Here is a 57887-nt window from a genome sequence, read left to right as displayed (position 1 = left end):
CAGAGAACAAACAGAGGCTATGTTACACCCTCTATACATAAGTTGATCATCAATATGGAGTTTCCCAAGCATTAATTTCTAGACAGTCATAGCTTTAGATGGAAGGTTGTCATTGTTCCAAGGCAGCAAGTTTGAAGGAATGGATTTGATTAAGTAATCCTCTTTCAGACATAGGGGTTCTAAAGAATCATGAGGCCAACTTAACTGATTATTGACATCTCTGTTTGAAAAACATGCCAGAGAAATTTGTGGTTGCACAATTGGTGTGGGAAAACTCTAGTTAATCTTATGCAAATTCTTTCAAATATGCATGGTAATTTGAAGGCCAAGTTGCATGACATCATTGAGGGAAATTTTATAATTCTTCCTCAATATTTGGTGCTCATGTGTCTTGCTGCGCCTCGACTCACAATTGGGGTGTTCATCAACGATAAAGGAAGATAGGAAAGTTTGGAAGCTAACTATTAGTAATGGTTAAATTTCTGTTAAAACTACCTTTACTCATCTCTCCTGCTCTCATCAAGCCATTGCATGCAGGTATGACTATCTTGAACTCATCAATCCCACTGTTAAATTCAATCTTGTTTTGGAGATTAAGTTATGGAAAACTGTGTCAATAGATGATAATTTATGTTTAAGGGGCCTTCAATTGCCCTCCTGCTACAACCCGTGTTTAAGTAATGAGATTGCATCATTTATTATTTTAAAGTTGGACAGAGGTCCACCAATTAGTTGCTTGGAGGACTGTTGGAAGGTCATTGACAGTAAGGGCTCTATACCATGCAAAGTTGTTATCATTGTTAGTGAGCAAGTTGGACAAAGGTCCACCAATTAGTTTCTTAGAGACTACTCTATTCAAGCGCCGCAACAAATTCATTTTTTTGACAACTCCCACTTACATGGAGAGAAATACTTGCATGGAAACAATCTAAATCTATATTCTTAAGAACAACCAATAAAAATAGAGAATAATTTTAATTTATTTTAATTTTGTTTTGGGTTAAATAAGTTTTTAGTCCCTATAAATATGACAACTTTTAATTTTAGTCCCTGCAAAAATTTTCTTCAAACAATGGTCCTCGCAATATTTTCCGTCCCTATTTTTAGTCCCTCCCGTTAAATTTTACTAACGGAGGTTTACGTGACACGCCACGTGTAACGCCACGTCAATTAAAGTAAATACTAATTAAAAATAGATAGATTGCGGTGGTTTTAAACCCCCTTTAAATAACTTAAAAAACCAGAAATTTACATGAGCAATTAATCAAACTGTTGGTAGGGAAATCTTTGTTACCCTCATTCTTCACATTATCAAACCTACAAACCTTGATTACACTCTCTCAATCCTCTTTGCATCTTCTATATACCATGAGATAAGAATGTTAATAATATCTAAACCATATTTAACAACCTCTATTACATATACTAAAGCAAAAATCCATTAAACATAGAAAACCTTCCACCATTGCCGCATCTACAGCAACCACCACCACGACACAGCCACTGAACAATGAACCACGAGTACTACCTCCACGAATGAATATGAGGGTCTACTTGATGTTCGTCTTAAGGCATGTTATTCTGGGTGTCTTGGTATATGTCTTGTTCATTATGATTCTTGATTTATATTACATTAGCTTCTTGAGAATAGAAGTGATGACGATTTAATTCTCGTTTGATTGCAGGGTTATTTTTTATGATTGTTACTTGGTTTTCATATACATAAATAAATATGGTTGGCATTGGTATAAATTGATCTTATATTAATTTGTTAATGTACTTGATTACATAGTGATGGAAATTATGGAACTCTATTATATCAGTGAAAGCTTATTTATCATGAATTTGTTTTCATTGGTGTTTCTATTAACACCTGCATGGTACGTTCATTCATTTATAGTCTCTATTTTGCAATTGATGATGTATTAGGGACAGAGTAATGATTAATTAATAGTTTGAAATTAGTTAGATAGTAACTTTTTCATGATCCAGTTAACTTAATTGTTTTATTTTATTTTATGGTTTTTTGCTTTAATATATGCAATAGAGGTTTCAATTGAATACATCTTATTGAATTATGTAAGTAATTAACAGTGTCAACAATGAGCCAAATTAGTGTCTTCCTGAACATTATTCCTCTTAAGTTAATATAAAGTTAGAGAGGCCATATTAAATTCAATGGGTTTATACATTACTTTAATTCACGAACTGCATCATCTAATGCATGCATCGATGACAAAACTCATTGAGCTGCAATTAAATCCCAAATCATACCACATTAGCCATCATGCAACTATGGGCACTACTCAATTATAACTAAAATTTAAAAACCTTGAATTTGAAAAATACATACAACAGGTCCCATGGATTAAGGATTGGGTACACCTTCAAAAAGATTCCTGAAGTGCAGGAATGCTTCTGGTGTGATTTGTCAGTAAAGTATGATGCTGAAAATTGGGAGCTATTAATATAAATATCTCAATGATTAGGAGTGATAGTCTAAAATCTAAAATTTGAAGTAGAACATATTGCATAAAATATAGTAGAAAATCTATTAATTGTATTTACTTTCTTACATTTGTTTTTTGGTTTAGAAAATAAAGTGAAGAAGACATTTCTTATATAAAAAGGAAATAGACTATTAATAGATGATTTTGTAAATTATTTGGAAGGATAATGACTGGAGAAAGATAAAATAATATTTGATTACTATATATCACATTTGTATTTAGATCAAATTTTCAAAATAAGAAGATTAAAAAAAAGTTACGGTTCTTTTTACTGTTCTTTATATGTGATTGTTTTTTCAAGTTATTTTAAGGGGGTTTAAACCCCCCGCAATATGTCATTTTTCTTTAGAATTGACTTGAACTGACGTGGCATGACACATGGCATGACATGTAAGCCTCCGTTAGTGAAATTTAACGGTAGGGACCAAAAATAGAGACGGAAAATATTGCGAGGACCATTGTTTGAAGGAAAATTTTGTAGGGACTAAAATTGAAAGTTGCAATATTTATAGGACCCCTAACATATTTAACCCTTTTGTTTTTAATTGAATTTATGAGGTGGTTGAAATTATGAAAAAGAAAGAAAATTATGTATTTATTTTTTAATTAATTCAAATTTTATGATTGGTTGTGTATAAAAGAATTATATATATATATATATATATATATATATATATATATATATATATATATATATATATATATATATATATATATATATATATATATATATATATAGGAGGGAAGTAAGTTATTATAACTTAATCCACATCTTGACCATTAATTCTTATTAATCTAATCGTTAAAAATGATAAAGAATAAGAATAAATTATCAAAATATAGAATAAGTTATAATAACTTACTCATGGAGTAAATATATCCCTTTATATATATATATATATATATATATATATATATATATATATATATATATATATATATATATATATATATATATAAAAGAATTTTCTTACATGGAAAAAAATTATTTTTTAAATAAACTCATTAATCAACTATAGGAATGATATACATACTAATGTATCTATAAACTTCAATAAAAACAAAGTCTTTCTAATTTTAAAATTTATTAGATTTGAGATTTTAACTTTAATCCCTTCATTTTTATATCCACTTTTCTTTTCGATCATGGACTCAAACCCTCTTTTAATTAAAAAAATTCCATTATCCAACATGAAAAAAAACGATAATGAAGGTAGGTCAGACCGTGAGTATCGTATATCTCTGTTCTGGTATAATCTTGGTGAACAAGAAAAATAAAATTTCAAAATTTGTATCAGCAGCATAACATGTCATGGGTTTTTCTCACCAAAAACCCTTTCCACCGTTTTATTCTCAAAACTTAAAATCTAGAATATTAATTAATTACCAATAGCCATGACTGTTTCAAGATTTTTACACTTTTCTTCCAAACACCGTTCCACCCGTGAAGCTCTCGCTCTTCTTCTTCCCAGGTCACTCTCTAAACCCCAAATTTTCACTCTTTTTCAATTTATTTTCCAATTTCATGCGACTCATGTGTAGTTATTGTTATTTTTTTGTTGTTGTTATAGGCGTGTTCCCTCCAACAAAACTCAATCTGTTAGATATTCAAATTCTACAAAACGTGATAAACCAAGACATGATCTTCATCCTGTATTTCCTTCACAATCTGAGGGTTCTCGCTCCTCCTCCTCCTGGGGAGCTAAAACTGTTGTATGTTACCTTTTCCGTTAATTTCCTGTTTTTTTTTTGTTCTTTCATTATTATCATTACTATGCAGGGATTGTATGATTGTGAATCTTGTTTCAAGTGGATTAGAATTCAATGTAACAGTGCTACTCTTGATTTTTTTTCCCTGTAGGCAGCTGTTGCTCTAGGGTTTGCCGGGATTGCGGCTTTTTTTCATTATAATGATGAGAGGAGAGTTGTTCCAAAAGGTATTTCCAAGTTTTTTCAATTTTTTCTTTTTTTTTAATTTCGCCATAAGCCTGTATGAGTTGCAATGTCGTTAATCGTTATCCCCGTAGAGCTGAAGAAGAGTCAAACAGTTAGAGGTAGAGGAAGACCTAGAAAAACTATAACAGAAGTTATTAATAAAGATTTTGAGATTAACGATTTGAATAGAAGTATGGTCTTAGATATAACATTATGGCAGAAGTTAATTCATGTAGCCGACTCTACTTAGTGGGATAAGGCTGAATTGTTGTTGTAACATAATTGTTTTTGGTTTCTATGACTCTGTTAATTACATTTATACAAGTGTGCCAGCTTCCAAAACATATGACAAACATGAAACTTTCACATTACATTAAAATCGGATAGCAATCACTCTCTACAACTGAGGAGCTATATATATTCTGCTCATTTTGTCACACAATATTTTGTACATTAGGTTTTGGATCATAGTAATGTACCTAACCTATTCAAGTCACTTTTAGTGCCATTTCATGGGTACTCATGCCAGCTTGTAAAATATATTTAGGGAGGGGTTCTGCTAAAATACTCGACTAGGCAAAATACATTCAGTAAGATTTAGGTGCTCTATTTTTCTTAGTTTTATCCAACTTAGTTACTTGCTGTTAATTACTCGCTGTTAATGAAACTTAATCTCTCAAAAATAGTGTTTTTCTTTGGTCTTCATTTGTCTCAAGCCGGTTCTCAGTGAGCTGCATATACTTTGATGACTATATCTAGATATCTAGTATACCTAGAAGGCTAGAGCAAACAATCAGAGGAGAATGGTAGGTTCATATCCTAATATGTTGCAAATTCACTATCAGATACTTCCTATAAATTGAGCTGTATAACTAAATATACGCACATGAAGTGTTGCCGAGATAATTGAGGATCCGTTTTTGTATTGTATCCCTAATATCGTATTTCTTTTAATGGTTCTACTGTTTTACCAAGTAGCCATTTGTTGGCACTAAAGTCAGAGCTAGGGATAGATCCTAGTTCTATTGCTTTATGATTTGGGTGGAGTTGAATTATACTAACTAAAATGACCTGACTTGCAAAAGTAAGGCATGCAGTTGAAATGGTCAAGCCAATACTTTGTAATAACCACATAAGTTCTGTCATTATTCTAATCCATGGTTATATTTACGGAATCATTTGTGACCTTGGGGTGAAATAGAACCTTTTCATTTTGTAGTTCTAATTTTCCAGTTTTAGATATCAAACCATGGCGAGTTACTTGATTTGATAAGTGTAATTGCATTATAAGTTGTTTTTATGTCTGTTGTCTTAGTTACTTTGTTTGTTGGATCCAGGCGATCAGCGGGATAGCTGCAGTAGAAATATAGTCAGTGGACCTATAATTGGTGGTCCTTTTACTCTGGTTAATAAAGAAAAACAGACGGTTACAGAACGCAATTTTCTTGGTAATTGGATCCTCCTGTACTTTGGCTATACCTCATCTCCTGATATTGGGCCAGAACAAGTTCACCTTATGGCAAAGGCAATTGATACCTTAGGTTTGACACTTCTATCTCTGCTTACTTTATTATGTTTATTTTCTGATAAACCTTAACAGAATGCGTTTATTATGATCCAGAATCAAAACAGAATCTTAAAATTCTGCCAGTATTTGTTACCATTGATCCTCAACGTGATACTCCCTCACAACTCCGTGCATACCTTGAAGGTTAGATTGTCTCATTGACAAAAATATTGTGATTTGTAATTACTGAAACTTTTGGATTTAGTAAATTATGTTCTATTTTATATTCAAAGACAACATGCGTCCTTTTAACTTTCGTTGTCTCTTTTTCCCTTTAATGTACATGTACTACAGAGTTTAGCTCAAGAATCGTAGGATTAACTGGAACAGTTGCAGCTATTAGGAAGATGGCACAAGAGTATCGTGTGTATTTTAAAAAGGTAGAAGAGGATGGAACTGATTATCTTGTTGACAGTTCCCATAACATGTAAGCCATTATTCTGCTCTCATGCATTTCCTTATGAAATTCTGTATGATTACACTTAACATAGATATAAGTGTTAAAACAATCAGGTATTTGTTGAACCCTGACATGGAAGTTGTGAGATGCTTCGGAGTCGAGTATAACGCTGAGCAGTTGTCAGAAGCTATATGGAAAGAGCTGAACAAAACACCCTTGTGATACTTTAGAGTAGGAATTTTGTGCTTTAATTCACTACTGTTTCTAAGAGCCAACATTTTTCTGTTGTTGCATAAAAAGAATCTTATTTTTCATTTCTAAAGGCTGGGATGTTTATATTAAGGGATGTCAATTCTTTCGACAAATTAGTTATTAGAGTACTGATTTTAACTACAACAAGTTATTACTGTGATACTTATAATAATAAACACATTTACTAAACAATGTGGAAGAATGCTTAAAAAGAGTTTTGATAGATTGAATCTGTTGTACATTTGAAAATCGAAACGGTCTTCAAATTAAATGTCATGCCACAGCTAACTATTGCATACCCAAATACAACAAAATCACAAATTCAATTCAAATGAGCAGTCTCTCTCTCTATGACGATTGACGAGGGGGTGTTTAGAGTTCTCCTTGAAGTGCTGAAAATGATGTTTCAGAGTTGTGTCTACCAAATGTCTGAAATACAAATAACAACTTGTTATCTATTTACCAAATGAAACAATAGAGAAAGTAAAATCAAAGTTAAGTAGCTTGACAAGATCAATGATACTATGAGACTAATTTCTCTAGATTGATGAAGCAAAATGTTTAATTGTTTATAGGTTTGCAACTAAATGCACCAACCTAATTCACTGAAATTATTCAAAAGTCAAAACATTAATGGACATGTAAACATTTGATTTTATTTACCCGAACTATTCTAAAAATTTATTGTAGCCAAAATAGTAACAGATCAAGGAAATTGTAGTCATGGAAAAACAAAGCAAGTTAACATGTGCTGAATTGTTGATACCGGACATTTGAAAACTTATGTCAAGGAATCCATGGAATGCCACAAAAGTATTCAATTTAGAGTACTTGTGATTTGTTAATTAAAAAATGCCAAGATTGTGAATTATAAAACAAAATTTCAACATTTAAAGGTTGCAACAGAAAAATTGTTGGTGATGAGACAATTTATTCACAAAAGAAAAATTACTTACTTGTAACAACTACTCATCCGACTCAAATATTGTTCACATTTGGTTCTTTCGAATATACAGAGGACATATTGCACACTCTTTCACAATTACGTTTAATTGATAATCTGAGGGCCTAACATAATCATCACCTAGGATCTCAAAAGTGAAACTTTGGGCATGAATGAGCTTGTTGCAAATGGTTGCTCGGTCTAATTCATATTTCCATAGGAATGTGTGATCTCGGATGATAAATCTATCTCCCAGCATCCAATTCATATCGTCATGAAAAACGAATGGCTTACCATCTGATATAAAGCTTAATTTGTATGTAATGCTACTACCTCTTCTTGAGTCATCCATATCTTCACCTCCTAAAACAACACACAGAGCAAAACCAATGAGCCTGTTTTCACTGCACACATATTCATCATTATTTTTCACAGTTATTGAATGCCCGTGGCAACGGTGAAGGAACCAATCTGGAACTCTACTCCCCGGAAAACAAAAGACCGCTGACAGATATGCATTATCAGTGATCTTAATACATGCTTTGTTTACTATATAATTCCAAGAAAATGCATCTAACTCTTCACTGTTGGTGAGAAGAAATTCGTAGGAACCATCCATTTTGTCATTGGAATCAGACATGAGTGCCAACAATGAATTTCGCACCACTTTCTTAATGGATGTGCAATCAAATGCCAACAACTGAATTAGATTCTGTGGAAGCTTTGGAATACATTCAAGGCTTTTGCAATCACTTAAATTAAGTGATTTCAAACTTGAGAGATGAACCATACTCTCAGGAAGATTCACAATTCTGCTTCCTTGAAGTGAAATTTTAGTCAAGAATGACATACGACCAATGTCACTTGGGATTTCTGGAAAAATCCTAAGCATTGAGCAACCCGAAAAATCAAGTTCTGTCAACTTCAATTTGAAAATGCTGCTTGGAAAAGTTTCAAGTGATTTACAGTAGGTAATGTCTAACTTAACAAGTTTGCTGAGATTTCCAATGGAAGATGGAATAGTCTTAAGCTTTTTGCAACCTCGCAAACTCAATTCTTCAAGCCCGACCAAACGGTGTAGCGATGAAGGTAGTTCCTTTATTGCTGTTTTTTCTAAGTTGAGCACTTTTAGATTTTCTATAATCTCCTTGATTTCAGGTAACTCTTCCAACTTTAAACAATCACTGAGACAAAGTCTTGTTAGAAACTTCAAATTTATAAGTTCAGCTGGTAGGCATGTTAGGGACTCACATTCCGAAAGATCTAACAAACAAAGCTCACTGATACTTGAAAACATATCTGAATCCATATCCCCAATCCAGTCGCCTCCCTCAAAATTTGACTCATAGGAATTAACAATACTGTATGTTTGAACCACATCCGTTGTTCCGGTGATTAGAATTGTTTCAAGGTTGCGACAACCATGCAGAGCAACTAATCCGGTTGATCTTGATAGAATATTACTACGAATACTTAAACTCTTGAGTGATGTACATCCATCTACACATAACCGGTTAAGTTTGTGGAGGAAGTTAGAGGAGTACACTTTTTTCAAACTTACACAGCCACTGAGAATTATTTCTTCAATATTTGGAAACAAAGACAGGTCTGGTACTCCAATCATCTTCTGAGAACAGCTAAGGTTAAGTCTCTTCAAATTTGGTAAAGTCTAGAAAAAAAGAATAAGTCACCAACTATGAACTTGAACCCATTCAAAAAGTTGAATTGATTAATAAGAAAAAAAATTAACTGACATATAATTGACATATATTGATGGTATAATTCTTTTTATACTTAATGATGCATACCAATTAAATTTTTTAATATAAAGTAATTAAACACTTCAGTTACAATGTAAGTAATTTCTATTAAATCATAATGAAAAAATTAAATTGTTTTTAATTGTCAATTATAATATTGTTAAGAATAAGTTATATAGCCATTAGATACATTAGACTATATATCTATTAGATACATCTTTTGTTCAATGAATCTAAAAAATTAAATTTTTGCTTATAATAAGGAATAGAGGGAGTATAATAGATATTTTTAAGTTATAGTAATGTAAGAATAATTAAATTATTTTAAAAGTTATATATATGATTCAATATATAATATTTTTAAAATATAATTTATCATCAAAGTACAAAACACACAATATAAATCTTGAAACAAAATACCTGATCTCTCTTCCATAGTTGTTCAAGATCGCTTGAATGCATATCAAGTGCAACAAGATTATTTGGGCAAAAATCTTGCGGCAAAGATCTTTGAGGGAAACCAACCCAACCAAGAAATTTTAGATTATCTGGAAAACTATTAAGAAATGTATGAAATGTCACATTTGAGTAACTTTCAAACCAATAAGAATTATAGAACTTAATCATTCTGAGATTATGCATTTTCTTAAAAGTTTTGGCATGTAACTGAACTTCGTTTATTTTGCTTAAGTCCAATGCTATGCTCTGGATTGCATCTGTTCCCTGTCCCTAAACGCCAACAATGAAAATTATTAAAGATAAATAAACAGTAAAAAAGATTCCGTGAAATGTACTACTTTCTCTTGTCTTAAATATAAGCAAAAATTAAATAAATAAAAAATTAACGTAATTAGTTAAAAATTCTGATCAAATATATTAATCAATTTTAATTTATATTTGAAACTAAAGCTAGTAACTTTTAAGCATTTTGCAATATGTGTAAAATAAAGCTCATGAGAGAGATAGAGTAGATTTGAGGGGCTAACCAACATACCTTGTTCTTTTTTAAAACATTATATATATCTTCAGGTTTGTGCAATCGACTACGTTTTTCCGGATTATTGACACTTTGCTGTCGAACAACTTCATGTCCCATTTCTTGTATTCGATCATGCATCCAAACTCTACCTTCTAAAATAGATATAAGACACCTATCTTGAAGAACATCCATTCCAATACGAGTAGAAAAACCATAACAATCCAGTGTTTGAACCACACATTTCTCGGTTTCTCCTCTACAGAAACAAGCTATATCAAGAAATATATCTTTTTGTTCGTCGTCAAGTCCATCATAGCTCAATTTCAACACATTGAAAATTTTAGGCTCGGGATTCTTTTCAAGCTTTTGCAACTCACTTTCCCATGCTTCCTTTGCTCTACCCTGAAGAAATAGGCCCAAAACTTTAAGAGCTAATGGAACTCCTTTAGCATAATTTAATACCTTTTTTGTTAAACTCGCATAAGTTTCTATTGGTTCTTTTTGTTTAAAGGCATTTAAACAGAAGAGTTGTAGAGAATCTTTTTCGTTCATCTCAACTACGTGATACATTTCATCAACATTGGCATTCTTAAGTACTTGTTTGTCTCTACTAGTCACAATAATTCTACTCCCGTGGACAAAATTACTACATGTCCCAATTAAATCAATAAATTGATCAGAATCTTTGACATCATCAAAAACAAGAAGAACCTTTGTCTGTTTGAATCTAGAGGAAGTAATGTCTTGTTTATCAAGAAGGTGTGATAAGTATTTGCTTTTAACATTGTCTACTCCATATTTTTCTATTTCCTGTTGAACGTTTTTTACTATGCCTCTAGAATTAAAATGAGTTGCGAGTTTTTCATAAATTGCACCGGCAATTTCAGTTTTTCCTATCCCTCCCATACCCCATATTCCTATAATATGGACAGCCGATGACTCGAGGTGCAACAAGTTTTGGATTTGTTCAATATGCTTGTCAATTCCAATCTTTCCTTCATGATTATATAAGCCACAAGGACTCAACTTTTTCAGAATATCTTTCACAATCTCTTCAACAAGTGTGCTATCTGGCCTGGAGAATAATGCAAAAATTTAAAGCATTATTCTCATCTTCATACAAACTAAATGAAAAGAAACTTGAGTATGAACCCAAACACCCGCATAAAACTTGAGTATATATATATATCAGAACTACTACATATATAATAACGAGAAGAGCATGTAAATAAATTAGAGACCTGATTTTCTGTGAATCCCAGCCAGAGAGTTTAGCTACTTGGGTTAGAGCAGCCTTCCATGCGTCCACTTTGTCGCCTAATGGCAGATGTTTAACAAAATCGTCAGCATAACTCTTTTTCTGATGCCTAACATTTGACGGATCCACCCTATAGAAGACAGGTATCACTTCCCTTCCATATCTCTCCTTACATTCGAGTATCTTTGTGAGTTCATCTAAGCACCACGTAGAAGAAGCATAGTGTTTTGACAAAATAACCACATAAATAGCTGATTCTTCTATTGCTTTGCACAGTGCTGGAGAAATTTCTTCGCCCCTGACAAGTCTATTATCAATGAATGTTTCAATCCTTTGCCTACACAATTCTGCATGAAGATGACTGGTGAAGTTGTCACGAGTGTCCTCTCCTCTAAAGCTGAGGAACACATCGTACTTTGGATGAGACATAGCAATAGAACTATAGCAGAGCTATTGGTACCCGACAACGGATTCTTGGTTTTATTGTGTTGTGTGTCTTTTTCCTTTAGATAGAACAATCATTTATAAAGGCTTGATCATAGCTGAAACTTCCATGTCTTTTCTATATATATTGTTTTCTGCTTGACTTTGAATCAGCTACTGTAAGTCATATAAAAAGCTAGACACGCATTCAATAGATTTGGACCATTTCAAACCATTATTTAAGAAGAAAAATAAAAAACATCAAAATCAATAGGGTTATTGTTTTGGACTATTAGAGTTTGACCGGTTGATAAGGTGAGGAGATATTCCTAATACACCCACCCCCTCACGCCCAGCAATCTTTGGGCATGGGTGTATATTAACGGTGGACGGCCCATGGTCCAATCAATAGGCTCTGATATTATATAAGAGTTTGACCTAACTCATCCTTACAAAACCGGTTGGTAATGTGAGGAGTGTTCCTCAATATATACTCTTTCAATGCTCTATCTCCAACCAATGTGGGAGATCAGGATCTTTCTAATATGGACTAATCACCTACCGACAATATTAGGAAGATCCTAAAGTTCCACATTGGTTGGAGATAGAGCATTGAAAGATTATATATAGAGGGACACTCCTCACCTTACCAACCGGTTTTGTAAGGATGAGTTAGGTCAAACTCTAATAGACAATAATCGGCTATTCCATTTAAAACCATTTCTACTCCTTGACTTTCACATCACAGTTGTACAAAAATATAGGAGCATCGGATCAGTTGATCTCATACTAATAATTAAACAAGTGATCATAACGTGGAGAGCTCAAAAGTAGGAAAAGATGCTTGCACGTCAATATACACTGCTGTTGCATAACAAGAATTTTTCAAGAAATTACTTATTTCCTAAACAATGTGGAAGAATGCTTAAAAAGAGTTTTAATAGATTGAATCTGTTACATAATTTAATCAATTAAAATGTCAAACCACAACTAACTATTGCATACCCAAACATCAATAAATCACACATTCAATTTAAATGAGCAGTCTCTATGACAAGGGGTGATTTGTGTTCTCCTTTAAGTGCGGAAAATGGTGCTTCTGAGTTGTGTCTACCAAATGTCTGAAATACAAATAACAACTTGTTATCCATTTACCAAAATTAATCGATACAGAAAGTAAAATCAAAGTCAACGATATGAGGTTCATTTATAACAACAACAATCATTCGAAAGTCAAAACATTAGTTAACATGTATATTTGGAATATTGGGATTTTATTTAACCAAAAATTTTAAAATTTATGGTATCCAAAATGGTGACAGTTCAAAACATGTGCCAAGGAATCCATGAAATGCCATAAGAAGTATTCAGCTCAGGGTACTTATGATTTGTGAATTGCAAAATTGTGAATTTTACAACAAAATTTCAACATTTAAAGCTTGCAACAGAAAATTATATTGGAGATAAGACAATTTATTCACATAATAAAAATTACTTACTTCCATACAGAGGATGAATTCCACACTCGTTCACCATTATGTTTAATTGACAATCTGAGCGCCTAAAATAATCACCTATGATCTCAAAAGTGAAGTTTTGGGCATGAATGAGGTTGTTGCCAACGCTTGCTCGGTCTAATTGATATTTCCATAAGAATGTGTGATCTCGGATGATACAACTATCTTCTGGCTTCCAATTCAAATCGTCATAAAAAACGAATGACTTATCATCATATAAAAGGCTTAATTTGTATGTAATTCTACTGCCTCTTGTTCTTGTGTCATCACCTCCAAAAACAACACAGAGAGCGAAACCAATGAGCCCATTTTCACTGCACACATATCCATCATTATTTTTCACAGTTATTGAATGTCCCTGGCCTCGGTGAAGGAACCAATCCGGAACTCTACTCCCTGGAAAGCAGAAGAGCGCTGACCGATATCCATCATCAGCGATCTTAATCCATGCTTTGTTTACGATATAACTCCAAGAAGATGCGTCTAACTCTTCACTGTTGGTGAGACGGAATTCGTAGAAATCATCTATTTCGTCATTGTAATCTGACATGAGTTTCAACCATGAATTTGGCACCACTTTCTTAATGGATGTGCAATTTAATGCCAACAACTCATTTAGACATGGTGGAAGCTTTGGAATACATTCAAGGCTTTTGCAATCACTTAAATTAAGTGATTTCAAACTTGAGAGATGAACAATACTCTCAGGAAGATTCACAATTCTGCCTCCTTGAAGTGAAATTTTAGTCAAGAATGACATACGACCAATGTCACTTGGGATTTCTGTAAAAATCCTAAGCATTGAGCAACCAGAAAAATCAAGTTCTGTCAACTTCAATTTGAAAATGCTGCTTGGAAAAGTTTCAAGTGATTTACAGTAGGTAATGTCTAACTTAACAAGTTTGCTTAGACTTCCAATGGAAGATGGAATAGTCTTAAGCTATTTGCAACCTCGCAAACTCAATTCTTCAAGCCCAACCAAACGGTGTAGCGTTGAAGGTAGTTCCTGTATTGCTATTTTTTCTAAGTTGAGCACTTTTAGATTTTCCATAATCTCCTCGATTTCAGGTAACTCTTCCAACTTTAAACAACCACCGAGACAAAGTCTTGTCAGAAACTTCAAATTTATAAGTTCAGCTGGTAGGCATGTTAGGGACTCACATTCCGAAAGATCTAACCTACTGATACTTGGAAACATATCGGAATCTATATCCACATCCCCAATCCAGTCGCCTCCCTCAAAATTTGACTCATAGGAATTAAAACAACTGTATGATTGAACAACATCAGTTGTACTGGTGACTAAAATTGTTTCAAGGTTGTGACAGCCATACAGATGAACTGATCCAGTTGATCTTGATAGAATATTGCTAGGAATACTTAAACTCTTGAGTGATGTACAACCATCTGCATATAACCAGTTAAGTTTGTGGAGGATGCTAGAGGAGTAAACTTGTTCCAAACTTACACAACCACTGAGAATTATTTCTTCAATATTTGGAAACAAAGACAGGTCTGGTATTCCAATCATCTTCTGAGAACAGCTAAGGTTAAGTCTCTTCAAATTTGGTAAAGTCTAGAAAAAAAAGAATAAATCATCAACTATGAACTTGAACCCATTCATAAAGCTGAATAGGTTAATAAGAAAAGTGTACCAAATAACAGTGATGATAAAAAAAAATTGAAGTTTATATAGCAGGACTCAATTCAAGCTCTAGAATGATATGAAGACATGTTCACGAGGGGTGGCAAAACGGGTCCGGCCCGTGGGGAAAGCCCGTTATACCCGCACTTTTTCGCGGGGCGGGGGAGGTTTTAGGCCCGCTCCCTTTAGTATGCCCGCCCCGCCCTGCCCCGTTTTTTTGCGGGCATGAGCTTTTTCATTCAATTTTACTATTTTTAGGCCTAAAAGGTTCAATACCCGCGGGCTTTCCCCGCCCTCACTTTTTTGCGAGGCGGGACAAGGTTTTAGACCCGCACTCTCTAATATGCCCGTCGCGCCCCGTTTTTTCGCGGGCTTTTGCGGGGCGGGTCTAAACGGGGCGGGCATGCCCGTTTGCCACACACACGACTTTTTAAAATCACTTTACTTTTTGTTACAATGTTATAGTTACAAAGATTTCATCGGAGACTAATCTTTGTTGGAAAAATTGTTGAAATACGAGATGAATTATTTCTCTTCTCTTAACTAAATTTCTACTTTAAGAGGTCTAAATTATTACTTTGATCATGGTAAATTATATATATATATATATATATATATATATATATATATATATATATATATATATATATATATATATATATATATATATATATATATATATATATATATATATATATATATATATATATATATATATATATATTAATGAATACTATTAAATTACATGACTATAAATATTAAAGGGTTAAATATGTTTTTGTTCCCTATAATTATCTTAATTTTGGTTCTTAGTCCCTATAAAAAAATATCAGCTTTTAGTCCCTATAAAATTACTTTTGCACTCAGTTTTAATCCATATAGAAGGACTAAAACTGCGTACAAAAGTAATTTATAGAGACTAAAAGTCGATATTTTTTTTATAAGGACCAAAAGCCATTTTTGATAATTTTATAGGGACTACAAACATATTTAATCCAATATTAAATCATTTAATTTTTTGTATACATAATAATTGAAATTAAACGAGCTCCTGCTAGGGGTGGGAATAGGCTGAATCGAGTTAGGTTTTGCCAAGCCTAAGCCTGACCTACTAAAAAATTCAAAGCGTAAGCCTCACCTTTGGCCTACCAAAGGCTTATTTTTCAGCCCCAGCTTAACCTTTTCGAAGACCTTATTAGTCTATTTAAAAAGCCTATATCATTTGAGCATATGTAAATAAACACATCAACTAATGTTTAAATATACTTGAGAATCAAAAGTATAATGAAATTAAATATTTGTTTACATTGATTTATTTGATCTTAGATAATAGCATAAGTTTTGTGAGATTATTAGTTTTGGAGAATTTATGAAAACAACTTATAACATTATTCTTAAGATTTTTTCAACTTATTTTCACAAGTTCTTCAAGATAACTAAACTTTACTTTTGTATTTTATTATAAAGTAGAAAATATAATATAAAAAATAATAATAAATTTATTCATAAAATAGGTTGGCCTGATAGGCTTAAAAGGTTTTTTTCATGGTCTGTGGCCTAGCCTATTTAACTAAATAGGCTTATAAAAAAGCCTAAGCCTTCTCTACTTAAAAAAAAGTCTAGCCTGGCCTTGGCCTGTGTAGGCTAGGCCGTAGACCCCTGTTAGTTAGTCTGGCATATTCTCACTCCTTGCTCCTGCTAAGGAACAAAGGTTCGGGGAATACCGAATTCGATTTCTGGTGGGAACAATACTTGACCAGTGCCATGACCTCTCGGCACGAAATCTGAATTACTACGGCACCATTCCCCTATGAACTAGAGTGCATAAAGTAAAAAATAAAATAAAATAATGGAGATGATAAAACATGGTTGAATTGGTATAAACAAACATTCTATACGTAATTGATAGAGGCGTGCTTGTATTAACGTTTTATAAATCGCGTATCCTCTACGCGCAACTATAAAGATTAATCTCTCGAGTCAGAGATGACCACAATAGATGATAAAACTCTTTCTCAAAAAAATTAACATTGTTGCGTGTCCTGAGTTTCCAAGGACTCTTAGGTTTGTATTAAATTTAACATAATAAAACTTAATCATTTTATTTTAATTTATAATATTTTTAAGTTATAATAATTTATGAATATTTAAATTATTCTAAAAATTATATACAAGATTCAATATAAAATATTTTTTAAATATAATTCTATGATCGAAATATAATTCTATAATCAAAGCACAAAGGCACATAATATAAAGCTTGAAACAAAATACCTTATCTTTCTTCCAAAGTTGTTCAAGATCACTATAAGGCATATCAAGTGCAACAAGATTATCTGGGCAAAAGTCTTGCGGCAGAGATCTTTGAGGGAAACCATCCCAACTAAGAAATTTCAAATTATCCGAAAAACCATTCAAGAATGTATAAAAAGTCACATTTAAGTAACTTTTAAACCTATAAGGATCATAGAACCGGATCATTCTGAGATTAAGCATATTCTTAAAAGTTTCAGAATGTAATTTAACTTTCTTTATTTCGCCTAGGTTCAATAATATACCCTGGATTGCATCTGTTCCCTGTCCGTAAACACCATCAATGAGAATTATTAGAGATGAATAAGCAGTAAAAAGGATTCTATGAAATGTATTACTTTCTTTTTTTTCTTAAATATAAGCAAAAATTGAATAAAAAATTAATGTAGTTATTTAAAACATGATCAAATATATCAACTTAAGCTTTTAAGAATTTTACAAGTGAAAAATAAAACTAGTGAATGAGATAGAGAATGAGTTAGCAAGTTAAATTTGAGGGGCTAAAAATCATACCTTGTTCTTTTTTAAAACATCATATATATCATCAGGTTTGTGCAATCGATTACGTTTTTCCGGATTATTGACACTTTGTTGTCGAATAATTTCATGTCCCATTTCTTGAATTCGATCATGCATCCAAACTTTATCTTCTAAAATAGATATAAGACACCTATCTTGAAGAACATCCATTCCAATACGAGTAGAAAAACCATAACAATCCAATGTTTGAACAATAAGTTTCTCGGTTTCTCCTCTGTAGAAACAAGCTATATCAAGAAATATTTCTTTTTGTTCGTCATCAAGTCCATCAAAACTCAACTTCAAAATACTGAAAATTTTAGGATTGGGAATCTTTTTGAGCTTTTGCAACTCACTTTCCCATGCTTCCTTTGTTCTACCCTGGAGAAATAAGCCCAAAACTTTAAGAGCTAATGGAACTCCTTTAGCATAATTTAATACCTTTTCTGTTAAACTCGCATAAGCTTCTATTGGTTCTCTTTGTTTAAATGCATTTAAACAAAATAGTTGTAGAGAATCTTTATCATCCATCTGAACTACATGATACATTTCATCAACATTAGCATTCTTAAGCACTTGTTTGTCTCTACTTGTCACGATGATTCTACTCCCGTGGCCAAAATTACTACATGTTCCAATCAAATCAATAAATTGATCAGAATCTTTCACATCATCAAAAACAAGAAGAACCTTTGTACGTTTGAGCCTAGGATCAAATAAAAAGTTGAGTCCAGAGGAAGTAATGCCTTGTTGAACTAGAAGGTGTGATAAGTATTTGCTTTTTACATGGTCTACTCCATATATCTTTATTTCCTGTTGAACATTTTTAACTATGCCACTGGAACTAAAATGAGTTGCAAGTTTTTCATAGATTGCACAGGCAATTTCAGTTTTTCCTATCCCTCCCATACCCCATATTCCTATAGTACGAACTGTCGATGACTCGAGGTGCAACAAGGTTTGGATTTGTTCAATATGCTTGTCAATTCCAATATTTCCTTCATGATCATTTGAGATACAACTATTCAATTTTTTCAGAATATCTTTCACAATCTCTTCAACAAGTTTACTATCTGGCCTGAAAAATAATGCAAAAATTTAAAGCATTACTCTCATCTTCATAAAAACTAAATGAAAAGAAATTTGAGGGTGAACCAACACCTGCATAAAACAGTTTCACAACCAAATGATACTAGGATGTAACAACAATTAAAGACAACAAAAAATAAAGGACATAAGATATATTCACATATATAGGTGACATTTAAGGATTCTTCATAAATATTTAAGTTTGTTTAACTTGAATAAAATTAATATATATTATTCATTACAAAACTATAATTTAATTTTTTATATATATAAATTATATATCATAAATTTTTTTATTATTATTGGGAATTAAAAAGTCGACACCTCGAGTTAGGTCTCAACTCCGTCCCTAGTAGTGTTGTATTTTAGAGTCATCATTCAAGGATCAATCCTTGTCCCTTGAGTTATTGTCAAATGGGTACGTCTGAAAACTTAATCAACCACTTATAAAGATGTTTCGTGGTGGAACAGAAATCGTTCGGCGAATGATAAAGTAGTGTTTTGCTACGGTGGATTTGGGCTTCCGGTGTGGTGAGAGGTTGTTGACATGGAAAGTTAACACTCTAACGCGAAATCAGTGAGAAAATAAGAAGTGATGTGAGAATGAAAATGGATTTTGATTACTTGAGAATGACGCATTTTCTCTCTTATATAGTGGGAGAGGCTTTAACCAAAAACATTGAGTGCGACGTGCACCATAATTAGCCGTCAAATTGATATGGATGTCTGGTGAGCCATGATATTCCTGAAGGAGAAATTACCTACTTTAGAGGTAATAGATGAGTCAATGTTTTTCATGATCGCTACCATCGCTTTGCCACTGGGCTGTTTGTCCTGGGCCTTTGTGAGCAACACATAACAGTTGCCCCTATACTTGTTAAAAGGAACAATGATAGCCCTGTATTTGTAGGATTATTTGTGGTGTTTAGAATACTTTGGGCTTGATCAGAGAAGTCCTGTGTGTATTTTTCGGAGAAATTGGAGATCCTTCTCTCATTCTAAAAATAAGGTATTTATAGAGGCACCTTGGATCTAGGCTAGAAAGCTAGAAAGTGGCTTGCCCTAGCTTCATGACTAAGGAATGTGGCCATCAGAGGACTTGATCTTCTATAATAAATAATGCTCATATTTACACCATCATTAATTACTCTCTCTATCTCATTCTTGTGATTTCTCCCCTCTTCACACTCAATTATTCACCACTCTTGTGATTGCTTGTTCCAACACTTATTAATAAAAAAACGTGAGAAGAACGTGTAAATAAATTAATGACCTGATTTTCTGAGAATCCAAGCCAGAGAGATTAGCTACTTGGGTTAGAGCAGCCTTCCATGGGTCCACTTTGTCTCCAAATCGTCGTTGATGTTTAAATAAATCGTCTGCATAACTCTGTCTCTGATGCCTAACATTTGACGGATCCACTTTGTAGAAGACAGGTATCACTTCCCTTCCATATCTCTCCTTACATTCTAGTATCTTTGTGAGTTCATCTAAGCACCAAGTGGAAGAAGCATAGTGTTCCGACAAAATAACCACATAAATCGCTGATGCTTCTATTGCTTTGCACAGTGCTGGTGAAATCTCTTCGCCTCTGTCAAGTTTATCATCATCTATGAATGTTTCAATCCTTTGCCTACACAATTCTGCACGAAGATGACTCGTAAAGTTGTCACGAGTGTCCTCTCCTCTAAAGCTGAGGAACACATTGTACTTTGGATGAGACATAGCAATAGAACTATAGCAGAGCTATTGGTACCCGACAATGGATTCTTGGTTTTATTGTTGTGTGCCTTTTTCCTTTAGCATAAACAATTATTTATAAGGACTTGATCATAGCTGAAGCTTCCATGTCTTTTCTATGTATATTGTTTTCTGCTTGACTTTGAATCAGCTACAGTAAGTCATATAAAAAGCTCGACACGCATTCAATAGATTTGGACCATTTCAATATATAAGAAGAAAAAAACAAGAGTTGTACAATTAAAAAGTCTAATTTACAGTATAATAACATTGTTCAACTTTTCTTGGTATCTACTACTGCTTCCTGTCCTTATAATAAAATTAAAAAATAAAAAACATCAAAATCATTAGGGTTGTTGTTTTGGAGTAATCACCTACCGACAATGACCGGCTATTCCATTTAAAACCATTTCTACTCCGTGACTGTCAGATCACAGCTCTACAAAAATACAGGAGTATCAGAGCAGTTGATCTTCATCCAACGATCACCCACGCTCTACACCGGATATACGGGATACTAGGGGTGTTCGCGGTGCGGTTTTGGCGGTTTTTACTTAAAAAATCATCCGAACCGCAAGAGAAAAAAGTATGCGGTTTGGTTTGGTTCGGTTGGGTTTTAGAAATAAAACCGAACCAAACCAAACCAAACTAATGCGGTTTGGATTGGTTCGGTTGGTTCGGTTTTTTTACGAAAATTTATTGAGTCATACATATAAATATAGATGACAACATAATTTTATATTTAGTCATTTATGCGTTATCAATTAACAACGAAATTCATCATATTTGGATAACAACTCTCCATTTAATATACAAAAATAAGATTAGATAAAAGTGGAATAAAAAACATAAAATAGTAACATAAAACAATATCAAAAACATTATATTGAAATAGAAAAAAAAATGACAGATTAAAGAAGATGAAAAAGAAAGAGTAGAAGATATGAGAGATTATATAAGAAGAGGAACATTAAAAACGTAATTGGAAGAGAGAACAACGTAATTGGAAGAGAGCACAGTAGAATAAAAATAATAATATAAAAAAGAAAAAACTTAAGAGATGAAAGTCTAGAAAAGAAGAGGTGATATGTAATTGGAAAAGAAGATGAGAAGAAGGCGCAATACCGCTAGGAGAGATTTGAGAAGACTTAAAGTGAAACCTTAAGTGTGGGGAAGAGAAAACCATTTGAAATCATAAAGCTAAGGCATAATATGTTTGAGTTTGGGTTGGATATAGGTTAAGTGAAATTTGAGGGTTGTAACATAATGCGGTTTGGTTCGGTTTGGTTTGGTTTGTAAAATTCAAACCGCAAACCGAACCGAACCGCGCGGTTTGTTAAAAAATGACCCAAACACATCCGAACCAAATGCGGTTTTTTGCGGTTTCGGTTTGGTTTGGTTCGGTTTTGCGGTTTTCTATTGGACCGGTTTGGTTTTGAACACCCCTACGGTATACCACTTCAACGACATCTCCTATATAACTGTGATCAGAGTCACACATAGTTACAATTCTACTTATAATTAAAACGTTTTAACTTAATCTCATATAACTTGAGCATCAAAGTATTAATATTTTTTTACATGTATCTCTAGTCACCATGTCAAAAGAATTTTCACTGTGATCTTCATTAACATACTAATCATTTTCTGCTCCAGTATGGAAAAGTGGCGTCTCCCTGCTAGTCATCGTCCAAGGGAGCTTCCCTCTCACCACCGTCACCGTCCATGAAGGAGACACAAACAGAACTCTACTGAAGAGTGTGTCACTCGCCATCAACGGAACCCGTTCACAAAACGGATCACTGAGTGCATCATCCCTAAGTATTTAAAGAAATCCCCAAAGGTGGAGACTTATGACGGTACTAGAGACCTCACCGAGTACTTCGTGCATGTGGACACAATTTTAGTTACCATCAGGACAGGAGCGGAGTAAAGTGAAAACTTTTGGTTCTCACATTTTATAGAGCCGCCATGACTTGGTTTAAGGGTCTCAAAGATAACTCCATTATCTCTTGCAGAACAATATGCAAAGAATTCACATCACACTTCACCTCCTGAAAGCGTAAACAGAAAGACAATTGTCGTACTTAACGCCATTTTGTCGAGGAACAAGGGACCCTGATCCTGGTTCTTAGAGTACACCATTTCGAATACGTCTATAGAAAGAACCATGCAAGAGTATGCTAATACATAGTTCAAAGAATCCGAGGTGAAATATCCTAAAGCCAAGAAGGATAATTTAAGTCAGACAAATTCTCTATTCAACCACGAACATTTTGTATTTCTCAACATTTCAATTCTGTAAGCATGTTTAGAATCAAGAAAATGGATGACTCGAATAATGAAATGAATTACGTTGTATTTTATATTCTACTCTCTTTAATGTACATGTACTACAGAACTTAACTCAAGAATCATAGGATTAACTGGACAAGTTATAATAAACAAATTTACTAAACAGTGTGGAAGAATGCTTAAAAGGAGTTTCAATACAATGAATCTGTTCGATAATTTAACCAATTGAGGCCTTAAACCTTATTCAAAATACTGTACATTTTAAAATTGAAACGATCTTCAAATTAAGTGTCAAGCCACAGCTAACTATTGCATACTCTCGACAAGGAGAAATTGCACATTCAATTTAAATGAGTAGACAATCTCTAGGATGAGGGATGATCTGTGTTCTCCTCGAAGTGCAGAAAATAATGTTTCCTTCTGAGTTATGTTTATCAAATGTCTGAAACACAAATAACCACTTGTCATCTATTTAATTACCAAAATCTATCCATATACAGACATTAAAATCAAAGTTAACTAGCTTGACAAGATCAATGTGTTAGGAAAAACCAACGCATATAGAAAAGAGAAACACAATTACAACTTGAGAACATAACTCCAAAACTGGAGAAAAAACTACTGTCGGTGTAAAATGACAATTAAAGAATAATATTATGGCAAAATTGTAGTAACACGTAATCTACCCTCAACTACTATTATTCTCCAACGTAAATATTTAACTACAATTCACTACACTCTAACAAAGATTATAATGAAAAATATTTAAAAAAAATCAAATAAAAGTTGAAATTGTATTTGACCAATGCATTTTATAATGAAAACTCGAATCCATTATATACCCTTCAACTCTCTCTACCCTTAATAATTAAGTGATGTGAAATATTTCTTAAGATGTATATTTTCAACCAGCACTAACACAATGGTATGAGATTAATTGCTCTAGATTGATGAAGCAAAATATTTAATTGATTATAGGTTTACAACTAAAGGTACCAAACTAACTCAATGATACGTTCAGTAATGACAACAAAGTATTCAAAAGTCAAAACTCTAACATCTAAACTTGGAATTTTATTTACCCAAAGGATTCTAAATATCCTCCATTTAGGAAGTTGTAGTCATGAATAACAAAGCAAGTTAACATGTGCTGAATTGTTGATACCAGAGACTTCAAAACATGTATCAAGGAATCCAGGGAATGCCACAAAAAGAATTCAATTTAGAGTACTTGTGATTTGTGAAATTAAAAATCTCAAAATTGTGAATTACACAACAAAATTTCAACACTTATAGGTTGCAACAGAAAAACTATTGGTGATGAGACAATTTATTCACAAAAGAAAAATCTCTTACTTGTAATAACTAGCCATCCATCTTCTTTTGTTTTTTTTTCCACTAAACTGAATTATTGTGCAGCTTTGCTTGCATTCGGTTCTTTGGTAATAAACAGAGGACGTAATCCACACTCTTTCACCTTGACGTTTAATTGATAACGTGAGGGCCAAATTTCACCTAGGATCTCAAAATTGATGTTGTAGGCATCAAAGAAACTATTGCTAATTCTTGCTAAGTCAATTTGATGATTCCATATAAGCGTGTGATTTTGGATGAAAGACCTATCTCGATACTCACAATTCAACTTGCCATATGAAAAGTCTAGCTTACTATCAGATATAAAGCTTAATTTGTATTCAATGCCTCTAACTCCTATTCTTGTGCCATCCATGACTTCATCTCTAAAAACAAAACAGAGAGCAAAACCAATGAGCTTCTTTTCACTGCACAAATGTTCATAATTACTTTTCACAGTTATTGAATGTCCCTGGCAACGGTGAATGAACCAATCCGGAACCTTACTCCCTGGAAAACAGAAGAGCGCTGACAGATATGCATTATCAGTGATCTTAATCAATGCTTCGTTTACTATATAACTCCAAGAAGATGCCTCTAACTCTTCACTGTTGGTGAGATGGAACTCGCAGATACTATCCATTTCGTCATTGGAATCAGACATGAGTTTCAACAATGGATTTTGCACCACTTTCTTAATGGATGTGCAATCAAATGCCAACAACTCATTTAGACATGGCGGAAGCTTTGGAATACATTCAAGGCTTTTGCAATCACTTAAATCAAGTGATGTCAAACTTGAGAGATGAACCATACTGTCAGGAAGGGTCACAATATTGGTTCCTCGCAGTGAAATTTCAGTCAAGGATGATAATACACCAATGTCAGATGGGACTTCTGGAAAGGTCCTAAGCATTGAGCAACCATTAAAATCAAGTGCTGTCAACTTCAATTTGAAAATGCTGCTTGGGAAAGTTTCAAGTGAGTCACAGTAAGTAAGGTGTAATTTGAGAAGTTTGCTGAGATTTCCAATGGAAGATGGAATAGTCTTAAGCTTTCTGCAACCTCGCAAAGTCAATTCTTCAAGCCTAACCAAATGATGCAATGATGAAGGTAGTTCTGTAATTGCTGTACCGTCTAAGTGAAGCGCTACTAAGTTTTCTATAGAACCACTGAGACGAAATCTTGTTAGAAACTTCAAATTGAAGAATTCAGCTGGTAGGCATGTTAGGGACTCACATTCCAACAGATCTAAGCAACAAAACTCGTTGAAATTTGAAAACATCCTTTTATATATATCACCCAAAAACCCGTAGCCTCTCGCAAAATATGAATCTATTACTGTTTTATCATCAAATTCGCAGTTTAAATATCCATATACATCAGTTGAACTGGTGATTAAAATTGTTTCAAGGTTGCGACAACCATACAGATGAACTGATCCAGTTGATCTTGATAGAATATTGCTAGGAATACTTAAACTCTTGAGTGATGTACAACCATCTGCATATAACCAGTTAAGTTTATGGAGGATGCTAGAGGAGTAAACTTGTTCCAAACTTAGACAACCAGTGAGAATTATTTCTTCAATATTTGGAAACAAAGACAGGTCTGGTAATCCAATAATCTTCTCAGAATAGCTAAGGTCAAGTCTCTTCAAATTTGGTAAAGTCTAGAAAAAAAAGAATAAATCATCAGCTATGAAATTAAACCCATTCAAAAAGTTGAATTGATAAATAAGAAAAGTGTAACAAATAAATAACAATGATGATAAAAAAGAAATTAAAATTTAACACATAAATATTCAACTAAGAATAAATATAAATCCAAGGCCAGGTTCAAAGGCAGAACCCTCTTAATTAGAGGGAAGAGATCATACCGTCTCAACTAAATGATCTTGAGTTTGTATTAAGTTTAACATAACAAAATTAAACCATTTTATTTAATTTTAATTTATAATAATTTGAAGTTATAGTAATTTATAAATATTTAAATTATTTTCAGAATTATATATATGATTTAATATATAATAGTTTAAAAATATAATTCTATCATCAAAGCACAAAAGCACATAATATGAAGTTTGATAGCAAATACCTGATCTCTCTCCCATAGTTGTTCAAGGTCGCTTGAAGGCATATCAAGTGCAACAAGATTATTTGGACAAAAATCTTGCGGCAAAGATTTTTGAGGGAAACCAGTCCAACCAAGAAATTTTAAATTATCCGGAAAACTATTAAGAAATGTATGAAATGTCACATTTGAGTAACTTTCAAACCAATAAGTTTTGTAAAACTGAATCATTTTGAGATTATGCATTTTCTTAAAAGTTTTGGCATGTAACTGAACTTTTTTTATTTTGTTTAAGTCCAATACTATGCTCTGGATTGCATCTGTTCCTTGTCCCTAGACACCAACAATGAAAATTATTAGAGATGTAAAAAGGATTCCTACTATTTTCTCTTGTCTTAAATATAAGCAAAAATTAAATAAAAAAATGTAATTAATTTAAAATTCGGATCAAATATATCAACTCACTTTAATCAATTTTTATTTATATTTGAAACTAAAGCAAGTAACTTTTAAGCATTTTGCAATAGGAGTAAAATAAAACTCATTAGAGAGATAGAAAATGAGTTATCAAGTTAGATCTGAGTGGTTAACAAACATACCTTGTTCTTTGTTAAAACATCATATATATCATCAGGTTTGTGTAATCGACTACGTTTTTCCGGATTATTGACACTTTGTTGTCGAACAATTTCATGTCCCATTTCTTGTATTCGATCATGCATCCAAACTCTACCTTCTGAAATAGATATAAGAGACCTATCTTGAAGAACATCCATTCCAATACGAGTAGAAAAACCATAACAATCCAATGTTTGAACTACACATTCCTCGGCTTCTCCTCTACACAAACAAGCTATATCAAGAAATATATCTTTTTGTTCGTCGTCAAGTCCATCATAACTCAATTTCAACACATTGAAAATTCCAGGCTCGGGAATCTTTTCAAGCTTTTGCAACTCACTTTCCCATGACTCCTTTGCTCTATCCTGAAGAAATAAGCCCAAAACTTTAAGAGCTAGTGGAACTCCTTTAGCATAATTTAATACCTTTGTCGTTAAAGTCACATAAGTTTCTCTTGGTTCTTTTTGTTTAAAAGCATTTAAGCAGAAGAGTTGTAGAGAATTGTTATCATCCATCTCAACTACGTGATATATTTCATCAACATTGGCATTCTTAAGCACTTGTTTGTCCCTACTAGTCACAATGATTCTACTTCCGAGGCCAAAATTACTACATGTCCCAATTAAATCAATAAATTGATCAGAATCTTTCACATCATCAAAAACAAGAAGAACGTTTGTCCGTTTGAGCCTCGGATCAAATGAAACGTTGAAACGTTTGTCTTGTTGAACTAGAAGGTGCGATAAGTATTTGCTTTTTACATGGTCTACTCCATATAGTTTTATTTCCTGTTGAACATTTTTAACTATGCCACTAAAACTAAAATGAGTTGCGAGTTTTTCATAGATTGCACCAGCAATTTCAGTTTTTCCTATCCCTCCCATACCCCATATTCCTAGAATACGAACAGTTAATGACTCGAGGTGCAACAAGGTTTGAATTTGTTCAAGATGTTTGTCAATTCCAATCTTTTCTTCATGATCATTTGAGGCACAACTACTCAATTTTTTCACAATATCTTTCACAATCTCTTCAACAAAATTGCTATCTGGCCTGGAAAATAATACAAAAATTTAAAGCATTATTCTCATCTTCATAAAATCTAAATGAAAAGAAACTTGAGTATGAACCCAAACAACATAAAATTGTTTCACAGCCAACAGATACTAGGATGTAACAAGAAAGACAACAAAAATTTAATAAGAAAGGACATTGGATATATTCACACATGTAAGTGACATTTAAGGATTCTTCATAAAAACTTAAGTTTGTTTTATAAATATACAAAATTATAATTTAAATTTTTTTATAAATTATATATATAAATAATAATAACAAGAGCATATAAATAAATGAGTGACCTGATTTTTTGTGAATCCCAGCCAGAGAGATTAGCTACTTGGGACAGAGCAGCCTTCCATACGTCCACTTTGTCCCCAAAACATAGATGATGTTTAACAAAATCGTCAGCATAACTTTGTCTCTGATGCCTAACATTTGACGGATCCACCCTATAGAATATAGGTATCACTTCCCTTCCATATCTCTCCTTACATTCCAGTATCTTTGTGAGTTCTTCCAAGCACCATGTGGAAGAAGCATAGTGTTCTGACAAAATGACCACATAAATAGCTGATTCTTCTATTGCTTTACACAGTGCTGGAGAAATCTCTTGGCCCCTGACCAGTCTATTATCTATGAATGTTTCAATATTTTGTCTACGCAATTCTGCATGAAGATGACTAGTGAAGTTTTCGCGAGTGTCCTCCCCTCTAAAGCTGATGAACACATCATATTTTGAATGAGACATACTAGCAGCAATAACACACTATAGTTGAAATTCTTGGTTTTGTGCTACTTGCATTATAGCGTCAACATTAATACTACTTGCTCACGAAACTTCCATGGAATTTCTCTCTTTCTCTCCTCTTGTCTGCTTGACTTTGCATTTGCTACAGTAAGTCATGCATTGCTTGAGAGCCACTCACTCATTATCTCATATATCTGTATTATCCGTGGAAACGTGGCTCAATACAAACTACTTTTTCTCTTTCAACTAGTAAGTAACCCGTGCGTGTGCACGGGTTACGCGCATTTGTTTCAGATATATATTTTTTAATAGAAAAATGTCTGGTACCCGTTAAAAAATAATAATTGAATGTATAGAAATATGTCTGGTACCCATGAAAAAATAATAATTGAATGTATAGAAAAGTGTCTCGTACCCGTGAAAAAATAATAATTGAATGTATAGAAAAATGTTTGATCCCGTAAAAAAAATTAATTAAATGTATAGAAAAATATCTGGTACCCGTAAAAACATTTAGATCAATAAAAATTTGTAATATAAAATATGTGAATAATAGAAGATAAAAAAATATAATAAAAAATAAAAGCTAAAAAAATTATGAAGAAAAATTAAAGAGAAATCTTACCCGTGAAAAATAATAATTGAATGTATAGTTAATAAAAAATATTTTGAACAGTAATTTCATGTCCCGTTAATAATCAATATTTTGATCAATAACTTCATGTTCTCATGTACAAATATTAGTTTTATCAATAACTTCATGTACTCGTGTACCTTAAAAAATATTTTGATCAGTAACTTCATGTCCCGTTAACAATCAATATTTTGATCAGTAATTTCATGTCCCATTAATAATCAATATTTTGATCAATAACTTCATGTTTCATGTACAAAAGGTTTAGTAAAACATTATCTTATTTTTGCATCACATTTTATACACTAAAACTGATCGTACCTGATCAGAAGAGTCGTCAAGGCCTGCTCGGATGCTGGGTCTTCGTGAAGTGAGGGGGGGTGTACCTGCAAGGTACTCCGATGCCAAAATGAGTAGAGGAGCAAAGGAGAGCAAGTACAAGCTAGAGGTTAGAAAGAATTGAATCCCTGACCCTCTAGTGAAAGAGGGTATTTATAGCCCTCAGCGCTGGGCCATGATCACGCTAGTGGGCTGGATTCCCAGGCCCAACTAGGAGACTGCCAGGTTTCCTGGGCGGAAATATCGGAGGTGCGTGATGCCCTCTGTCCTGGTTAACCGCTCCGGAATCTAAGGGTGACGCGGTCTTCTAGGGACCACAAGGACTCTGCATTATTCGGAGGGTTGGATATGAAGTAGTCCCGCGAGGAGCAGGGTCCTCGGCGGGGAGGGCGCTCACGGAGAGCATGGTCCTCGGCAGAGATGTCAGCGGGAGACACCAACGCCGAGCAAGGAGGTGACGAGCACCATTAAGCTGGATGGAGAGTGCAGCATGGTTTGGGCCTCGAAGGTCAAGTGGGCCGAAGCTACATTGGGCCTAATCTCGGCCCAGTCCAGAACAGGAGCCCCCCAAGTTGGAGTCTTCTGGTCAAGAGGCTGCGACTTTGTTGATGCTCGGCCTCGCGACGATATTCGCCCTCGGTGGGATAGGCACTCGCCGAGTGGATCTGCTTGGACGGGAATGGCTTCGGGAACCCGAGCGAAGAGCTACGCGTGTGACGCACGTGCTGACGTGGCATAGGCAATGATGGCCTAGGGGCTAGGTGGCGGCGCATGAGAGGTAGTGTCAGACGACGCGACGTTTCGTCTTCTGAGATTTTCCCTATAAAAGGGGGTGAGTTCCCTCATTTTAAGCGTTTTTTCTCTCTCTTCGCGTGCTCGGCTTCGGAAAAGCGCTTCTCGGAAATAGCTGATCATCTTTGCAGTTCGTGATAGCCCACGTCTCCCACCGAGGATTTCATTCCGACCACCTTCGTCATGTCATCATCAGGTATGTTTACGAATTGCTCGCCGTTTTTATGTTTTGCCTTGTGGTTTCGAGAGCAAGCGGCCTTTCGCCGTTATTACTGTCCTCGCCATCTACGTCGGCTGAGCCCTACGCGCAGTCGACACTCCTGCCTCGGGTTATCCAAGGGATGCTCGGGGTTGAGTCTGTAAGCTAGACGCCCGGGGGTCGCTTCCGCTTTTGTTAAGTTTTTGGCGTGGGTCCTCGGCTGACGGATGGGTGTATCCTCGATGAGGGGTTTAGCCGGGGGCTCTGTCGCTCCTGCTCTACCCTTTCGCTTGTGTTGCGGTGGAAGGGTGGATTTGATGAACCGTCGAATTCATTTTTTCCTTCTGCATGCAGGTGAATCTGATTCGAGTTCCAGTTCGGGGCCTAGTTCGGAGTCTGGCTCGTGGGCCAACGGTTCGGAAGAGACGGCCGCGAGTAGCTCCGATGTTGAGATAATCGAGGTCCAAAGTACACCGCCTGCGACTGCTGCCGAGGAGGATCAGGAAAATTCCCCCGGGTCTGAAGCCGAGGGGGGCGTCTCTCCCATGCCGCTCTTCAATTATGAGTGTCCCCATGACCCGAGCTGGGTGGCTGACAAGCCGATGGCGGTAGTGTCTCGATATACTGAATCTTTGCTCGGGGCTCACAGGGAGGTTGAAATTCGGGTGACGGTGAAGAACTGAATTATCAAGTAGGCTGCCCGTCTCCGGAGGAGCGCATCTGTTCTCGCTTTGACGGGGATAGCTTTGCCATGTATGAGTATGTGTTCAAGGAGCTCGGCTTCCGCCTCCCTTTCAGCGGCTTCCAAGTTTCTCTGTTGGCGTCTCTTACTTTGTCGCCGTTCCAGCTTCACCCGAATGCTTTCGCCTTCATGCGAGCATTTGAGATCGTCTGTGACTTTTTAGGCGTCGGGGCCACGACTGCCTTGTTCGGGCGCTGTTTCCGGGTACAGAGGCAGGCGGCTGATGGGCGCTATAGCTGGGTTTCTTTCAGGAATGCCGAGCGAAAGCTTTTCAAGATGCACACCGATTCCGTCAAGGACTTTAAGGATCGATACTACCTTGTTCGGCCGCACAGCCCGGCTGCCTACGCGGCTTTGACCGATGTAGTGGAAGCTCGGGATTCGGCTGATGCATTGGTCTGGGATGAAAATGGGGAGGCAGTGCAGGTGTTCTGTACGGTGTTCCCGTTCTTCTGGTGGAAGGGTCACTTCTCGGCTCCCCCCAAAAATTATGCCTGGGAGGACGAGGATTTGGACGAGCAGGACACAGCTTCTTACTCGGTTCTGTGCAAGTACGTGGACAGTTTTACCATGTCACAGTGGGTGACGAAGGACGGGAACCCTGTTTTAGGCGAGGATAGTGCGCCGATAGTGGAGCCCCGGGGAATCAACGTCAAGGCCTTGCTATCTTGCAAGACTACCGAGGAGATGCATGCGCTGTTAGGTTATGCTCGGGTGTTTGTCTTGCTTTTCTATAAATCTGGTACCTTTACTGACTTGTTTCGTTTTTCTTTGCAGAGGCCATGCCGAAGAAAGAAGACAAAATGTTGAAGATGGTGACCCAAGACGCGAGGAGGCTCCGGCAGCAGCAGCAGAAGAAGGGCCGAGGGGCCGTTGCAGGTGATCAGTCGGGTTCGGCTGGTTCTCCCCGGGTGAACGTGGAAGGCGAAAGGTCCCCTAAGAGGCCTCGTCCTACCGAGATGAGTCGCGAGGAGGGGTCTAACCGGAGGCCCGATCATACCTTCGTGCTACCTCCCTGCTTTAAAGACGGGGGTTATTTTGATAAGGTTCCCATGGCTACTTCCCTGGATGAAGCTCGTCGGGTGGATGCTATGGACTCCCCTGCTCTTCTCAAGCAGCTGGCGAGCGATGGCGCCGCCGTCATGAGGGTCTTGGGGATGGCCCAAGTGCTGGCCAGGCGAAGCCCGGTTTCTCCCGAGGATCTGCGGAAAGCCGAGTCGGAGAAGAAACAGGCCGTGGAGGAGGCCAATCGGTTGAAGGCCGATAAGGAGAAGCTGAAGAAGAAAATCGAGGGGGTCCTGAAGGAGAAGGACGAGGAGATAGAGGCGGAAAAGAAGAAGGTTGCTGATCTTCAACGGGAGTGGGCACCGTCGGATGAGGAGTTCGCCGATGTGGCGGTGCTGAAGTCCCGGGCCGAATTTGTCGAGAAGATAAATGAGATGAAGTTGAGCCTCGCCGAGATGGTCGAAGCGGGGTTCGACTGCGCAGTTCGGCAGTTGAGGGTTCTGAATCCCGGCTTGAAGGAAGACAACATCGGGCTCTCTTCGAGGATCGTTGATGGGACGATGGTGCCCGAGTCTCCCGAGGGTGATGAATGATCAGTCCTTGTTTTGAATGTTGGGCCTGCGTGCCTGTCTTTGTCGGCCTGCGCGCCGTTTTATTTTGAATGTTAGGGCCTGCGTGCCCGTCATTTTTGTAACTCCTGGATATCGCCGGCCAATTTGGTCGGTCTTTAATATTATTCTTCTGCTTTTGTTGATGGGTGTTTTAATGCTTTTGTTATTGCATGTTTATTGATGTTGATAACTGTGCCCGGGTTGTGCTTGACCCGAGGAGATATTCCGATACTTAGACATATTTTTGGTTTGCTGGATTTAGACTGTGCTCGACCTAGATTGGTTTCCGGGTGTGAGGAGTACAGCCCGGTTGCACAGAGCAGGTGTGCGCTATAAGCGAGCGCGAGGCCGCGGTTGGGGCCAAGTGCTCGCGGCGTGAACGTTCCCATCGCGAGCTGGGGTTCTGCCTTGCAGGTACTGCCACGGTGGGTCCAGGTGTAGAGCTCCCCGTGTGGACGGTCCTTTTCCTCGGTGGGGGGATCCGACGATTGTTGTCATGGAGTGATCGCGCTCGTACCATGGCGCGAGTCCGTGCCCGGTGTGCTCCTCGTGTTGGGAGGGGGTGACCGGGGTGAGTTGGTTGTTTCTAGCTGTAATAGCGTCTGAGTTTTTCAGCGTTCCATGGTCGAGCAAGTCTTTCGCCGAGGAGGTTCTCGAGATAATAAGCGCCGTTTTCGGTTCTGTCGTAAACTCGGTATGGGCCTTCCCAGTTCGGGGCGAGTTTACCTTCGCGTGAGTCCTTCATGTTTCTGCGGAGCACTAGGGCGCCGACCTCGAACTCGCGTTTGATAACTTTGGTGTTGTGCCGGAGAGCTATCTGTTGTTTTAATTTGGCTTCTCGGAGGGAAGACCCTGCTCGGATCTCTTCGACCAGGTCGAGTTCTTCCCTCATGGCTTCGTCGTTGAGTTCTTCCTCGAGGGGCGATTCCGTCCGCCGAGAAGGTTCACGGATTTCTACGGGGATCACGGCCTCAGTACCGTAAGTGAGTCTGAACGGGGTTTCGCCTGTGCTCGAATGGGGCGTTGTTCTGTATGCCCAGAGCACGCTGTGTAGTTCCTCGACCCAGGCCTTTTTAGCTTCGCCGAGCCTTCTTTTTAGTCCTCGGAGGATGACTCTGTTAGCTGCTTCAGCTTTCCCGTTCGTTTGAGGATGTTCCACCGACGTGAAATATTGCTTGGTACCGAGCTTGGCTACGAATTCTTGGAATTTTTTGTCGGTGAATTGAGTGCCATTGTCGGTTATTATTGCTTGTGGTATTCCGAACCGAGCGAGTATGTTTCGTTTGTAGAATCGGAGTACGTTTTGGGCCGTGATTTTGGCGAGCGCCTCGGCCTCTATCCACTTAGTAAAGTATTCTACGGCGACCACTAGATACTTGTTTTGGTATGACCCGACCGGGAAGGGACCGAGGAGATCCATTCCCCACGTAGAGAAGGGCCAGGGGGACGATAAAGATTTAAGCTAGTTTGGTGGAGCTAGGTGCATGTCGGCGTGGCGTTGACATTTGTCGCATTTCTGGACATGCTCTTTGGCGTCCTGCTGCATGGTCGGCCAATAGTAACCGGCCCTTAGGGCTTTCCTGGCCAATGACCGTCCGCCGAGGTGTTGGCCGCTGATTCCCTCGTGGAGCTCCTGCAGTATCTCGAGCGCCTGCGAAGCATCGACACATTTTAGGAGGGGGGTTGAGAATCCTCGTCGGTACAACTTGTTCTCTAGGATAGTGTACAGGCAGGCACGTCTCTTGATCGTCGAGGCTTCCTTCTTGTCGGCTGGTAGCTCCTCTTTCGTGAGGAAGTTATAGACGGGGGTCATCCAACAATGATCGTCGCCTATGGCTAGCACTGGGAGGTGGGGGCGTTTTTATCCACGCTCGGCCTCGACAGGTTTTCCTGGATCACCGATTTGTTTCCGCCTTTCTTTCTCGGGCTTGCGAGTCTGGATAAGACATCCGCTCGGGTATTGTGTTCCCGGGGAATATGTTCTACTTCAGCTTTTGCGAACTTTTTCATCTTATCTTTGACGAGGGCGAGGTATTCGGCGAGCACGTCGTTTTTGGCTTGGTACTCACCGTTGATCTGGGACGCGACGAGTTGGGAGTCAGTGTAGATTTTCACCTCCCGGGCGCCCACGTCTTCGGCCAACCGTAGGCCAGCCAGGAAGGCTTCGTACTCGGCTTGGTTGTTTGACGTGGGGAAAGACAAAACTAAGGATACTTCAATGATGAGCCCTTCGTCGTTTTCCAGGATGATGCCGGCCCCGCTCCCCGAGCTGCTGGAGGCACCGTCGACGTATATTGTCCATTTGTGCTCGGACGGAGGAGGGGGGTTGGTGATCGAGGTCATTTTCAGCGACGAAGTCGGCGAGCGCTTGGGCTTTTAGTTCTTTCCTATTCTCGTATTGGATGTCGAATTCAGATAGCTCCAAGGACCATTTTAGCATTCTCCCGGCCATATCTGGTCGGCAAAGTAATTGCTTGATAGGCTGGTCGGTTCGCACGAGGATGGTATGGGCGAGGAAGTAGTATCTCAATCTTCTGGCGGCCGTTATTAGCGCCAGTGCGACTTTTTCGATCTGCTGGTATCGTACCTCGGGCCCTTGTAAAGCTTTGTTGGTGAAGTATACGGGTTTTTGCCCGTCATCGACTTCTCGGATCAGGGCCGCGCTGACTGCCTCGTGGGAGACGGCGAGGTAGAGATAGAGCACCTCGTCGTTATCCGGTCTGGAAAGGACGGGCGGCTCCGAGAGGATTCGCTTGAGGTGGGACAGTGCTCGTTCACATTCCTCGGACCATTCGAAGGTGGCCTCCTTGCGTATGAGCTTAAAAAATGGGAGGGCGTGCTGGGCGGATTTTGCGACGAAGCGGGAGAGTGCTGTGAGCATTCCGTTTAAGACTTGGATGGATTTCTTGTTGTTGGGAGTTGGGAAATCCGAGAATGCCCGGCATTTGTCCGGGTTGGCTTCTATTCCCCTTTCGGTCAAGTAAAACCCGAGGAATTTGCCTGCCCGGACGCCGAAGGTGCATTTCTCTTGGTTGAAGCGCATCCTGCATGATCTGGCCTGCTCGAAGACTCGTTCGAGATGTATGGTGTGGTCGGCGTCCTCTCGAGATTTGACGATCATGTCGTCCATGTAGACCTCGAGGGTGTCGCCGATCTCTCCTCGGAACACTTTGTTCATCATCCGCTGATAAGTGGCGCCGGCTTTTTTGAGTCCGAAGGGCATTACGTTGTAATAGTAGTTGCCCGACTCGGTCATGAATGCCGTGCTCTGCTTGTCGCTCCTCGCCATGGGGATTTGATTGTAACCTGAATAAGCATCCATGAAAGATAATAGTTTATAGCCGGCCGAGTTGTCGACCAGCCTGTCAATATTAGGCAGTGGGCATGCATCTTTGGGACATGGCCGGTTAACATCAGTATAATCAACACACATTCTCCAATTTCCATTAGATTTTTTGACTAGTACAACGTTTGAGAGCCAAGTTGAATACTTGGCCTCAGAAATAAAATTTGCCTCTAGGAGGTCTTTTACAGCTTTTTCGACAGCCTCCGCTTTCTCGAGAGACTGCCGACGCCTACGTTGAACTATTGCTCTTGCGGTCGGGTTGATGGAGAATGTGTGGCAGGCGACCTCAGGGTCGAGTCCGGGCATCTCTGCTGCGCTCCAGGCGAACAAGTCGGCGTTGGCCCTCAGGCAAGCTATGAGATGCTTCCTCGGTGTATCCGGGATGTCTTTGCCGATCTTCACAGCCTTGTCGGGGTTGTCACCCAGAGGAATGAGCTTGAAATCCCCGTCCGGAACGGGCCGGATTGGATGAGCTGGCTTCGGCTGTGGCTCTTCGCCATTCTTCAGCTCCTCTTCCGTGAACCGGGCATCGAGGTCGACTGAGCTGACGTTTGTTGTCCTTTGCTGATCCTCAGGAGGGGACTTGTCCTCGGCCCTTGGTTTTTTGTTGGAGCTGGAGGGTGGGGCGATTAGCTGAAGTCCCTTCATTGATGCGTCGAATATCCTCCTGGCAGCTTCGATATCGGCGTTGACGGTGACTACTCGTCCCCTCTTCGTATAGAATTTCATCTTCAGGTGCACGGTCGAGGGGACGGCAGTGAGCTCGGCCAGAGTGGGGCGCCCGATGATGCAGTTGTAGAGGGTCTTGCAGTCTATCACCAGAAACCTTGTCTTGACCTGCCTGAAAGCTTCCCCTTCTCCGAAGGAGACGAGCAGTTCGACGTAACCCCACGGCTTTGTGGTTGTTCCATTGAACCCTTGGAGGTCGGAGCCCACGTAAGGAGTGAGGTGCGAGTCGTCCAGCTGTAGGGTTTGAAAGAGGTGGGAGTACATGATGTCGACCGAGCTTCCCTCGTCGACCAGGATCCGACGGACGTCGAAGTTCGCCATCCTTGCTCGTATGAGCAGGGGGATTGTGGCGTTCGGGGCTCCGCCGGGCAGCTCTTCTAGATAGAAGGTGATCGGGTCTGACTTCCCTTTGAATTTCCGCAGGGTCAGGGTGAGGTCAGTGCTGGCGCTGATCAACTCGTCGAACTTTCTTTTCACTGAGCTGATTGTGAGGGAGCCGGGATCCCCGCCGTTGGATATTAGCATTGCTGTCGGGAATCCTTCCCAGACGCTGAGGGAGGATGTCACCCCAACCGAGGGTAAGAAGTCCTCTGGTCGGGTGACGGATAGCGCCACCTGCAAAGGCCTGGTGTTCGGCGAGTTGCCCTCGTCGGAGCTCCGACGGTCGTTCCTTCTGGTTGGGTCTCCTTTCTTTGTGTATTTTGAAAGGTGACCTTCTTTGATCAGCGTCTCGATGGCGTCTTTAAGGTGTATGCACTCGTTTGTCAGGTGCCCGTGGCTCTTGTGATACTTGCAGTATTTGGACTTGTCGGTCCCCGGCCGGGTGGGATTCAATTTCGGGGGCCTGATGTTGGAGTTCCTGAATTCGGTGTTTTTGCACTCGGCCAGGATCTTCTCCCGTGAAACGTTCAGAGGGGTATAGTCGTTGAACCGACATGCTGGCCCTCTGCGTTCCCTTGTGTCGTGGGACCTATCGTCCCTCCTTCTCTCGTTTGCCCGGCGCGCAGCGGACGGGTCCTGGCTCGAGCTCCGAGCAACATCATTTCCTCTTGAGGCTTTAACTGCGGCCGCTTCGCCCTCCTCGAAAGCGATGAAAGCCTGCGCCCTTTTCAGGATGGCATTCATAGACCGCATCTTTTCGATCTTTATTGCCTTCTTGAACTCGCTGCCGGGGAGGAGTCCTCTCTCGAGGAGGTACCTCTTCATGTAGTCAGTCGTCTCCACTTGGACGGCTTCCTTGTTGAACCTGTCGAGGTAGTCCCGGAGAGGTTCATTGGTCCCTTGGACCACAGCTTCGAGGTTTGCCTCGGATTTTGGTTGACGGCGAGAGGCAGTGAAGTGGCTCAGGAAGAGTTCCTTCAGCTCGGCCCAGGACTTGATGGAGTTGGGAGGGAGATTCCGGTACCAGGTCATTGCTCCTTTCCGGAGCATGGTCGGGATGATCTGACACTTGATGGAACCGTGGACGACGTGATACTCCATGACGGCCTCAAGGTTCCTGATGTGATCGTCGGGATCTGTGGTCCCATCGTATGGATCCAAAGTCGGGGGTTTCTCCATCCCCCGTGGAAGGCGAGCCCTTCGAATGCTTTCGGACAAGGGGCTGCGGAATTCTTCCTCGTCGCTAGCGCTCGGAGAGATTGAGCGTGTGTTCCGCCGGGGGTTTCCCGACGTCTTTTCCGGGTCCCGGCGATTGTCCCGGGTGGGCTCCTGTTCGCGAGGCTCTCTGCCTCTCCTGACAAGTCTTCTTTCTTCTCGATCGGGAGAGGGGCTCTCAACCTCTATGGGCTCAGGTCTCCGATTTTTCTTGCTCTTTCGTGGAGGAGAGCGCGAATAGGACCTCTGGCGGCGGGACCTTTTCGGTGGAGACCGCGAAGAGGACGGTGAGCGTCGGCGGGTTCTCCTGGGCGGGGAGCACGAGGAGGAGGAACGTGATCGACGGTGTCTCCGCGGGGAGAGCGATGACGATGCCTCTTCTCTAGCTTCTCAATCCGTTCGCTCTGGAGTCGTATGAGGCGGTTGGTCCGCTGCAGCTCCTTGAGTAGGACGAGGGCCGTGGAGTCAGTTCCCCCACGGGCATCTGTTGCATCTCGATTCTGCTCGTGGCGAGTTTTTGGTCTCTCGAGTGAACGGGTGGAGGAGTAGGCGGTCTGCCCGTCTCTGTGGTCAGCCTCTGGTTGGACGCGAGTCAGCTGTCGCCCGGTTTGGGGCTGCTCGGTCCGGTTGTTCTGAGCATGTTCGTCTCCGCCGTTCTGGAGTAGGAGCTGCTCGGTTCGGTTGTTTTGAGCCTGCTCATCTCCATTATTTTGAGCGTGCTCGACGTGCTGAGGCTGCGGTGGTCTGGTGGGATGGAAGGTCTCGTGACCTGTCCTCCCTTGCCCCTCAGCAGTGAGTTGCCATCTCTCCCGACGGTGTCGGGTCGACAGCCCGGGCGTGGATTCCTCGATCATCTCATGGAGGTGGAAAGGATCGGGAGTTGGGAGGATGGCACTGTTGTTGTTGTTGTCGGCCATGACGATCGTAGGATGGATTAGCTTTGATCTTTGTTCTTAAAGAAGGGGAAGCTTGTTTCCCACAGACGGCGCCACTGATCGTACCTGATCAGAAGAGTCGTCAAGGCCTGCTCGGATGCTGGGTCTTCGTGAAGTGAGGGGGGTGTACCTACAAGGTACTCCGATGCCAAAATGAGTAGAGGAGCAAAGGAGAGCAAGTACAAGCTAGAGGTTAGAAAGAATTGAATCTCTGACCCTCTAATGAAAGAGGGTATTTATAGCCCCCAGCGCTGGGCCATGATCACGCTAGTGGGCTGGATTCCCAGGCCCAACTAGGAGACTGCCAGGTTTCCTGGGCGGAAATATCGGAGGTGCGTGATGCCCTCTGTCCTGGTTAACCGCTCCGGAATCTAAGGGTGACGCGGTCTTCTAGGGACCACGTGGACTCTGCATTATTCGGAGGGTTGGATATGAAGTAGTCCCGCGAGGAGCAGGGTCCTCGGCGGGGAGGGTGCTCGCGGAGAGCATGGTCCTCGACAGAGATGTCAGCGGGAGACACCCACGCCGAGCAAGGAGGTGACGAGCACCATTAAGCTGGATGGAGAGTGCAGCATGGTTTGGGCCTCGAAGGTCAAGTGGGCCGAAGCTACATTGGGCTAATCTCGGCCCAGTCCAGAACAAAAACTAACTTAAAAATATTACTAATTTTATTTTAGAAGCATAAATTTTCTTATTTAATTGATTATTAATTTGATTTATTTAATTGATTATAAGTCTTTGAAAGTAATATCTTTTCAATCTTTATTTTTAAAATTATTACATTTTATTGTATTGGAATGTATTTTGAACCTTAAAATAAACTTTAACATTAAAATTATTTACTACCAAAATCATTAAAATCACTATTATGATATTAAATGATTTTGAATAATAAGAAATTAAATGATAATTAAATTAATCAAATTAATTGAAATTTATTAACTACCATAAATTAATACAAAATAATTGAAATTTATTGTCATCTCCTCTCATCAAATTCTTCTAATCAATCTTTTTTACGGATACGAGGAATATGAAAATTAAAATTTCTAACTATACTTACATAAATTGTAATAAGAAGAAAAAAACTAAACTACAAATATAAAATAAAATACATTTACATCAACTACAATGATCCAAGAAATACTGAACATAGTGATTTACACATGATTTATTTACATTCATATCCTATCTCTCTCCATGACATAGATGCATCTCATATAATTTGTTACATAATGTTCATCCAAGACATTGTGTCTTTGCTAAAAGGAGAGACAGATACAAAAAGAAGTTTTCTACATCACCATATTAAGAGTCATCCACTATTTTAAAAATTGTTTTCTTTTCTATAATTTCTTATATCAATATTTAAATATATATAAATAAATTTTTTAAAAAATAGTTTTATTTTATTAAAAGATTTTTATATTGCCTAACTATATTCGTATGATTTAGAATTTAGAAAATAAAATCAAGATATTTTCTCTTTTCATATAATGTCATGCCTTAGAATTTATAAACTAAAATCAATATATTTTCTATTTATTATCAAAATGGTTTTATATGAATAATATATAATTCAACATGAATAAGATATGAATGTTCTCCTGTTAAAATCATTTATTTTATTTTTTAATACATTAAAAAATTATTTTTAGATTTTTTTAGTATTAGTGATATAAAAACTAACTAAAAAAAGAAATCATAAATACTGAGATTCACTATTAATAAAATCATAAATTTTAATTAAACATTATATTTTTTTTCCTATGATGACTTATTTATTTTCAAATACTTTTAAAAATGGTCAATAAATTTTAAATTTTTTCCATAAATTGAAAGATTGATTAATTAGTAACGATCAATAAATTTCAAATATCAAAATTTTTAATATTAAATATGTCTCACATAGTTTGTGTTTATAGAAGTCTATCACATATGTAGTTTATTTACTATTATAGTTCATAGTTTTTTTTTTGACAGACTTATAGTTCATAGTTACTTCTTTAAAAATAAAAATATCAAAAAAATATACTTAAATTTTAAATTGTATATACAATTTTTATAAAATTATTACTTATAAAATTTCCAGTGTGATTAAAAGTGTAAAAGTGTGATTAATGATCATTTATTATCTCTTATCCGGTGCTCCGGGGCACTGGTTAGCAGCTCCCAAATATATATAGTATTATCATTAATACTAATATCATAAAATATTAAAATAAACACAAACACAAAAATTCAAAAAAAAAAACAATTAAACAAATATGAAAACTTGAAATTAAAATTAATAAAAAAGTTAAATAATCAAATTTTAATTTTTGTGATAATTTTGAAGACACTGTCTTCATTGTAACAATTAATTTAAAAAAAATTAATTTTCAAATTTTGTATTTTTGTGTCTTGTCTTTAATTAAAATGGTATTTAATTGAATTGAAATGTTTTCCAATTATAACACCCTCATTACATTACATTAAAATGCTTTTAAATTTTTCTAACATCTTTGTGTAACTGATATATTAAAAAAATATTATGTTGTTTATCTTTATAGATAATAATTGATATGATTCAATAATTTAAATTGTGATGTTAATATTCCAATTAGCAAATGCAGTGTAAAGAAGGCATTTGTTATATTATTTTTCAATAGTTCTGGAATATTGAGAAATGGTGTCTATAGCTCAATTGTGCACCAAAATTCAAAGAAACTAAAAATTCATGAGATCTGCAATGTATCCATCTCAGTATCAGGCTGGTATCCACCACCTCAGTCAAACAATCAGATCTGAACAAATTTACATTGATATGATTATTGTTACAGACTCCACAGTTGTTACAGAAGCCAATTCCACAGCTGAAGTAAAAAATGAAGAAAACTCAAACATCAATTTACAAATTTTCAATATGTTTCAAAGGAAACAACTAAATCAACCATAATCGTATGCATGAAATTTGTGCTTTAGGAATTAACAGGAGAACATAATAAAGGGAATTCATAATTACTTGTCTCCTGCAACTTTCTTTGAATCTGTATAACCAATATAAAATATCAGAACATGTGAAACCATACAAACTCATTGGTGTTTGGCGAATTCGTAATGTACCTCAAGATGTTCGTGAAGCCTTTTTTGGAGTTCCAGCTGAAATATGTACTTCAGCAACATTATCACGCAATAGCCGTTCTCAAGAAACCAGACCATTATCGCGCAACAGCCGTGAACAGTCGAGCACCAGGCCAAACACTTTTATTAAACCTCTTAACATCACATACCATTGGCCCTGCATATAACCAAATCACCCTTAAACAATAAAACAATAAAAACACAAATCGACAATTAGCAAAACCACTTTCATAAAACTCAAAAGTGTAGTAAAAATGAAAACTTTATGTTGAGATATGCAGTCCAAATATTATACCAACCAACTAAAACATAGATCTAAAAAAATTGAATAAATAATGCAAATTTAAAGAGGAGATATTCAAACCCAACCAACATGTTTTTCAGTTTTCTAAAAGAAATGCAACAGCTACACAAAAGCTTGTGATGCTTTTGGATGACGGGTTACAACCACAACAGTTTTGCAGAAAAAGGAGTAACTCACGGTGGATCTAGGCGGATCTAAAACACGAGCTTCAGTGATTAACAGTAATAAAAAGTGGTGAGCAAACTGCCAAGAGGATGGTGATGATGTGACTGAAAACGAAATCCCATTGATAGCGGCGATTGTGGAATCCCGTTGATATCATTCAACATTGATCTCCAAAGGAATAAAGAAAACCCATGATTCAAAATCCAAAAAGATTGAATTTTTCCAACAAGGATACGAAAATAAAGAAAACCCTAAAATCAAAATCTAAACTTAAAGGGATGTAGTTAAGAACATGTGTAACTCACATTTTTCTGAAAACCACCATCTCAAAATACTCTTTCATAGTTATCATAACCTTCTATTTGTGATGTAGTTTTACAGCAATCTTTCAAAACTCTTTTAGGTTGGTGATGTCGTTACTTCCTGAAAGACATGAAAGAGGAAGGTGGAAGGAGAAGATAATAGACAGACTAAGATAGGAAAGACATGGGAAAGAGGAAGGTGCAATGATAAGACAGGTTGAGTAAAGCAAACAGTAAATTTGGGTTTTCAAGAAAGATAGGAAATGAAACAGATTTGGGTTTGTTAAACACTGCAAGTAAGATACGTTTTGAAAAAAGAAAAATGAGATGGTGGAAGTCGTTTGCTAGCATAGAATAGAAAGAGTAGGTATTCAAAGAATTGCAAAGAACACATCCACGTGGCAAGCCATATAACCAAAGGGGCATTCTGGTCCTTTCCAGAACATCTAACTTTCTTATATTGTAGATATAAAAACGCGTTGGCGTATTTTTTAAAGTCATCCGTCAAAATTAACAATAACCAAAAATAAAAAATATTTGATTTGTTATTTTTGTAAAGATCCATTGATATATAATTTCAATATTTAATAATTTAAAATGTTTTATATTGAAAGACTAGAATATGTAAAAAGAAAAGAAAAAATAGTGACCGGCGATGGGGAAACGGGGACGACCACCAAAAGAGGTGGTGTCACCGGCGACAACATCAAACAACAACACTAAATCAGATCACAAGAATACTGAAGCAGCACCAAGCAAGCCAACCGAAGTCCATCAAGAGGAGATTGCAGGATCGCCATCCAAGGGAAAGGGGGTAATTGCAGGGCAAACCCTAGAAACCACAATTGAAGAAAATGAATCGAAGAAGCTATGGATTGATGTCATCAGCGGTAACCGGAATCCCAGTAATGGAAAGACTCTCCAATTCATTGCGCCTAAGATGGTTGACGGAATTGCCGAAGCTGTGATTGAGGAAGCCGATGTTGCCAATGAGGTAAGATTTTGGGATACATCATTAATCATGTATGTATTAGGAGGAGAACTATCTATGAATGGTGTCAAACAGTTTATGCTTAAGCAGTGGAATTTTGTGAAGCTTCCGGATATGTATTACAACAATGAAGGATATTTTGTATTGAGATTCCACTCGCATAAAGACAGGGATGATGTTCTTATGAAAGGGCCATACACCATAAGAAACATGCCAATGCTGTTAGCAGAATGGAAACCAAACTTTAACTTGAAGAGAGACATGCTTCGAACCATTCCAGTTTGGATTCAACTACCGCAATTGCCTCTGCACTTATGGGGAACTACCAGTTTGGGGAAGATTGCTAGCATTTTGGGCACACCATTAATGACAGATGAATGTACTGCCAACATGTACAGAATTTCCTATGCTAGAGTATTGGTAGAGATAGATATCACACAAGAACTCGTGCACGAGATAACAATTACTGATGAGAAAGGCGAGAAGCTGAAACAAAAGATTGAATACGAGTGGAGACCGCCATATTGCATGAAATGTCAAAAAATAGGGCATAAGTGTGAAGAGAAAAAACAGAAACCAATGACTCAAAAGTGGTTACCAAAAGAGAAGAAGGATAAGGAGGCAATGTCAGAAAAACCTCTTCAGCAGGTAACTGTTCCAATTCAGGTGACACCCGTAAATACCCCTGTACCAACATCTCCAAAAAATCAGAGGGAGCAGATCCAACGCACAGATGCAGAAATCCTTCCTTGGACTGATGTCAAAAGAAAAGGCAGAGAAACCAACAGGAAGACCGGCACGGGCAAGAGCATATGCACATCTCAATCCGAAGGCAGTTATGGGAATCTATTTGCAACACTTGGGGATGGATCAGCCTCAGTGTTTCTCGACGATGTCCCATGATCATATCATGGAATGTTAGGGGACTGAATAAAACAGGGAAATTTAGGGAGATCAGTTCCCGTCTCCACAACCTAAACCCTGCAATTATGATTTTAATTGAAACAAGAGTAAAGAAAAAAAATGCTGATATGATTAGGAACAAGATGAGACTCAAAGGCAGCTACTTGGATAATATGATAAGCACGTAAATGGGAGAATCTGGATCTGTTGGGATGACAATCATAGGCATCTTGAATTAATTGATAGCTCTGATCAGTTTATTCATTGCAAACTCAGTGATGAAAAAGGTGATTTCAAGTATTGGATGACCGTTGTATATGCTCAGAACCAATTGCAGCTGAGGAAAAAGCTTTGGCATGATATGCTGAAAATTCACTCGAGTCAGCAGGGGCCGTGGATGGTGATTGGGGATTTTAACAACGTTGCTAAAGTGGAAGATAGAATTGGGGGTAGTTTGGTGACTGAGAAAGAGTATGTGGACTTGATTGACATGATGAATCAAACTGGACTGTATGAGAAGGAAAGTGAGGGCGATTATTTCACGTGGACAAATAAACAAGAGGCAAATGCCATTTATTCTAGAATCGATCGTTTGCTTGGAAACACAGAATGGATGCAACAGAATGAGGATGCTGAATTAAGAGTTATGAGCCCTAGTGTGTCTGATCATTCTATGCTTTCCTTAAGCACCCCTGAACCGATACCGCAACAGCATGGCAAGTTTAAATTTTTGAATTACACTGCTGATTTGAATGAATTCGCAGAGACAGTTGAGCTGAACTGGAACTTGCCGTTGCATGGCAGACCTATGTACGTGGTGTGGAAGAAGCTTCAACGTTTACAACCTGAAATTAAGAAACTGACTAAGCCCCGATCCGATATCACACGTGAGATTGCTCAAGCCAGAATTAAGCTTGCTACGGCCCAGAAAGAACTGCTGACTGACAGAATGAATGGGGAAAAAATCGCAAATGTTCAAACTTGTACTGCATCCTTAATTCAATGGCAGGAAGTGGAAGGTAGTATGATGAGACAAAAAGCAAAAATTGATTGGTTGAGATATTCTGATGGTAATAATAAATACTTTCACGCATCTATGAAAGCTCGGCATCAACTCAAGAATATTAAAAATATTCAAAAGAGTGATGGATCAGTTATTTATAATCAGCAGGAACTAGAAAAGGAGGTGATTGATTTCTATAAGAGACTTATGGGGACTGCAGCCACTGATCTTGAAGGTATCGATACAGGTGCAATGAGGGACGGTGCGCAATTAAATTCTGCTCAAAGAGACATGCTAATCATGCCGGTTACGGAAACTGAAATTCTGAAAGCCCTAAATAGCATTGGAAATGATAAGTCGCCTGGAAGTGATGGATTTGGAGCGTATTTCTTCATGAAATCATGGCATATTATTAAAGGTGATGTGATTAAAGCAATACAAGATTTCTTTGCTAATAATAGAATATACAAGGCTGTGAATTGCTCTATAGTTACCTTAATTCCAAAGCATAATGGTATCAAAGGTATCAAAGATTATAGACCTATTGCGTGTTGCAGCACTTTGTATAAAATCATCTCAAAAATTCTGGCCAACAGATTAAGTAAGGTGTTGGGTTCGATAGTTGGCGACAACCAAGCTGCTTTTGTTAAAGGTCAGAATATCCGCAATCACATACTCCTCACTTATGAATTGATTAAGGGTTATGAGAGGAAGCATATTTCTCCGAGGTGCCTTATGCAGATGGATATTCAAAAGGCTTACGATACTGTTGATTGGAATGCGTTGGAAGCTATTCTTAATGAGGTTGGATGCCCGCGGCAATTCACTAAATGGATCATGATTACTGTGACAACAGTTTCGTACAGATTCAATGTAAACGGTGTTTACACGGATATTATGGAAGCAAAGCGAGGGCTCAGACAGGGTGACCCCATTTCACCCATGTTATTTGTTATTGTTATGGAATGTCTTAACAGGTACCTCTACAAGTTGCAAAAGAACAATAATTTCAATTATCACCCAAAATGTGAAAAATTGAAGATCACAAATTTATGCTTCGCGGATGATTTGTTGATGTATGCTCGAGGAGATAGAGGGTCCGTGAAAATGATGATGGATACTTTTAATTAATTCTCTAAAGTGACTGGTCTGGTGGTAAACCCACAGAAGTGTCATTTATATTGCGCAGGGATTTGTGAGGAGACTAAAAATCATCTTTTACACCTTACTGGATTCCAAGAAGGGCAGTTCCCGTTCAAGTATTTAGGAGTTCCAGTAACAGGCAAGAAGCTAGCAGTTATTTACTATATACCCCTGATTGACCGTATTGTAGGCAAGATTAAGCACTGGACCGCTCGCCTTTTAACTTATGCAGGTAGATTACAGCTCATCAATAGTGTCTTGGTTGCTGTAACTAATTATTGGATGCAGGTGTTCCCAATCCCGAAGAGTGTTCTCCAGAAAATAGAAGCGATTTGTCGTAATTTTCTTTGGACGGGGGGATATGAAGATAGCAGAAAAGCACCAGTGGCTTGGAAACAGGTGTGTAGACCCATTTGTTATGGAGGACTGAATATTGTGGATCTTGAGTTATGGAACAAAATTAGTCTAATCAGGCTCTTGTGGAATTTATGCGGCAAAGCGGACTCTTTATGGATTAGATGGATGCAGGCTTACTACATCAAAAATAACGCAGTGATGGAAATTGATACAAGACCAACCAATTCTTGGATCATCAATTCCATTCTAAACCAGCGGGAGACACTAAGAAAGATTACTGAGTGGGAAAATATTATGAACAAGGACAATTTTGACATGAGCAGTGTGTATCGCAGACTACAAAACTATGGCCAAAAGATGGATTGGAGGGGGCTGATTTATGGTAACACCGCAAGGCCTAGAGCTTGTTTCATCCTTTGGCTCGCCTGTCATGGTAGGCTAGCCACAAAAGATAGACTGGTGAAGTTCGGGATGCTGGATAGTATGAGTTGCTGTTTTTGCCAGGAACAGGAAACACTGAACCATATCTTTTTCGAATGTAGTACTTACAAGAAAATCTGGTTGGAGGTTCTACAATGGTTGCAGATCCAACATAATCCGCAAAAGTGGGAGACGGAGATCCAGTGGCTAATCCGTCACACTAAAGGTAAAAGTTGTCGAGCTCGAGTTTTAAAAATGGCTGTGGCAGAAACCATTTATGAAATCTGGAGATTAAGAAATGATAAAAGTTTTGGTAATGATGTTTCTCACACGGGGATAGGAAACAGGATTATAGATACGATTACATATAGAGGCTGGAATAACAAAGGGATTCGAAGCTACATAGCTCTCCTTATGATGGAAATTTAGTATTTTAGCAAAACAGGTTATATTTTTTGTCTTTTTGTCTGCAAGTTTCAATGACTGATTGCTGGATCCCAATTTGGATCGCTTGTACTTATTATTATTTTTGAATAAATATATCAAAGTATTTTACTTCAAAAAAAAAAAAAAAGAAAAGAAAGATGTTTTTTTAATAAATAATTTAATATAATTATGCAACCGTTGAAGGTAATATTTTACATCATGGTCATATTAATAAGACTACTATAAATTAAATGATATTTTTTGTCTTTAATACGAAATCGAAAAATGATTTTAGAAACATGACACAGACTTGTTTTTAAATGAATGAAAGTCAATTTTAAATAAGATTTGTATCTTGATTAGAAGTGGTTGGATTCACATAAGTCATCTCATTCACAAACTAATTTAGTTTTGTACAACTCTCCAATATTAAGTTGTGTAAGTTTTTTTTTTTTTTTTTTTACTATTACCACCTAATAATAGGAGAAAAATGACGATCATACTCTCGCAAGCATGAGACAAAATCTTCATGCAATTTTTTTTTGCTTTCGCACCGGTTCCGACTTAAATAGTAGATCGACTAATCCGGCTCGTGCTACGGAGGTACGTGCACTGGCCAAGTGTTGTTTCTGCCAGGAATCGAACTCGGTATTCTCCGAATATCGTCCTTTGCAGAGACTCGTTTACCACTCGAGCCCAAGCGCTTAGTTAAATCTTCATGCAATTTTTATAAAAGAAAAAAGAGAATAAATAAGATGTTGGTGATAAAATAAATTGAAATATGTAGATAAATTATAAAGAAATAGAAAACATAGTTTAACTAATTAAGGCAAAGACATGTTAATTGGTGTTAGTGTAACTTCAAATATAATTTTATTAGGTTTTAAGAGGATAACCTACATAGAATAAGAGAAAATCGGACATCTCTTTGCGGGGCGGGTATATTGGGTAGTACTTTACGTTGTCCAAGGCTTCACCCATGACGCCAGGAGATGAGCAATACTCACCCGATAAGAATATATTTTAGAATTTAATCAACCCACTCCCTTAAACATCATACTGATACTGATTAGTTCGTGAAAGTCATACCAGAAAATCAACCTTCATTAACATGTAGCCATCAACATCAAACTATTTCACCCCCAAGCCTTCAATCAACATCAACCTCAAGTTCTAATTTTAATGAATCAATCTTTATGCCTATTGAAGTCACACTCATCCAAGCCATACCTTTAGAAATTACAACTTTTGAAACTCACTAACTAGAAGTTCAGACCAACTCTGTTCAATCTAAACCTGAACTTACACGAACAAGCAATACAAGACCAAAGAAACTTTGTTCTTAATGAACCTCAACTTGCACCTCAGCAAACAATACTAGAAACCCAACATGAACCACAATCTCCTGAACATCAAACCCTTCCATCTATACACTCTGCTCATTCTACCCCTTCAAGAGAAACAAATGTTGTGTCAGGATCTGGAAAATATTTATATCCTTCTCTGAAGTAAGATGCCCTCCTGTCCCTTCACACCCCAACCAATTCCTAATATGAACCCTCCACCTAATATTCAAGACCAAATGGAAGAATTTAAGACTAGTATTTATGATAGGATTAAGGATCTGGTTGTGAGAGACTCACAACATCCGACTACATTGCATATGCTGCTAAGTTGGATACTCTTCAAACCTATGTGGATACAACTCTACAAAATCTGAAGTCTTTCACATCTGAGATTGTAGCTTATTCTAGCCAGAAGCAAGAGCAATTAGAGGCTAAAATGGTTATGTTGATGCAAATCAAGAGGCTATGGGAGCCCGACTTTATAATGGGGTTGCTAATCAAGATTCTATAGTAAACAAGCAAGAAGAAATGAATGCTCAGTTGAAGTATGTGGTTGCAAGGCAGAATGACATGGAATCTGACATCAAGGTCATCCTAGAGATTCTGTAAAAACCCTAGGCTTTAGGACTTAGAACCTTTTGTTGTTTTTACTATTATTAAAATATTTTTGCATATGAAAATCATTTTTCTTGGTTTAATAATATTTTTCTCCAGTATCTTTTCTTATTTTCTGTACTTTATGTTTTTGTTGATGACAAAAGGAGGAGTAAGATAAATAAGTATTTAAGCACTTGAAATTGATAATTAAGACTAATTTATTTCTTGAATTCTAAAGATTAATTTATTTTGCTTTAAAGATCAAATTTAATTAATCTTGATAGAACTTATCTAAAGCTAACAAATCTTGATTTTTGGACTATTAGACTCAGGGGGAGCTTACGAACCTTAGACCCTGAAGTGAACTTGTAAATTAAATTAACAATCAGTGTTCTCAAAAACTTGTGTTTGTCATCATAAAAAGAGATAGACATTGTTGGAACAAAATTGATTTGTACCATATTTCTAAATTTTTTATGATTACAAAGTATTTAAAGAAAAATGGGTATATGTGTTCAAGTGTGTAGGATCGTAGACTAAAATTTATGATATAAACTTAGTACTGAGACTGAAAATGAACTTTAATGAGAAGCTAAAAGATCCTGAGTCAGAAGGATCAAAATCTAAGAATTAGACTCTAAAGACTCGGACTCATAAGGAAGTCAACTTCTGAAGACCAGAGTCTTAAGAAAGTCAACCTATGAAGATCCGGACTTTGAAAGTTCAGAAGCTGGGATCCAGATTATGAAGAATCGAACTCCTAAGCAGGTTAACACAAGGATCAAGAAGACTATGTTAAGTCACTATCAAACTCAAATGTCATTTTGTCTACTTCTGATCATGTGTAGAACCAAATAAAAATCTGCACAGACAATATGGATGCAACAGTTAATTTCTTTTGTAGCAAAAGTATTCATATGTGTTTTCAACAATATTAACCATATTAAGAAACATTTTGATGTATATGATCAAGCTTCTCCAAGACTCACTTGTGGAAGCTCTTTTCTTTAACGACTATTTTGTGTCTCTCTATATGAGGAGCTTAAGACTTGAAGAAATATAACTAATCTTGGACAATAAAAAGAATCGTTACTCTATCAAATCAAAAGTACAAGTTTAACTTTTAATTTTTTAATTTTTTTATATCTTAGAAGTTCGTTAGTCTTAAGAGTCTTATTGAGTTGTATTTTATTTACACCTCTGATTGTATCTCAAGTGTAATATTCAAACAAGTTTGTATTTAATTAAGATAGACTGTTAGAAGTCTCCTGTTTGTGTACTTGAGCATATGAAGTCTCTTGCTTATATACTTGAGTATTAGAAGTCTCTTGTGTATTTGAGCATTGAAAGTCTCTTGACTGTGCTTGATCATTTGTAATTAGTTGTAAGTAAAGTGAAATTCCTTAGAAGCGGAAGGGGACTGGACTACTCTCGTTTTGTGGGAGGAACCAGGATAAAATTGCTTGTGTCTCTCTTTTTTTCACTCTCTACCTCCGAACTAGTTTTTATCCGCTGCAAAGAATTAACTTTGTATTAGATTCTAAACCTTATGTTCAGAATGTAATAAGAGTGTTTTACAAAAGAAAGAAAAAGCTAACACAATTCAACCTCCATTCTTGTGTTTTTATCACCTTCAGAAATTATGCAAGAAAAACTAATTTTCGGGTTCTGTTGAGGTTTGTAGTCGACTACAACTTGTTACAGACGTCACTACACGACTTTCACTTAAATTGAGAAATGACCGACAGAAGAAGAAAGGTGCATCAAAGCCCCCACCCTATAGAGTAAAGGCAAGGGCTTCGGGGAAATTGTTCAAGATCGTTTAGAGGGCCAAATAACTACGGTCTAGAGGGAAATCATGTAATCTCAATCCAAGATCAGTTAGACGAACATCCGCATCTTGCATCGATAGATTAGCAAGTTGTTATAAACGTTCTACTATATAAAAGGAAGAACGTGACATTTCTTAGGTAATTCGAATTCAAATCTCATTTACTTCATCTTACTCTCATAATGACTTGGACATTGAAATATTAACCTTGCATATCGTCCTCTCCTCCACCGTAATAAAAGCTCGAGTCCACTGTTGCGATCCACATCAATCGATATTCGATCAATTCTGATTTCTACGAAGGAAAATTTCTAAATCTTAAAATTTGAAAATTATTTTAGAATTTTCAAGAAATTTTTAAGACTCATAGGTAAAAATAGATCCTGTACTTTTGGAAGAAGATAATTCCTAAAAAATTTCGCATACAAAATTTGCTATAAGAGGCGAGTTACATGCCGGGAAAAAATGTTAGCTGCATAGACAAGTTGACATGCATAACAAGATTGTTTTCAGTTTTTAGAAATCAATGTTAAGTAATTTATAAGACTTTATTTAAACATGACAAATTTTAAGGTATCATAGATCAACACAAGGAAACAGAAACGGGTTATTGACAGTAAAACCCGAATCCAATTCAAATAACAAACACACAACAAAAAACACCACGAACTTCAAACCAATTCTCACGCGCCAGCATTCAAAATAGAAAACTCAGATCCAATCCTATTATGAACAGATGGGCCGGTTTTGGGTCGGGCCTGATCCAAACTGTAACGACAATGATTCCTGACGGCCCACAGCTGATAAGGACTAGTATCCGTCGCGAGCCACTGCTCAACCTCGAACTGCTCCTGCGAACACGACACGTGGGGCCCAGTTGTAGTAACCTCCACGTAGTTACAGTACCAACCGTGATGTGCTCCGCCACCGTCAGACGTTACGTTAACGGCGCAAACGGGTCCGTCTAAGCAAGGTCCTCTTCCGCTGAAGATATCAAGGTTACCGCGTTCGAAGTAATTGTAACCCGAACCCATTAACCCGCCCCATGGAACGAGGCTCTTGATGTAGATGTAGTAACCGTATTTGTCGTATAGTTTGATTCCGATCTTTGAGTCGGTTCCTCCTTTTAGAACCGAACCGGTTCGAACGTAGACCGTGTAGACGCAATCATCGTCGGAGTCCTGTATTCAATGAGATACAATACAAATGATTAGTTTTGATGATTTGAAAATGAAGATTGGAAGAGAGAGAAAGAGATGGTGATTCTTACGGATCTAACGGTTGTGGTGAAGGAGAGGGAGAAGAGGAAGAGAATAGCGATGAAGAATGTCGTGGTTGCCATTTGTGTGAAAATGGTGGTGAGGTGAGATAGAGGTAAGAGGCGTTGATAAATAGCGCGAGGGGCACGATGCGGTTCTAGAGAATTTTGTTTTAAAATAGTAGGAGTATACATTACATTACTATTTTAGAAAGATAATTGAAAATTTTTCCAACTATTTTTCATCTGTAATTTCTTTAATAATTTTTAAATTAATAAAATCATTTTAATCATATTTACAAGATTTATTCAATATTTTTCATTCCCTCTTTAAATGATTTCAACCAACACTTTCATGACTGATAATAAACTTTCTTGAATTCAATTCAAATTTGAAAATGGTAAAATTTAGGGAAATGTTTTTTTTATCCTATGGGATGTGTCTCATATTTTGAAATTTTCAAAAATACTTTTGATTTATTTGGAGATGTTCAGACGCGCTTAAAATTACACTCGTCTTCATAATTTCTGAAAGCCTTTTCATTTTGAATAAAATTTAGTCTAAAAATATATATTCGTATATTATTTAGGATGTATTGGTAACAACCATTGTACTTATTTATGGTATTTTTATTTACTTAATGAATATAAGAGTTGTTATGAATATGCATTAGTTGGCTTTACATTATAATATTTAATTTTGTCTATTTCACATCCTTTGATATTGGTTAAGTATTACTGAGTAATATCAATTATTAGAATTTAGATTGCAAAATTTAATTCAATTAACTTTAGCAATAAAGCCTTCTTATTTAACATAAGCTGTGAAAAGCATGAATATGAAATGATGGAAACATTTCGTATATTGTTGTTAGTTTGCTTATTCAGTAAAATTCATTGATTATCTTCATCAGTAGTGGTAATTGCTTTTAGCTTTGACTATTTTTTCCCTTTTCTGATTGTATTTATTGTTAAGAATCTAATAGAAGGAATTTTTTGTGACACCCCCTAAATTCCATCAATTCTTCTTGCTTTAGCAGTGGTTGAAAAATCTCTGACTTCTGATTGTAGGAATGGATGCTCAGGTGTCTTATGTATTTCATTTTGAACGGAAATTGCACCCCGAAAAATTCAAAAATCAGCTGCTTAATCAGGTATATCGTTGTTTCTGCATAACTATAAGAAAATGCATAAAGGTAATATTATGCTGAGTAAACAGCAACATTACTGTTGAATGAGAGAAAAATAGAAAGGTATACGGCTAATGACAAAATATAATACAATATGTCAATCCTATACAATAAATACATGGATCCTGATCTTATTTTTAACAACTCCACCAATTCTTTCACTATTCATTGGAATATGTAGTTTCAAACCACCAAGATGTACTTTCATTATCCATTTTTTTTGTGTGATTGATTTTGTGATTCTATTTAAAATTGTCAAACGAGAAGTGGGATAAAACACCACCTTACATGTTCTTGTCCCTCATGAATAAAGGGAGCTTCTCCTTGAAAATCCTTAAAAAATGTCTTCCATTCTCAATCAATTTTTCACCACCAAAATACTATTCTTGTATTTTATCACATCAAAATGAGCAAAAGAAGCTGAAATTTAAGGTAAATATCATTCTTTTCATTCCCCATTTCTTGCATTAATGTGTTTTTTGAGCTGAAAATATGAACGTTGAGTCCGAATATGCATCTCTAGACTCGATTCATTTGTTCTGGATATCCATCTCCAAATGTGCATAATACTTTAAATTTTAAATTTGTTTTTCTGTTATAGGTGGTATTAGATATGATCTACCTGAATATCTCAAAGTTATTATAAGGATGAATGTTAAACAGGGTAAAGTGGATGATGATGTTAAACTAGATGATGTTAAACTGATTTTTGTCGAGGTAGAAGTTCATGAAAAGTTTATAAATAAATAAATAAGAGTTTATAGTTCGTGAACATATGCTACAATGAGTTTGCATGGGGCTCGAAAAAATGAGATTTGGCGTTGTAATCAATAGGTCTGGCAATGGTTCTTATAAAATACAAGCATTTGTAACAATGAGATGCAAAATAAGTGGCACGTACCATCCACCAATTAGGAAGTTGAAACATGATGACATCGGATCGAGAAAATGCGAGTGCCCGTTCAAATTGCGCGGATAACATAAGGCGAATGATACATGGAAATTTAATGTGATCCCTGGTTTACATAATCACGGCTTGAGTGACAAGCTAAACGGTTATCCCATTGTATGTCGCTTTATTCTAAATGAGAAGGAACTTATTCCGGGCAAGACAATAAACATGATGGTGCCGAAAAACATAATTGTAACTTTGAAACAAAAAAATACGTCAAAATGTTTACAATATCAAACAAGTATATAATGTGTGTTCTCGAAACAACAAGGCGGTAAGAGGTTCAAGATCTAAAACGCAACAATTGTTGAAGTTTTTGGAGGATGACCACTATGTTTCTAAGTACTACGTTTTTCAGGATAAAAGTCACAATTCGAGATATATTTTTGAATCGTCCTGATTCCATCAAGTTGTTCAACATATTTCTCAATGTACTCATAATTGTTTCAACATCCAAAACAAACAAGTATAGACTTCTAGTCTTGTAAATTGCTGGTGTTACTTCTACGGAGATGACTTTTTCAGTCGGTTTTATATTTTTGGAATGCGAAAAAGAGGACTGATAACACGATTTTATATCATATATTTAGCTTAAAATCCATAAATATTATTAGCATTTTCATTTAATTATATTGTTTTATTATGATATTATGCGGGTATTTGTGATGTTTCAGGTATTGCGTTCGTATTAAGATTATTAGTGAAAAGGAGAAGAAATGGAGCAAAAAGCATCCATATTTATAAAAGAGAGGTGTTAAACAAACTAGATGTTGACCCGCGCGATGCACGGAAGACTCTTAAAAAGATAGTGAAAATTATTATCATTTATTTTTAAAATATTGTTATCTTAAATATCTTAAAATTAAAATTTATTAAAATTATAATGTTTATAAATTTAAAAATCTTAAAAAGCATGTTCTTTTTTATTTCTGTTGTCTTTTCTTCATGATATTTAAAATTTCCTCGAATTTAAAATAATACAATTTAAAATAAAGATGTTGTCACAAATATTGTGCAAATATAAAATCTCCTTAATAGAAATATATATTTCAGCATAGAAAATTTTTATTATGGATTAAAATTACTGCATATAATACTTATTAATCAAATTCTTTATTGAGGTGATTTTATATAGTTCACTAATGTATATGTGATCAATATTAGCTATGTGTTCAACATGTGTTATAGTAATAAATAATATGATCATTAATTTTATTAAAATTGAAAAGATAAAAAGAATTGCAAAGATAAGGCATGTTTATAATGAGTTCTAAAAATAGTTTTAGATTATTGTTGAAATTAAAACGATAAGAATAATTTTGAAATAAATCAATAATAAAAAATAAAATGAATATGGCATTTAATTTAATTTAGATGTGCGATATTTAATTATTAAAAATAAATTGATTGATATTTTATTTAAAAAACAATAATAATAATAATAGTAATAATAATAAAAGTAATATAATTGTATTTAATATAAATCTTAATAGAAAATTTAAAAAATATAAAATGTGAGAATTCATATGAATTTAAATTATAAATTTGATAAATATTTTATAGATAATTAATATATCTTTTATCAATTTTAAAATATCCAATAAACTTATAATTTTTTATCATAAAATTTTTTTAACTACTATTTT

General features: G+C 36.9%; 6 protein-coding genes across 8 annotated transcripts; 2 read left to right on the top strand and 4 right to left on the bottom strand.

Annotated features, from left to right (window-relative positions):
* The first annotated feature begins 3734 nt into the window (after positions 1 to 3734).
* On the top strand, positions 3735 to 6750 carry LOC131632101 (protein SCO1 homolog 2, mitochondrial-like). Its single transcript, XM_058902872.1, has 7 exons — positions 3735 to 3982; positions 4082 to 4223; positions 4372 to 4447; positions 5783 to 5986; positions 6067 to 6156; positions 6307 to 6439; positions 6526 to 6750. The coding sequence occupies exons 1-7, from the start codon at positions 3906 to 3908 to the stop codon at positions 6632 to 6634; spliced, it is 831 nt and encodes a 276-aa protein (XP_058758855.1). The 5' UTR covers positions 3735 to 3905; the 3' UTR covers positions 6635 to 6750.
* Positions 6751 to 6870: 120 nt separating this feature from the next.
* Positions 6871 to 20934, bottom strand: LOC131632130 (uncharacterized). Its single transcript, XM_058902906.1, has 10 exons — positions 20384 to 20934; positions 18016 to 19099; positions 17464 to 17766; positions 14496 to 15120; positions 13535 to 14327; positions 11588 to 12043; positions 10362 to 11421; positions 9788 to 10096; positions 7621 to 9276; positions 6871 to 7093 (listed from the first exon to the last, which is right to left on the bottom strand). The coding sequence occupies exons 1-9, from the start codon at positions 20833 to 20835 to the stop codon at positions 7654 to 7656; spliced, it is 6705 nt and encodes a 2234-aa protein (XP_058758889.1). The 5' UTR covers positions 20836 to 20934; the 3' UTR covers positions 6871 to 7093; positions 7621 to 7653.
* Positions 12691 to 14489, bottom strand: LOC131632102 (disease resistance-like protein DSC1). Its single transcript, XM_058902873.1, has 2 exons — positions 13527 to 14489; positions 12691 to 13148 (listed from the first exon to the last, which is right to left on the bottom strand). Exons 1-2 carry the CDS (start codon positions 14344 to 14346, stop codon positions 13138 to 13140), a joined length of 831 nt encoding a protein of 276 aa, XP_058758856.1. The 5' UTR covers positions 14347 to 14489; the 3' UTR covers positions 12691 to 13137.
* A 1423-nt stretch (positions 20935 to 22357) lies between the features above and the next one.
* On the bottom strand, positions 22358 to 29175 carry LOC131632100 (disease resistance protein RPV1-like). Of its 3 annotated transcripts, XM_058902869.1 has the most exons (6): positions 28554 to 29175; positions 27171 to 28245; positions 26596 to 26904; positions 24502 to 26170; positions 23404 to 23587; positions 22358 to 23069 (listed from the first exon to the last, which is right to left on the bottom strand). In XM_058902869.1, exons 1-4 carry the CDS (start codon positions 29000 to 29002, stop codon positions 24554 to 24556), a joined length of 3450 nt encoding a protein of 1149 aa, XP_058758852.1. In that variant the 5' UTR covers positions 29003 to 29175; the 3' UTR covers positions 22358 to 23069; positions 23404 to 23587; positions 24502 to 24553. The 3 variants fall into 3 exon arrangements, with proteins under 3 accessions (XP_058758852.1, XP_058758853.1, XP_058758851.1); XM_058902870.1 differs by lacking the exon at positions 23404 to 23587; XM_058902868.1 differs by lacking the exon at positions 22358 to 23069 and having other exon boundaries at positions 23286 to 23587.
* Positions 29176 to 44479: 15304 nt separating this feature from the next.
* On the top strand, positions 44480 to 45718 carry LOC131632129 (uncharacterized). The gene has a single exon (XM_058902905.1). The coding sequence runs from the start codon at positions 44480 to 44482 to the stop codon at positions 45716 to 45718; it is 1239 nt and encodes a 412-aa protein (XP_058758888.1).
* Positions 45719 to 53354: 7636 nt separating this feature from the next.
* Positions 53355 to 54270, bottom strand: LOC131632112 (PLAT domain-containing protein 3-like). Its single transcript, XM_058902886.1, has 2 exons — positions 54112 to 54270; positions 53355 to 54022 (listed from the first exon to the last, which is right to left on the bottom strand). Exons 1-2 carry the CDS (start codon positions 54181 to 54183, stop codon positions 53525 to 53527), a joined length of 570 nt encoding a protein of 189 aa, XP_058758869.1. The 5' UTR covers positions 54184 to 54270; the 3' UTR covers positions 53355 to 53524.
* Positions 54271 to 57887: the final 3617 nt, after the last annotated feature.

This window comes from Vicia villosa, unplaced genomic scaffold (assembly GCF_029867415.1).
Source record: "Vicia villosa cultivar HV-30 ecotype Madison, WI unplaced genomic scaffold, Vvil1.0 ctg.000910F_1_1, whole genome shotgun sequence".
In the NCBI taxonomy this organism is placed as follows: Eukaryota; Viridiplantae; Streptophyta; class Magnoliopsida; order Fabales; family Fabaceae; genus Vicia; species Vicia villosa.
The sequence above is the reverse complement of the archived record's forward strand: the minus strand, read 5'-3'. Positions and strand labels throughout refer to the sequence as shown.

Coding starts and splice junctions, on each gene's coding strand:
- LOC131632101 (XM_058902872.1), top strand. CDS start 3,906: ATGACTGTTTCAAGATTTTTACACTTTTCTTCCAAACACCGTTCCACC. Junction 4,224..4,371: donor CCTGGGGAGCTAAAACTGTT/GTATGTTACCTT, acceptor TTTTCCCTGTAG/GCAGCTGTTGCTCTAGGGTT. Junction 6,157..6,306: donor ACTCCGTGCATACCTTGAAG/GTTAGATTGTCT, acceptor CATGTACTACAG/AGTTTAGCTCAAGAATCGTA.
- LOC131632102 (XM_058902873.1), bottom strand. CDS start 14,346: ATGCTTAGGATTTTTACAGAAATCCCAAGTGACATTGGTCGTATGTCA.
- LOC131632130 (XM_058902906.1), bottom strand. CDS start 20,835: ATGTCTCATCCAAAGTACAATGTGTTCCTCAGCTTTAGAGGAGAGGAC. Junction 11,422..11,587: donor TGGGATTCACAGAAAATCAG/GTCTCTAATTTA, acceptor ATTATTCTCCAG/GCCAGATAGCACACTTGTTG. Junction 10,097..10,361: donor ATGTTTTAAAAAAGAACAAG/GTATGTTGGTTA, acceptor GTTGGCGTTTAG/GGACAGGGAACAGATGCAAT.
- LOC131632100 (XM_058902869.1), bottom strand. CDS start 29,002: ATGTCTCATTCAAAATATGATGTGTTCATCAGCTTTAGAGGGGAGGAC. Junction 28,246..28,553: donor TGGGATTCACAAAAAATCAG/GTCACTCATTTA, acceptor ATTATTTTCCAG/GCCAGATAGCAATTTTGTTG. Junction 26,171..26,595: donor AACTATGGGAGAGAGATCAG/GTATTTGCTATC, acceptor TTTTTTTTCTAG/ACTTTACCAAATTTGAAGAG.
- LOC131632129 (XM_058902905.1), top strand. CDS start 44,480: ATGGGGAAACGGGGACGACCACCAAAAGAGGTGGTGTCACCGGCGACA.
- LOC131632112 (XM_058902886.1), bottom strand. CDS start 54,183: ATGGCAACCACGACATTCTTCATCGCTATTCTCTTCCTCTTCTCCCTC. Junction 54,023..54,111: donor TCACCACAACCGTTAGATCC/GTAAGAATCACC, acceptor CATTGAATACAG/GACTCCGACGATGATTGCGT.